At 29.2% G+C, this 61,152-nt stretch overlaps 4 protein-coding genes and 1 long non-coding RNA gene across 5 annotated transcripts in view; 3 read left to right on the forward strand and 2 right to left on the reverse strand.

Moving 5' to 3' along the window:
• Positions 1-10,854: 10,854 nt before the first annotated feature.
• On the reverse strand, positions 10,855-13,420 carry LOC111036477. Its single transcript, XR_002604768.1, has 3 exons — positions 12,571-13,420; positions 11,930-12,059; positions 10,855-11,235 (listed from the first exon to the last, which is right to left on the reverse strand). It is a non-coding gene; the product is annotated as an uncharacterized LOC111036477 (long non-coding RNA).
• Positions 13,421-15,977: 2,557 nt separating this feature from the next.
• Positions 15,978-18,397, forward strand: LOC111036475 (loricrin). The gene is made up of 2 exons (XM_022318503.1): positions 15,978-16,119; positions 17,112-18,397. Exons 1-2 carry the CDS (start codon positions 16,102-16,104, stop codon positions 17,802-17,804), a joined length of 711 nt encoding a protein of 236 aa, XP_022174195.1. The 5' UTR covers positions 15,978-16,101; the 3' UTR covers positions 17,805-18,397.
• A 2,156-nt stretch (positions 18,398-20,553) lies between these two features.
• On the reverse strand, positions 20,554-24,179 carry LOC111036476 (immediate early response 3-interacting protein 1). Its single transcript, XM_022318504.1, has 3 exons — positions 23,953-24,179; positions 23,761-23,856; positions 20,554-20,788 (listed from the first exon to the last, which is right to left on the reverse strand). The coding sequence occupies exons 1-3, from the start codon at positions 24,041-24,043 to the stop codon at positions 20,733-20,735; spliced, it is 243 nt and encodes an 80-aa protein (XP_022174196.1). The 5' UTR covers positions 24,044-24,179; the 3' UTR covers positions 20,554-20,732.
• Positions 24,180-24,349: 170 nt separating this feature from the next.
• Positions 24,350-32,128, forward strand: LOC111036474 (solute carrier family 12 member 3). The gene is made up of 19 exons (XM_022318502.1): positions 24,350-24,853; positions 25,700-25,972; positions 26,036-26,189; positions 26,249-26,598; positions 26,671-26,785; positions 26,863-27,002; positions 27,682-27,831; positions 27,908-28,148; positions 28,214-28,335; positions 28,419-28,554; positions 28,614-28,825; positions 28,913-29,154; positions 29,225-29,400; positions 29,774-29,906; positions 29,971-30,080; positions 30,147-30,261; positions 30,328-30,473; positions 30,534-30,645; positions 31,797-32,128. The coding sequence occupies exons 2-19, from the start codon at positions 25,706-25,708 to the stop codon at positions 31,930-31,932; spliced, it is 3,057 nt and encodes a 1,018-aa protein (XP_022174194.1). The 5' UTR covers positions 24,350-24,853; positions 25,700-25,705; the 3' UTR covers positions 31,933-32,128.
• Positions 32,129-50,911: 18,783 nt separating this feature from the next.
• The window catches only part of LOC111036490 (flocculation protein FLO11-like), a 36,600-nt gene continuing 26,359 nt past the window's right edge, over positions 50,912-61,152 (forward strand). The window contains exon 1 of the mRNA XM_022318515.1: positions 50,912-51,267. The gene's annotated coding sequence lies outside the window, so the exon portion shown is untranslated. The remainder of the gene's footprint in view (positions 51,268-61,152) is intronic.

Raw genomic sequence — 61,152 nt, forward strand, 5'->3', positions numbered from 1 at the left:
ACGTAATTATTTCCTATCGCGTCATTTTTAGGCTCAACACAACCCACGACCGTCGTTAGGTTACCTACCTATGTAATTTTAAATCAAAATTTATTTCAAATCGAACGATGTTTGATAATATAAATGGATAGATTACCCGAGGGTTTATGGATACTGGTAATACCACTCATATTGTGGCTATCATTGTATGTATACAATAATTGTTGTATTGTAAGAAAATTGCATCAAATATAAATACTTATACACCTAGTTATGCGTACCTATAATATAATATGTATAACATATGGGTAGATAGGCACCTACCTAATATTATTATGCAGAATGCCAGAATCCATACGCCGTTCAGAAAATAATAACTTTCGTTACACAACGAAGACGTTTAAATATTATATGGGCACTTCCTATTATGACTTCTGTAGTTCTGTCCCGTCTCGGTTGCAGGTGCAGGGGAGGTGCGCGTTCTACTCACGAACCTGATTGTAAGTAAGCATTATACCTATGTACTCGCATCATATGTATATTATTAATTATTATATATTCACTATGCGAACCGCAGGCGGCCGGTTCGAAACGATTGTGACATGTTTATACCCGATTACGTTTTTGGTCAGTACCTATACGCGCAACGGCGATATAATTATATTATTAAAAACATAATAATTTTCTCGGTGCACACATATACACATAATATAAATATATTATACACGCGTTGGCACGATATATGCTCGTCACAATGATAGATACAATAATAATAATAATAATAATAGTGTGCGTTTCATCCCGAGGCGGACGCCCCCGTTCTCCGGACTTGTGCTCACGGCGGCGCGTACATACTTATTACCGCCCGCCGCCCCCCCAAACCTAACCAGTGTGACCCTACCAGGTTTATACCGCCTGTACGTGCGCACGCTCAATAATATTACTATTGTATTTTGTAAGCGTAGTTATACATCATAATAGCTCTGCAGCTGCTGTCGACCGTCGTTGGTATAAGATTCGACTTGCGACCCAGGCGGTGGGGAGGCTACCGTTCTCGCAGACCACAATAGTCACGACGAGACCGCGACGACGGCTGCGATGACTTTCTCTCCCACACACGCGCGCGCGCGCCGTAACGATACGACGACGCCGGCGGCCGAGATGTAGGCGAGTAACGCGCGTCCGTCTGCCGCGATGACCCCGCGCGAATCGCCGACGACCCTACTGCGTTATTTTGTTTATAATAATATGTATAATATAATATAACCTACCCGCATGTACCTGCGTGTTATGTGATGGAAAAAAAAAAAACCGTACATAACGCACTCGTTGTGTTATGTATACGGAGAGGTTCCCGGGGCCGTGCGACCTTTGAACCCGCGTGTATATATACGAGCTCGGGGCCTTCTCGCGTTGTGTGCGCGCACACTATTACTCTATGGCGCACACACTCCTACCGACGAGATACTATCGCCCGCCGTCGTCATAATATTATTGCCCATAATATTGTAGCGGATTGTGTACAGACTACTATATACCTACGACAGAGCGATAGGATTAGCTTTGGAGTTGTTGTTGTAATAACTGCAACGCGAACGCACGAGAAGTCCGCACTCGTGTCGTTCGCGGTTTTCGTCTTAGAAATTATTTATTGATAATATAGGTATTATATAAATGGCATGCATGTATGTAATGATAATACATATTCGTATAAAAATTGATCTATATAACATAACTAATTTACAACTCTCGTATAATAGGGATAGGTGTATCGCCAACAAAATTGATTGAATTCTGCGATGTGAACGGAGTAAAAAAACTTCGGGAAAATCGATATAATTATATTATCGTTGTGACGTTGTATGATTTACAATTATTCAAAAATAGTGCAGAGCTAGTTGAGTAGATGTAGACATCTATCTATTATTCTATCTATATTTTATATTATATTATTATCTTATGTATTGTAATTATTATTGGTTTTGTTTTTTTTTCTTGCAAAGTGTAAACAATTATTGATTAGTTGAAAAATAATATTTTCTATTGTTCACGGAATTAATTCATAATTATGTAAAAAAGAAAAATGTATGAAAATTGTTTTTTTTTTTGTGTCTATATTATAATATACGCTCATATGGGTTCAAATTTCTTTCTGTACAAAGTAGGTATAATTAAAATACCTACCTAATTAAGAGTATGCTTATGTCTTTGATATATTGTATGTGAACTATATTCATAATACTATTATGATTAATTTTATTTTAATATGGGCTGCAAATATTAATATTTATTATTAAATCAACAAAACAAATAAATATACTATCATCCACGTGTGTTCAGATTTGTGAGTAGTGAGTACCTACTTTTGCGAAGTAGCTGGTCAATCTGATGAATATATTTATTTTATTTATTTTATTATTTTTTAGTACCATAATTAGTATAACTATACAATAGTACTATATTATGTAGTATATGTAGTGATTGATTTATAGAATTATACATTTTTAGCATTAACATTACCTAAAATTCCAATACGTGCGCTTCAATTTGGTTCAACTAAGGAACTTTTTTAATTTAAAAAAGATTTATTTTTTAGTTCTTAATTTTTTTAGAATATTCAATAATATTAATATTATTATATTGACCGCCTTAAATTATAAAGAAGCTAATTATAAAGAACAAATCCAGTTATAAATTTGCAAAAATTGGCAATTTAAAATGAAATTAAGTTGATTAAGTTATGGTCGGGTTGCACGTAACTGCGCAAAGATGCATAATAGTATAATAATACATGTATTATTATGTCACGCCCAATTAAAATTTAAACTAGTTAATTATTATTATTTATTGGTAGTATTACACTACTGCTGCATGTGCACGCTCTACAAACCATCCGTTATGGTTTCTGATAATATGTAGTGATAATTGAAAAATATTATTAGTTTTTCGACAACTTTGAACTATCTGTTCGAGTTTTTTCTATCCCGATGAATTATGAACAATTTAGCCGTATAATAGGCGTGTAAAAAAAGAACCAATAGGACAAGACACGTAACATTGTTTTAAATATTAAGATTTAAGACGTACTATTCGTTTTATGACTGCATTACCAATTGGTAATCAGTGATGAGTGTAAAAATGAAAAACATTCGATACGTTTTATAGGTATATATAGGTATATATAAGTATATTACTGTATTAGCCATTAGGTTGTTCAGCACGCTTAATCATAGAGAATACTTCTGTAGAAAGACGAAGACTTTCGTTTATTACGTCGACTTTATAGGTACCTACCTTTCCCTCCTTCTGCAGAAAACTTTAATTGGTAACAGTTTATTAAATGTATTAAGTGCAATAGCAAGTACAATATTTAATGAATGAATAATAACTATGACAGATGAATTAAATGGAATAAAGTTATGTAAATTAGTAATAATACTGGACAAAAAAGATGAATAATACAAGAAAATTAAAAAAATTTCAATCTGAATACATCTAAATAATTACCTAGTTATTACTTATTGCAGATATAATTAAGTTTGTATTTTTTTTTATCACGTATATTTTAAATAATAACTATTAATATTAATTAGCTAATTTATTAAATCATAATCTATCAACAATAAGATTTTCACTCTTAAGATAAACAATCTAAAATTAATTTTTCTGTTACGTACAATACTTTTACTTTATGGAGACAAATTTAATTGAACATCTCACATGAGATGTCATTAGAATATTATTAGAGTATTAAATCGTCGTGGAACGTAGATTTATTATTTATGAAATGTTTGGATTTAAATTGAATAAACAGGAAACTTTCGTTTCCAACTATTTCTATTTTATAAAAAATGTGTTGAAAAATTTAAAATAAAAAAATATAATATATAGTTAATAAACCCTGCATATAGTTGATTTTAAGATCAAATACAATTTTATTTTTGTATTTATGTATTTTAATAATTTAGTATAGCAAAACATAAAAAAATGTAATATACTAATATGTATAGCTTATAATAATTAATAATATGATTACTCGAAAATATTAAAATTACAATATCTCCCAACATAAAAATAATAGTATATGAGAACAAATTTGTACTTAATTAGAAATAACAAAATAAAATGATCTTCAAAATTATAATTATCTTATCAACTAAAATCAATTCTAAGATAATCGAAATAATTATACTATATTCTTTATCCATAATATTTACGATAGTAGCTTGTGTGGCTGTATTTTATATATTACGTCAATCAGTTGTAGGCGTTCGACTGTATTGATATATATGAAATGCGATAAATTTTGATAAATTGCCAACAATTGAACAAAATAAATATATTTGATAGTAATTTATTCACAAAACTATTACACATCGTGCTTTAATTATTATAATGATAATTAAATATATGAAATGCTTACCACGTTTAAATTATGTATGTAAGACACATTTAGGTACTATATACGTCCTAAACATATATAAGTAATTTGACTTAAATGTGATTGAACATAATATAATATTTATGTAGTATCTGGTTGAAAAAGAACGAATATCTGATTCAAAGCTAATATTAATACCAAATAATACAAGTAAAATAGGTATAACTAATACGAGGTTATACCTTTACCTATAATATTATATTGTAGTTGCCCATTCAGAATTAATGTGAAAAACAACAATTATTTTGAAATGATAGATATTTTAAACATTATTTAATAATTAAATAGAGAATTATTCTCTTTACTTTCACACTTCTGGAAAGTTTTGAAATGAGTATTATTGTTTTAGATTTTCATGTAGAAAAATTAAGATGTCTCATTGTTTCAACATAATAAACATACTTCAGACGTACAACAACGTTTATTGTTTAATTATACGGGTGTAACCCATCAAAAAATCTTGGCGAGGCTGCAGGTCGATACGCGAGACTATAATATGATTAATTGATCCATCATAATATGAGTTGAGGCGATTCTACGTGAAATGTATACGTATATAATACACGTAATGTAACGCAATATAAATATTTATACTGTATACCTATTTAATTATAATAACTTATTAACTGGAGAAATCATTTATTAAATATTATTAAATCCAAATAGCTTTTATTTATTATTTATTTATAAAAGGCCCTTTTACAGCAAATATAACGTGGTATATAGGTACATAGGTAACTCATTAATACACATTATAATAATACAAATAATATTTATGTGTATTTAAAAATTATAGAAGCAAAGGTAATATGTTTTCGATGTATATAGAAATAAAGTAAGGATTAAAAATACATAATATTGCATAGATACTTTTTCTGTTGATGATTACAATTTTTTTTTGTAAACTATTTTTGAATAGTATAAAAATAAATATTATAATATTATTAGATTTGTAGCCCTATACCATTACGTCCCACCATCTGATATTTATGTATATTATAATATATTAATTAAATAATATATATATGCTATAAGTTTTTTCGTTAAAATAAAAGTAAAAGAACCTTACATAGTAATTATAGGCTTTGGACATTCGTCTGTAGTTTAGCTCACCTCAGTGTTAACCAGCTGCCTTGTATAGTTTATTTATATGAATTTGAAAGCAATAATAAATCATTGGATTTGAAAAAAGTTTATTCTAAGCGCACGAGCTGTACGGTTTGCTACGTGTTTATGAGATTTTTCTTATTTATTTTGCATATTTGGGACTTTAACCGTGAAGTACCTATAATTTCATCTGTATACATATTATCTACAATTACGTAATTTACTATCCAATATAAAAGTGTTACAAGATTCAATAATTAATAAATGAGTATACAATCTAGCATAAAATAAAATTAAGAAACCACAATCAACTATACAATTTCAAATTGATTTAATAACCATTACACGAATAGGGGAAATAATATTGTACATTTTTGCTGTTTATATTATAAGAACTATTATAGTATAATACTGAAGGGCGAAAGTGATTAGGCAAAGCTTAATAAACATATATATCCCATACTCATTAATATCTATAGTACATAACCACTAGATTGTGGCACATTTGAGGGATGCAGAAAAAAGTAATAATTTTTTAATGTCTCCTAAAAACATAATTTCATGGTTCAAAATAAAAATTATTCAAAATCTTTATAGTTATTTACTAACCCTGCAAATAAGTGGCCCAAGGTAGGTACTTACATATAAACCTACATATAGTGTTCGCTTTGATCACAACGATATAAGTTAAATTGCAAGTCTAAGCTCTCAAGTAGTAGTATATATAAATGAATGTACATAATATTATTATCATACCAAAATCATAATTCCATGATAAGTGTCTTGTAAAGATAATATTCTGTTTGTTTAAAATGTAAATTTTTTTTACGACAAACTTAACGACTATATAGTTGCGTATATTCACAAATATATTTTACATTTTATGATTAAACCATCAAAAAACATTCGTCACGGTCATTCATTTGACATAAATTCATCCGATAAAGGTCAAACTATAGCTGTGGGACCCGGAGACTGGAAACATTACTCAACTTTTCGATACGCCATATTAAACGGATTTTTTTAGTATGTCCATATCAATATTTACCAACTGTCCCTAAATTTAATAATGATTGTTTAAAAAATATATATATAAATACATATCAGACAATGAACAGGAATGTCTTCTAATTGCAGGACAACAGTAAGCTTCGAGCGAAGGCGGACGAGCAACGCTCACTCAATACAACGAAAAAAATATAATATAGAAAGGTGAATCTTCGCGGGGTCGTTAAAATGTCCAAGGGGCACTGTACGTGTGAAATGGTATATGATTATTTATAATAGTCTAATAGTCTTATGTCTGTCTCTCTCTCTCTGAAAATATCTCCCTCTCTCCCGTTTACCCTGTCACATACATCGCTTGAATGTGGAAAAAGTTGATAAACGGCTATTTTATTTTTTTATACTCACACGTATTGAATAAAACAAATTACTTAGCAATCACCGCCACGAATATACGCAATGAAAATCGAGACGAACCGCACAGTAAACTGTACACATGTATAGTAATATGTACGATTATAGGTATAAGTATACGAATTGCGCAATACGCAGCGGCCCAAGTCAGTGGGTCACTGTATATGCCCGTTTTTGTAGGATTAAAATGATAAAATAAATAGGTAAAAGTATGTCCAGTGAGCGTTGCAGCACACAACATGATGCAGTCAAGGGGCCACGCAAGATTTTTTAACAGTAATAGATAATACAATCGGGAATACGCGTCTTCGAAACGTTTCCTTTAATACGATATTTCTATCACTTACATTCTAAAAAAAAAAACTGCGTCGGCCATAGGCGTATAGGTGTATAATATAATCTCTAGCCCCGGAAAAAAATACAATAAAAATTCCACGTCGTACAACATGCTAATAAAAATCAAATAAGAACATAAAATACCGACTTAAATTGCTAAGATTCTTTAATATGACACCACCCGCCCAACTCAGTAATAAAACCTTAAAAAAACTGCTAAAGTTAAAAAAATATATATTTAATTTATCATATGTTTAAATCAAAATCCGAGATCTGAGCTCGAAAATTAATTTATGATGATTGTAATGCAAGCAAAAGTTTACAACTACCGATGCTTTATATAGGTATAATGTATAGCCGGTGCCATTTTAAAGGGCATTAAATAAACTATAAAACCGAAATTGAAAGTCAAAGAATTTATTACCTAGTTTATTAGTCAAATCGGTACGATTTTATTTTCCAAAAAATGTTACCTAGAATCAAATAAAAATCATAAAATTACATTTGTTGTAGAAAAGTACATATATATATACGAAACTGAAAAACTACGATTTTGTGGTGCATGCTGTAATCATTTCACTTATTGCATGTAGACCGTTGTAAGCAATGCGTGTAATAATAAGAGAAAAAGTCAAAAGTGCACATTTGTTGAATGTATATCATCTACCTTTATCAAAGTATCAAACGAATCATAAACTATTTATACGATACAGCTATTGCGATCTCATTTTACACTTACACACGTTTTGTCTTGTACATGTAATCTTATATTTTAGTCAAATTGGTTTAGCTTGCGGCTTGCAATAGTATTAGTCATTTGGACACTCGGTAAGTACCTATTGTGGTGGTTAATAAAAACTAATATCTCTTACCCGGAAGAAAAAAATACACTTAGTAATTCTCCAAAGCTGTAATTTTGATAATATTATGACGTGTTCTTTAAATGAATAAAAGAGAAATGGCAATGAGAGATACCTAATGTCTTAAAATAAACTACGTCCATTGTTTTTTTTTCTTTTTTTTTCTTAAATGTTATATTTAAGTATTAAAAATAATTTTTCGGCTATTATACAGATATTATATAGTGGATAAGATAATGATAAATTATCATGATTTTCCACCCGAGAAAGGCTAACTGCGAATGCTTATGGTGCCATTACGAGTATAAGCCAGCAGCTAGAAATTATCATTTTATTATCGTCTCTATTCAAGTTTTAAGGAATACAGTTTCGATACAATGATATTTAAGCTATATGTAAAATATGCAGAACAATAATATTATTTACATAATACGCATAAAAATTATTAATTATCATATTGCAGAAAGACTTTATCTGCATATTACACGGTCTTAAACGATACACTGTTGAAATGTGTCATTATTATTATATTTTTTTGAACATACTACATTCTACCGAGACTTCGACAGCTACTTTATGTATTTAATTCTTTTTTCTTCGTTTTACCATTGCATAATAATCTGAAAACATATTATACTGCGAACATACTGGAATTCAAGTCACGCCACCTTTCTGGGTTAATTTTGATGTTTCAAAGTTAAACGCACCGTTTGTACTCAAAACATTTGTGTCCAGAATTACTAATCAGTAATCTGTTTAGCTTCTACAATATTTGTTTGACCGAATTAATCAGTAGGTCTTGGCTAGGCTAGACTATCAGCTGGAACAGTTGAATAATTATTTAAAATATTTCGAAAGAAATAATTTTAATAAGTAAAAGGCCACTGAAGTTTATTTTAGAATTTTTTTTTTTAATTTTCAAACCATGCACATCACATATAATTTAATTATACTTCGATAATCACTTAATTACTAGTAAAATGATCTATATCAAGTAAAATAGATAAATTAAAATTAAAAACATTTCGCGGGGTCTTTTTTAAAAGAAATAATATATTATATAATTCCATATTTCCATCATTCGCCACTTATTAGACGTATGCTTACAATTTACAAATATACCAATGAAACCAAACCATAATTCCAAAACCTCAAATATAAAACACGAAAACCCAAATGACCAAATGCCCAATCGTTTTTTATTGAACACACCTACATTATAACATAGCTATTTATTATCTAATATGTATGATATTAAAATATGACCATTGACCATTATACGCCGCAGAATGCAGATGTGAACATTCAACTAAGAATAAGAGTAAAAATATTTTATGTGCCTATACCTAGTACCTACCCGTAGTATTAATTTTATTTGATCCGTGTTTTCAGAAGTCTCAGTCATGTATATAATAAAATGCATAATAAATAATAATAAAATCTGTACCGGGTTCATCATCATAGACTTCAGTCACATTGGACCGACACTTTTAAGTTTTAACGCTATTCGATTTGAATAGCATAACGACGACAATGGCATTTATGCCTATATAGTTGTTATGTTTAGGTATAAACTTGTTGCATAATGGGCTTTGAATCGTTAAAAAAAATCTCCTATGATTTTAATATGATTCACTGCAGGTACAATGAAAAACTACACAAAAAAAATAGCACAGAACAACAATTTGTTGTTTAATTTATTTTATAGTTTCTTACGTCAATCGCATCCAGACACATGACAGTAATAATTTATCGTGGTATAATATAAATAGGTGCCTATATATAATTACGTGTATGCGACAAGTACATTAGTACATACAAAATTGTACGGACAATATATTTCGAACGCTATAAAACTAATAGTAAAAATCTTCTAGGTCAAGGTTGAGGATTTCACAGCTGTACATAATATACATATAATATGACAAGTAGATATATATTTTAATAATTTTAAGCTGCACACGAAAAAACAATAAAAGCGGTTTATTCAGATGTCTTTTTCTCCGTGTGTATGCATTTAATTGTATACTCAAAATTGTGGATAAGAACTGATAACTGATAGTATTTAAGTGTAGGTACTTATCCAGCCAACTGTAATATTATAATATACCTATAGTCACTTGATTAAGTTTATACATTAACGCGAATCGTTGTCCTTGATATATTGTAATTTTGGTCTGTTATTGTACACACTTACACATAGGTAATATTATCAATTACATCACAGGACTAAAAATCAATTTTCCAGTAGGTAGGTATCTATTTCTCACTCTTTCCAGTCTCAAGTTCACAAAATTAATTAATTTTTAAGTAATAATGTTTACATAAATTGTGAGTATTACGCTCAATTTTAATTGTTTATATTGTGCGTACAGGCGAAACTGGACGATAGTTCTTGAGATGGGGGGGGGGGGGACATATTACATTTGTATAATTTAATAGTGACTGCAATGAATCTAGGAAAAAAGCCCCAATATCAAAATACGGTAAAAAATCCCCGCCTATAAGAAAAGAAAGCCCAGTATTAAATGCATGATTCTTTTTTTTTTTGATTTGCGTGATTACATACTCGTATATTCATAATAATCATAGTATTATAATCATTACATTTATTTGATTAATTATTAAATTATTCTATTATATTATTATGCATCTAATTTATTATAGGTACTAGGTGGTACACTTATTTGATTAAAAAGTAGTTATTTAAAAAAAATTATATTTAGTATATGACATTACACAATAACTAATTATACCACAGTAAAAAATCATTCCATAAATAACATTCCTTAACATGCATTACTCTTTTTATAAAATATACAGGCATAGTTGCAATCTGCAATAATTGTATTTTGTCATTTGTATATAATTAAAAAAATGTTTAAAGTTAAAAAAATTTAAAAATGATTTAGTAGCATTGATTTCTAATGTAGTGGCTGAAAATCATTAGAAAATCTAATATACTTATATCATTATTTTTAATTGGTATACATTAGTTTTTTAAGCGGCTTTCAGTTAATTGTTTTGTACCAAGTTTTGTACTTCCATAATCTTCTACATTACTTGATGCTTATTTTGCTTGGTCTGCAGCAACTTCCATTTTCATTTTTATATGATATAAAAGTATATAAAAAAGATATATTATATATAATATGGTTATAGATATGTGGCTATAGATAAATAATAATATATTGTTTAAAAATTAAAAATAATGAAATGTATACTTTAATAAAAAAGTGTTCAATATTTAGTTGGTATTGGGATTTTTTCCGAATACCTCTGCAATACAGCTTATAGATATGTTTTTTAAACTCTTTCGGACTCTTTCTTTTTTGATATAGGAATCTTTGATTGGAAGGGGAGTGAAAGAGTTTAGTGTAAAGTCATGCGTGTACGACACTGTGAACTATAATAATATGTGTATTATAATAACATAATAAATTATGCTATACTATAAAAATCTTATGCATAAAATATCTACTGACTAGGTACTCCTCAAGCAAATAATATTTGATAGTTTGTGAAATTGTGTTGCATTTACTATTTTTTTTTTCATCAAATTTATATTTTAACTTTCAAGAAATCTTGATGTTGATGATTTTTTTTTTGTTTTGTTTGAAAGTCTACACCGAAATTATTTCACTTTCGTATTATTATCTACTTACCAATATTGTCCGTTGAACACGCGATACAAATAAATACATAGTATCTACTAGGTTTTTGAATAAAACAAGACATAATATTATTATGCTGTCTCATGAATAAATCACCTGTTTAGATAACATACCTATATGTATAACAGCTGCATGTGTTGTGCTGTATTATTCAGGTTATCTGCTGCGAGTATTATTATAGGTCGGAGCTCTAAAAACGGCCATAATCTTCCGGTGTTATGTCAACAGCAAGTGTGAAGTGGTCTATATCCGTGAGATTTATTCGGTCCAAAAAAAAATAAAAAAAACACAATATGTAATTATATATTACGACCGTATAATATAGTAATACACAATTCGTTGATATATACCCACTAGAGGTTCGCAGAATGGCAGGCACCTATGTATAAAAATAGACCACATTTAACGACAGAATAACCTGTTGTTCAGAGTTGAAACCCAATCATGCATTATATGGTTACAACTAATCATTTTATAATTACTACCCAGGTCATCTGCATAACTAATATTAGTACCTATTATTTAGGTGTACGATCTTATAATAACGAGTTTCCTTCATCATGATGGGTATATTTGGGAAAGAAATCGTGACACCCGAAAACCAAAAGTTTTTACAGCTGCAGCAGACGGTTCTTTAATGAAATTTACCTACCAATAGTACCAATGTATCTACAACCTACATGATAAATGTTACTTCGGATAGACTAACTAACACTAAATAATTTATATATAGGACCTAAGTCCTAATAAGTACCTACTGTAAAAATCGATCCCACGTGATGGAGTGGAGCCGCCAAGCATAATGTTGGTTTATCTCAATCGTAAGATCGAAATATCGTATAATATGCACGTACTACTTCATCCGTTGAACCTTATAAGGCTGCAGATGAAACGTTTTTCTTTTACTTTTTACAAGTCGTAAGCACGTCTTTTTTCGGGACCTACATAGGTAATATTATATATTTCACCGGCGGTCTACTTTCACCCGATTGGATATAATATATAGTCCGGCGGAACGCGCATTTCTTACATCATTATTTCACACGCGGTACTCATCCGTATTGTTACCAATATTGCGTCACATACCTAATAACGGACAACGGTACAGTTACAATGAAAATCTGCAGGTGGTGAGGTTTTATAGGTATTAACCGAAAGCAACCCTTCTCACATCGCGTGCATCGGCCTATACGGTTAGGGTTAATACCACAATGAGGTCATCTTACAGAGACATTAACGATAATAATATGTAGGAGAGTAGGTGATTATAATATTGTGCTAACATTAGAGCTTTGCGCAGTGATGACTATGAAATCGTATCTACAACGCATCGCAAACACTTTTTCGTTGGAATTTTATCGTTATTCCCGACCTACCACGCATTAATATAATTGTATGAAGGCATATAGTTATTCTTTAGAGTTCATCGATAATCCTTGTTGAAAACACAATAATATGTGATACGTCGATACGTCTGTTGTACACTTATACCAAATGTATTAGACGATAGGTAGGACTGTTCATGGTTATGGCCTCATGGGTACGTCTTGACTGCGTTTTATTCCGATTAAAGACTTATGGGTATAGGCGTAATATAGCTTATCACAGGTACTTGCAGGTTTAAGCAGACGAGAAATATATTATGTCAAAATACCCATCCACTATAGAATAAATAAATGTAGGTAGGTACTAACAAATATTATCTTATGAGCCTAAATAATAACGTGAAAACCCTTTTACCCATGGGTATAGGCAGTTCCACTGAAAAACATTGTTTATAAAAAAAAAAATGTAAACGACTTTTTAGTAATAGTTGCATGACGCAATAAACATAAACATGGAATCTACACTTTCTATATAATATTTATCCATCTATATATATATAAATTATACTACGACGGAGATCAAACATTGATGGATGATATGTGACCTTAAGTTTATACGTAATTTAAAATATATTTTAATCATTCGTTTTAATGTAAGATAATTTATCTGGGAACTGTTTTTCTGAGAAATAGCTATGCCTATACAAAAATATTATATAATATAATATCTTAAAATATGACTAATCCTTATAATATTCAAGGACTATAAAGAAATTTTAATATAAACCAAATATTGTTATCATGTTTTGGATTCATTATTTAAGAAATAATTCCAATCGAAGACTATAAAAAAATATTATAATATAGTATGTAAATATAAGTATTGTTATTTAACTATATATTGCCTTTAGTTTTTTTTCTTTACATAGAAATTGTTTTTAAACAGTCGACGATTAAATTCCATAGACTTAACTCTTTAAAAAATATTTTGATTTATATACTTATTTATTTGTATTCAACAGCTTTTGTTTTAATGACTTATATTTAAATGTTTTACTACTTTAGATGTCTATATATTAAAATGTAGTTATTACTTATCGTAATTTAATTTTTTTGTACTATCAGATACTATTTTTATTTTATGGTTTGAAAAAAAACCTTATATGGGTATATATGGATAAAAATCTTTTCTAACTTCAGTAAATATGAAATAGGTATACATTTTGTTATGCAATATATGTATCCAACGAAATATACTGGAACATGTTGCAAAACCATTATTTATTTGCCCAATTTTTGTATTTGATTAAAAGACGTGTAATGAAATATGAATAATAAATAAGTGTTTCTGGTGGATCTATCAAGTGTATAATATATGCATATACTATTTAACTTGAAAATATATTAAAATGTTCAGTAATGAATACATTTATAATATAAAAAAAGCACTTACATTTATTATATTAATTAAAAATATTTTTTGAATAATTAAGATTGTTAGGTAATCAGATAAAAACCGCGTATATGTAGTTATGCCACAAAAGTGATTAAATAAAGTTGATAAAAGGAAAATAAAAATTATAATGAACGGAAATGTACAAGTATATAACATATTTTGAATATATTTGCGCCTATTGTTCAGTGAATTATATAATTTATGATATTAATAAACTTTTTTTACATATGTATATTCTATACTAGCCCAATACTAAATATTTTGAAATTTAAAAAATCACGAACTGTACAAGTCTGTTTTTGATATTTTTAATTCGTTGTTGTTTTGAATGATTAAAGTCGTTTATTAACTCCGCTAGGGTTCCCGAATAATTTCTAAGTGTCTTTCAATATTTGTGTTGCATTTTTTGCTTTCTTTGTGAAATAATTAAAAAAACAGAAAGCAAAAAAGATTAATAACTTATAATAGTACTAAGAATGAACTTGGAATATATTTAAGATTTTTGGAGCCGATTAATGACATTTGATCATATTATATTATAACAATTCACATAGTCATTGCATGTAACGCTATGTCTACTCTTTCAACAATATAATATAATATAAGTTACCTATACCTATATTATTAGGTACCTATATTACAAGCGTAACATAGGTATCAGATTTACTTTTCGCAGTATACCTATACTCACATCGGGTTTGTTGTGTGCTGTGTAGTGACTAATTAGAATATATCGTTGATCGACTCGAAATGAGATTAAAGGACGAATATAATGTCTGTTGCATTATTTTTTTAAATTTAATATTTCAAAATGTTATACTAAAGTCTAACTATGGAATATAATATATTGGAATATGTATATTACATCACATATAACATTTGTTTTTAATTTTATTTGTATCAATCATTTACCACGTTTAATTCATTAATTGGTTAACTGATATTCCGAGAAATGCCACAATTAAGAATTAAACTTATTGTACAATTGATTCAAATATACGAAAAATAATGGTAGTTCAATTATTTAGGATGGTCAAATGAAATGTTTAAGTCACACAAATCTTAGGTATATTTTACTAAATTATTTCCATTCATTTTCTTATAGGTATGTATAGGTTATAGGAATGTTTAGTTATATAACGTAGTGCGTTTTAAACGAACAATTATCGTGGGATTATAACTTGCATACTGCTGCAGTGTTATACGTATATACATTATTATTTTTTCTTATGATTTAAGCAGTTACAATCACTTTATATTAGGATATAATGTAATTACTAGTCTGGGAATCTGCAAAGAAGTTTTTAATATTCGTTCCTTTCATTTTCAATCCCTACCAAGCGCGCGCGCCGTGTCCTGCAGGTGGGTGGTGGTTGTATAAAATAGCTGAGCAATTACATACAGCCATCCAATAGTCGGTGTAAGTTCGGTGACTAGTCAGTGAATTTTGTGGTTATTCTTTTCTGTTTATTTTAATACAAGTCAATTTTTATAAATTTTCAAAATGAACGGTCTTTTGTTGGTAAGTTACTTTTTATTTATTTATTATATTAAATCTATTTTTTTTTTAACATCGACGACGATATCTACCTGCTCCTACCACGTAGTAGGCAGTTGTTCTATCGTTTGTCTATAATATCTAAAACACCAGTGAATAATTTATTAGTAAAAATAATAGTGCGGTACAGCAGTGACTCTCCAGACGAAAACATTTTGGATAAAAACAAATATTTTTTTTAAACTCATCTTCTACATTAAATATTTGCTTATACTTACAATATTATACTCTATGTACTGCATAACACAATGTTATAAAATAATATATGCATCATCATAATAGTCCAGCGTTAAATTTCGTACACACGAGACGGGCATTGTATATAATAGAGCTTTCACTGTGTTTAAACATTCTACTATACGTGTTTCTATACTTGTGCAAGCGGCGTTAAACGTAAACTTATTGTTACTTGAGTATATTATAGTCGTATGTATATTATATTATTTTTCTTCTCTTGTGGAACTGCTGTTTTAAGCTCAGGCAGGTAATGATAAAGATCGAACATTTTAATATTACAGTGATTCTTATAAGGACCGTATAAGACTATTTATGCTTAACTATAAATAGCATCATTCTATATGGTCTAAAAAAACATTATTATTTATCAATAAGCTACAAAAAATAAATTGAAGTTGAAATAATTAAAATCAAAATATTATTATTTTTTCGTCATTTTAAAATTAAAATATTTTCGTTATTGAGGAGAATTGGAAAATGTAATACTAACTAAATTGAAAATAGAATTACTATGAAAAGAAACTTCATATGCTTTGAAATTAGAAGCTCATACGAATATATAAGTTTGGCACGTAAACGATTTATGAAATAACTGATGATTTTAACTCGAAATAAACTTAATCTGACGAACAAATGCTTTACCTATATCATAATATTATCATGTTTTCTGGTGTTCGATATTGTGTTTAACAAATGCACTTTTTATTGTGATGTTGCAGTGTCTCGTCGTCGCCACGGTCGCCATTGTCTCCGCTGAGCCGCCAAGCAGCTACAGCCGACCATCGTTCGGTGGTGGACACTCATCCGGCGGTTTCGGCGGTTACTCTTCCGGCGGTGGTGGAGGATACTCATCCGGAGGCAGCGGTTTCTCTTCCGGCGGCGGTGGATACTCGTCCGGCGGCAGCGGTTACTCTTCCGGCGGTGGCGGATACTCGTCCGGCGGCAGCGGTTACTCGTCCGGCGGCAGCTACGTGCCTGTAGCCCCAGGACCATCCACATACGAAGGACAGTACGTTGATGGACAATTGCTCGAACAGATCAAACAGATCGTACTCAGAGACGAAGCCCAGAACTCCGGATCCTCCTCCGGCGGATACCCGTCCTCGTCCTACGGCGCCCCGTCCTCATCTTACGGCGCACCGTCCTCATCCTACGGAGCCCCGTCTTCGTCTTACGGAGCCCCGTCATCGTCCTACGGAGTCCCGTCCCAGTCGTACTCCAGCCGCGTTGTTGGCGTCGAACTGGAACAGGTGAAGCCAGCCATCCAAGTGGCCCAATTCCAACAGTCCGGTGGATACTCGTCCGGCGGTGGCTACTCGTCCGGCGGTGGTTACTCATCCGGCCCATCCTCCTCTTACGGAGCTCCATCCAGGCCGTCATCGTCCTACGGAGCACCGTCGTCCTCTTACTAATAGCTGTCGGTGCGCAGCTCGGCTCGTCGACACCATCTCGCACGAAAAACACCACAAACCGCAGTAACCCGCATAAAATATTATAATATCCATCATCATCGCATAACGTACACAGACTATCCTCCGCCCTTTCGACGCCGCCGTGCCAGACCGCAACGCGATCTACCTGTACGGCAGCTTTTACTGCTTTACATATTTTTTATTACTATATTACTATGCACTCGCGATCTGCAGTTCTTCTCTACAACATTCGTAAATCAAATTCAAAAAAAGCGAGTGTACGATATATATGTTGTACGTAATATATATAATAGTATAATGATACGACGCATCGTTGTGTGGATGACATAATACATATATGTATACCTATATAGATATTATAATATATATAGTGTGAGCTTACGACAAAGTGTATATATGTATTAGTTTACCGTTGACATCGACACGGCGGCGAGAAAGAGCACATAATTTTCGTATTTTTTCTGAACTGTATTTTTTTTTATATTTTGTTATATATATAATGTTTTTTTTTTTTATCTATTGTTATACGCGTGTAGTCGAAAGTTAAGCCATATCGCATACTTAGATACTTACATATTATTATGATATAATATTACAATAGTGAATACTAGACTAAATGTAATATTGTCTGATCATTTTTTTATGTATAAAAACAATACGGCCAAAAGATAAGAGATAAAAATTCTATTTTTTTTATAAAATATTCTGTTTTTTTTTTATTATTCTTTTATATTTCTTGCCATTTACACGTGCATAGCATGTTACGATACTGCGAAGAGGGAAATAGATAGGGCGTGAAAGATAGGAGTTACCACTTACCAGCGCATTCCTTGATGTGTTTTTCAACACTCCATAACTTCATAGGCATCACTTGGTAAAAGTATACATAATCGTGTTTTGAGAGCTGAGTTATGGGGTTTTGAAAGTACCCGTATTGATTAAATAAGTAATTTATTACATCTATACAGTGATTATGTGATTAGGAAAACGATGCAGTGGAAAGAATACATCGAGTCAATAATAATTTCAAGAGATATTATAACTGGTAAAAGGCTATAAACACGCTGTTGTTGCATATATTGGCTATTGGTATTTGGTCACATATTATTATATAAACACAAGGAATACGTGTATGTAAGGAAAAAAAATTCTCTGGTAGTCAGTCTGGTGTAATCGTTATCGATTTTGGATACTTTTTTCAATCTCTTTTTTCGATATCTTTTGACAGCAGCTTCGTTTCCAGCGTTTATTATATGACGTTTTAATGACATTGTATGATAAATATACGACATAAAGAATATAGCCTTTCACATTAATAGTATTCCGTTTCTCGTTCTACACGATGTTGAGGCAATAAGTGTACAAATTGTAATTTATCAAATTAGTTTGTGTTTAAAATCGGAGGTCGTTTTCGTGCGACGTGCATGGTTCAGCTGATATACCTACATAAGGCTATATAGCTATACAATATACATATACTAATATATTTATATTTTATACACTAGTAAATTTAGTAAAACAACATAATAGAGTACATGTACATTTTACAGGCTAAAATCCTAGGCAGTATTGAAATGAAAATGTTGATGTTTTTAAAAAAAATAAAATCTCAGATAGTTGAAAAATTAAAATATGTAAATATTATAGTGATAAAAAGACGAAAACTTCGCAGCTCGCTCAGGAATTAGGTTATAGATTACAATATTATAAATGTTGCACAACAATAATGACCCGCCAAAGTGTCCCTATCGCCGTAGCAGTGGCCACCACGTACTTACATACGACAGGAAATTATTATATTGTCAGTTGGTACATGTTTATATACCACGAATGTGTATAGAGTCGATTATTATTAGCGTTTTGTTGTTTGCTGCGAACGCGCGGCCAAGGTTTCCTATAACTGGGGACTCGGCCAAAAACTGGACGAAAAATTGAGAAATTCAGACGACGTTTTTATCGTGAATACATATTATAATAGGTAAGCACAACAATCACGTGGTATTCGGACGCTGATACACGAGCACTTGTGTTACATATATATATAATATATATACCTATAATACTACATTGGCATATAGCGTGTTGTTCTCAGTTGTCACAACTATAATAATATATTTTAGCGTATAGGTATACACGTTGAAGGCGGATTTTTTAAATTACAAATTAAATTAGGCGGCTGTACACAATATAGGTGCCTTATGTATAGCAACAGTACCTATACATAACGACAAGACTACGACGCACAGGTAGGCAGTAGACGCTGACTTGAGCACAGTATAGGTACCTACATACACCCGTTACAGCGCGTATGGGTACACCGGCAGTGCGAATTGTTGCCACACCACGCACCGGAGTGGTTTTAGCAGCGTTTCTAATCGTTAATAACCAATCTGTTCAACGCGAACACGTGCATAATAATTACGATTATAGCTGATATATATTATATATACGTGGATAGTTAAAGGTAACTCCTATGTATATATATACACTATCTCGGCTAAGTAATGTGTGTTGCGAAACAAGACTCGCGCGTGTATAGTTTCGCGACGGATGCTATTTACCAAATTATTTATAGATTTGTTTTTTTTACCGATCCGGCCCAATGATAATAAATTAGGTGTAGGACTCGGATAAACGCGCGAGAGTGCGGGGTGGGAAGTACTACTCCGGTAATAAGGTGTTCAAGGTATCGAATAGGAAAACAAATCAAATAAAAACGAGAAAAATCTTTTTTTTAGCAAAGTAATTTATTTATGAAAAGATGCTAAACGCTTTTGATACGAGCATTGTATAACATATACACATATAAAGATAAATAAAGGTAATTTTTAGAATATTAACCTTAGAAATAACAATTTACACGAAATATAAACAACATCATTTCATTGCAGGCGAATGGAATTTTTATCATCCTGTAAGACTCTTGACAAGTATGATCAGCAGATTGAAAATGATGAGGGGATCTGAAATAAAATTTTAATCATACACATAAATGAGATATTAAAAGGTATAGTATAGGTATATATATATAAAGCGATTTCGTCAATAATATCTAACAGGGCGTATATAATATAATTTAGTGTTTCGACAAACTTATGCACTTGCAAGAAACCGTACGATGAAATGAAAGTAATTTGTTTTTAAATTTAAAACTGTGGAAATAGTCGCTGAAATATTAACCATTTGCATTATATAACACGTAGTTACGTCTACTACAACGCATCTATGACCTAAGGAGTATAATACATTCACAGAATTGTACTCTACCTATTACCTATACACAACAATATATAATATACATACGCGTACACGTTAATTCACATAAGACTTAATTTTACGATGACCCAGTTCGAAACACTTCTTTAATCAAATTACAAAATTACATTATGAAGGCTGTAATAATATGATATAGATTTTTATTTTTGATATTTTATTATGGAGATAAACGTCTACAATCGGGGCTATATATTATGTAAAATCGTACGTTAATACGTTATCGTACTTTTAATGAAGGTAATTACGTACAGGTACAGTCGTACAGAAAAGTATCGTATTAATAATTAAGAACTGTAATACACCTAGTACAATAAATTTTGATATTAAACCGTATTTTCTAGACACTAATACGATCGTAATCCGCAACCGCATAACTCGCTCCGGTATAATGATCGGGTCAACAAACTCGAAAAGAAACAACAATAACATTCATTTTATTCAACAATAATATTTGGATAATAGTTAATAGGTAGGTATTACATTAAATACAGTTTAATTATTGAAAGTATGTATTTATTGGATGAAGTAGCGTAATTCTAAAAAAATGGGGTAAATACAATGTTTTTTTATAGCACGGGCCCCCCTTTTAAATACGCCACTGATATAGTAGTAGACAGTCTAAAAGTATAAATAAATGGCTATGGACTGCCTATACGCTGCGCCTTAAGAGGACGTCGTACCCGCTGTGTTGTCTCAGTCTTGCTAATGCATAAGATATCTACAGACTACCACAGAATAGATTTAATCTATTTTGTGTATCTACCAAAACGTACGCCCAGCAGTTTCAATTTTGTATTGTTGACTTAAATTTTATAGTTAATTGACCTAATACAAAATTTCGAATGAACGTTATCACTTATCAGTGGTCTCTCGTAGATTTTTTACGATATTTTTATTTTTGAGTGAATTATGATAATTTGTAAATATATTTTATTTATGATTCATTGTGGTCTTGGAATCAAAACATTAATACATTAAGGTAATTTTATTTCGTATGTTAAAATATAACAAAAACATAAATTTTAAATAAGAAAATAATTTTTGTACAGTATGAATATTAAATAAGAAAACAAATTATTTTTTAAAATTAAAATGTTGTAAATTAAATAATTTGTATTTTTGGACTTGTCTCCAACTCGAAATATATGCTCAGAATTTTTGTCCAGCATTAAGGGTCAGGATTTTTTTTCAAATTGTCCTTTTTGTCCCATAATTTTTTGACTGATTTCCAATAATTATATAGGGTAACAGTCAGACACTCCGACGACCCAACCTGGGTGTAGGCTTGTCGCGGATTTAAAATACAAATAATAATATTTTGAATATATTTATAAATAGAATGTTAAAACATAATTAAAGTTATATTCTGAAAAAAGCATACATTTTGTAAACCATAACGTATATATTGTGTAAAGCAGTAAAGAAGTATACTTTTCTAAGATAAAAATACATATAGAATAGGTACAATTTTTTAATTTTCAGTCAAAGTAGTTACTTGATAGACTATCATTATTAAAAATACGGTCCAGCAAAAATTGATGTCTCCTGTTGATGGATATAAACGTTATTTTATTAAGCTAATTATAATAAAAAAATATTGAATATTTAAAAGCATTTTACTTTTAAAAATTTAAAAATATATGTAGATCAATCACTGTTAGACAAGGCATACTAGATTATAGCCAATTTATTATACATAACTATTATGAGATGCATTTTAAATTAAAAAACATTTGACCATGTAGGTACATAAAAAATGTAAAAACATCAGGTTGGTTGTATATTTTATTTTTAAGAGTGAGTTTACATGGTTTTAAAAATGTAAGATCATATAATGAAGACCTCAAATAAAATAATATGGTAAGTAGAAATAAAAAAAATATTGTTTATAGATTAAATTTAAATATCAGTTTTATAATAGTCAACCTTATTTTACAGAAATAAAATAAATAGATAGTTAACAGAATGACCCTAGTATACGAAATTATCATTATACAATTATTTATAAATATATAATGAAGAATGAGTGAAATTACAAATGATTATTTATATATATTATTTATATCTTATGTATACAGAATAAACTTTGTAACGTAAAATATAAAAAACTAAATTTCCATGTTAAAAATAATTTGGTGCTTAAAATAAAAATTTACTTATGTATAAAATACATTTTTAAAAACACAAGTATTTATAGAATTTAATAAATATCAACTGACATTTTAGTTTTAGGGATGGAATACAAATATTTGAAAAAATACAAACATTGTAATAAATTATTCTGAACCATCAATATTAGCCTTTTGGGTAGATACTTAAGAATGTAGAAGTTGTTAGACTATTAACTTTAAAAAAACAATGCAAAATTAGGTATATTCTAGGTTAATACCATGGATAATTTAGCAATACTAAAAATATAGGTCATTAAACATTTTATAGTAGGTATTAGGTAGAATAGTCACTATTGATACATTTTGCATAACGTATAGATGTGAACAAGTTTTTTCTACCTACTGTCATTAGAAAAACAAACACTGCGATAGACTTGATATTAAGAGAGGTTCTTAACCTTCTGTGGCATATAGAACACTAATTCCAATAGGTAACTCAATTTTCACACAAAAGTTTGCCTCGAGTGAGGCAATCAGTAGGTACTTACACTTGACGACGGTACGGATAGACTTCATGAGGGTCAGTATCTGTGTTTTTGTGGTTGGCATGTCCTCAAACTCTCGATTCACAGTGGACCAGCCATCTAAAAAAAAATAAGAAGGAAGGTGTAAATACCAAATAACAAATCTAATTTTAAGGGTCGACTGATTGGAGACCTGGTGGATAGGGAGGTACTTACATTTGGCCAGAACCCTGTCTTCGTTCAGGATGCATATGGCGTTCAGACACAATAGAGAGGCCTCAAGCAGGGTCCACAATGAAAATCCCATGTCTGTCGCACGTCACCCGACGGGGCAGCCAGAAAATGCTACGCCAACGTGGAAATTACTGGAAAATTTCAAATTTATATTCGAAATCCAATCGCCTGAGTCTGATGTAAACATGAAATCGCGAGCGTTATCACACTACGTGTCCCGTCTGTTATCGGCGGAAGCGACAACGAAGCATTTGAAATTAATGGCGGGCAAATTTCTTCCATGCTCGCCCGTCCGCTTATCAGTATCGCGTTCTAACCTACACAGCAGCTTGCGTTTGCACTGTTTGCAGACTATTACTGTATGTAGCAGACCAAGGCTTGATAACGGCGAAACTACGACGACGGACGACGGTCGTCGGGGTCGGGACTTTCGTTTTTCGGGTTTAAGGAACTTTACAGGTATTATTGGTGAGGAAATCAAATTAACAACGAATAAGTAGCTTTTAATTGTCATTAATTAATTGTTTGGTTGCTATTATTATTATTTTTATCGTCGGCTCCGTCGTCCGAACGCCGGTCGGGAGTGAAGTGCGAGTCGTGTCCGTCGCCGTTTCGACGGTTTCGTATTTATTTTTGTTCGTGAAAGACGAAAATATGTGCTCGTCACGCCGCCCGTGTACGTAGTGTGAGCACGCGCTCGCCCGCTGCTCCAAATCTCCCGACCGACCCAGTCGTCGCCGCTGCACGTGCATCACACTGAGTGAGGCGATGTTGGGACGTTGTTAAACTCGCCTCATCGTCGAACACCGTGGGACCTGACGACGGACTTAAGCCAGAAGAAATTGCTCCTTAAGGTCGGCTAACGGATACGCTCGTCAATCAGGTAAATAGTTTTATGTTTCTCGCCAGTGATGGCTGACAGCATTCATGCTTCTCTAAGCTGCATGATGTGTCATATCCACTTGGCAACATTTATGTGATGCTGCATTATGAAGCACGAAGGATATTGTGCATTAGAGGGGTGACACAAACCATTGTTATCTTGAAAATGTCTTTTTCATAATTTGCATTGATTGACTTGATGCCGTTCTCATTACGATTTACAAAGTCCCGGTACAAGGTCCAACCTTACAGTTCTCCAATCTCCACTAAGTATGTCTAGTAGAATTCCATTAGTTTTTGATCGAATTAATTTGATTGAATTTTATATAATTTTTGTTTTATTATGCTTCTGGGGATAATCAACTTTTGTGATTTATTGACTTAATTAGTTTTACCAGTAAAGAATACCGGTAATTACAACCTATATTTTTATAATTGACTGCAATACAATGATTTGGCATTATTTATTTTTCGTTGAATTATTTAAATTGTATGCATTTTACTGTAGGTAGGTAGATATATCAATATGTTTAGACATAATATATAGTTTATTATAATACAAATGGTAGGCATATAAGTTGTAAATATATTGCCAATGATGAATAAATATATTTTGAAAAAAAAATAAACAGGTAGGTAATATGATATTAGTTATATTTTATGTCATTTTTTTACTCATTTAGTTTAAGTCTGAGGCAAATAAGTAGTTGAAAAATTTAATAGATACCTACTTGATATATTTAACTATGTATTTTCTTACCTATGTAGGTAGACTACCCACATAAAATATGTATAAACTCATATGAGTTGATTTTTTTATCATATCAACATGTATAACTTTTTTTAGATAAAAATGGATTCCGAATCAAATGATGTCGAGTTGAAAAGTGTCGTTTCAGATACGAAACGCACTAGGTTTCAAGTAAATTTGGTGGATTGTGAAACTCCTCAAAGGATGCGATTAGACAGTGCTTCGTCAGATGATAACAAATATAAAAGTTTTCGGCAATTGACCCGTGAAGCATTGCCAAGATTGGATAATTACAGAAACATAATGTCAGTGCATGTTGCATGCAGACCTACTCTAGATGAACTGCATAATTGTGATTTGGCTGAAAAAGTATATATATTTTTTTAATTAAAATTACCTTTCATTTTATAATATATTTATTAATTGTTATAGAACATAGAAGCTCAAGATAATGAACCAAGTAGACCAATAAAGAAAAAACATGAACAAGGATGGATTCAAGGAGTTCTTATCCGTAACCTAGTACAAATATGGGGTCTGATGTTATTTTTAAGAGTAGCATGGGTTGTCTGTACTACTGGTTTAAGTAATATAACTTTAATTTTTTAAATTATCTTCAATGGAAATTTATATAAAAAAAATCAGTTTCAGGAATTGTGATAATATTATTTGGTGGTGCTATCACGACTATAACAGCTTTATCCATGTCAGCAATCAGTACAAACGGGGTATTGAAGGAAGGCGGAACTTATTTTATGATATCTCGTTCTCTTGGGCCAGAATTTGGTGCTTGCATTGGTGTGATTTATTCTATAGCTTTGTCTGCTGCATGTGCAATGCATATGGTTGGATTTTGTGAAATGGTGCAGATTCTCATGAAGTCGTTTAATTTATATATACTGGATGGTGATGTACAAGATATGAGAATTCTTGGGATCTGTTTAACAGCTGCATTGTTATGTGCAACATTATTTGGCATTCGGTCACGCATCCAAGTAATAAATAAATTATTACTTAGATTTATGTATTATTAATTTACTATTTGTTGGTTTTTTTTTAATTTTTAGGTGCATGCGGTTGTACTAGTTCTTATAATTGCAGCGATTTTAGATGTATTTATAGGAGCTATTTATGGGCCAAAGACTGATTCTGAAAGAAATGAAGGTTTCATTGGTTTTAGCTGTAAGCAAAATTAGTAATGGCTTAAACCTAGTGTAGTTTTATAATCTAATATCCATTAATTGATTATTATTTTTCAGGGGATGTAATTAATTATAACATGTTTAAAGATTTTAAAACCTTTGATGATTGGTGTAAAAGTTTTTGGTATGGGTTTAGTATATTTTTTCCAGCAGTATCTGGATTTTTAGCTGGAACAAATAAATCAGGCGAATTAAAGGTAATTTAAATTCCTATATTTTATTTAAAATCTTAAAATATTATATACAAGATCATATTTTATTTAAATAACAAATAACTGAATATGTTATGTATATATTTTGATCTATCTCAGAAAAAATCACATATACTAATAATAACCAAAATGTGCTCCAAATATTTGACAATGGTATCAATCTGTAACCAATCTTAAGTGAAGGAACTGTTCTAGAATATTCAATTAACCATTCTTTTATTATTACACCCTTATTTTAATAAATAAGTTTGGTTTTGAAGTTCAGTCATTGATTAAATATTGAATTGATGGTTCAGTATAGTTACTAGTTAGTAATAACCCATTCACCAGGTATCATTGTACGGTGTTAATATTCACCCTAGACATTTAAATACACTTATAAAACTAACTTAATATTATTGTGTCTCTAACTTAATACCTTCTAATAACACAATATGGATATATATTTGGAGTTTTTATTTTTCCATATGTTTCGGTATAAATGAAATTATGTGGTAGATTTTTATCCCACACGACATGAGTGAATGTGTCATCTATTTCCATGCGATTGGTGACAGGTTTATACATGAATCATTAGTAACCACTTTTGAGAAAAAAAATGATAAAGTCATTATAGCAGAAATAAATTTTTATACTAATTTTTTAATTTTTATTTGTTATCTAGGATTCATTAAGAGCAATACCAAGAGGTTCCTTAACGTCTATTTTTATTTCTTCTTCCATATACATTAGTATAGCAATTTTGGTTGGTTCAACATTTAAAGATCAAGATCCACTTTATAAATCTAATTTTGATGATCATAATAAACACTATGTAAGTTTTTGGCCTATTTAAAAATAAATACTTTTTTAAAATGTATTGTTTATTTTATTTTCATAACAATTTTTAGGCAGTCAATCGGACTATTGGACTTATAGCATTTTTTAGCCCATTAGTATACGCATGTATCTTGGCCTCAACATTAACAGCCTCATTTTCTTCATTTTTAGCTGCTCCAAAAGTATTTCAAATGTTATGCAATGATAGACTTTACAATAATCTAACATGGTTTGGATTTAGTAATAAATCGGGAGAGCCAATAAGAGCTGATATTTTGACTACAATAATTGTTTTGCTGTTTATACTTCCTGGTACTATAAATTATATAATTTGTGTATTCTATTACTGTTAATAACAATAGATTTGGTATTTATAGGTAACTTGAATGCAATATTACCTTCAATATCAAATATATTCCTTAGTGTCTATGCGTTGATAAACTTCAGTACATTTCATGCATCTTTAGTCAAGCCAATTGGATGGCGTCCTACTTTTAAGGTAAAGCAATTATAATTATTCATTTTTATTAACATTTATAATTTGTAAAATATTTTAATTCAAACTTTTTATTTCTATTTCAGTTGTATAATATGTGGTTAAGTTTAGGTGGTTCAATGTTATGTGTAGTATTGATGTTTGTCATTAGCTGGGGAACAGCTCTGGTGACGTTAGGAGCTATATTAGCCTTGTACTTAATAGTATCATATCAAAAACCAGGTAATTATATTGATTTAGAGATGAAAAGTATTCAAATACTTAGAAATTATTTATTTCAGATGTCAATTGGGGTACAAGTACCCAAGCTCAAACTTACAAACAAGCCCTAATGGCTGTTCACAATCTCATCAGGGTTGAAGATCATGTTAAAAACTTTAGGCCTCAACTGCTTGTACTTACTGGAATGACGTCTTCTAGACCATCATTAATTGATTTTGCACATCTCATTACAAAAAATTTGTCGTTACTCGTATGTGGAAATATTATCAAAGTATGTTTGTATATTAAGTTTAAGTATTGAAACTAATTATATTTTAAACAAAATTATTTTTAATCATCTAAAATCTTAAAATTTTAGGCTCCATCTTCACAAAAGTTACTTGAAATTTATTCAAAACGTGCCATAAATTGGTTATGTTACCATAAAATCAAAGGATTTTATGTACAAATAGATGGTACTAATTTTGATGATGGCGCTAAAAGTTTAATGCAAACAGTTGGTTTAGGCAAACTGAAACCAAATATTGTTTTGTTGGGTTATAAGAGCAATTGGTTCAAATGTAGTTCTCAAGATTTAAATATGTATTTCAATGTGTTGCAGTATGTATTAAAACAATTGATTTTGAGTTATGACTTATAATCAATCATAAATTATTATGGAATTTTTTAGTAAAGCTTTAGATATTCATATGGCCGTATGTATATTGCGTGTCAAATCTGGTTTAAATTTTTCAAATTCTATTCTCATTGATGAAATGCAACTTGATATGATGGTAAACCGTAAATCATCGTACCTTTCAGAAGAACCATTTTTACATAGTAGATCACAGTCAATGTCTACCGTTAGTAAGTATTAAGTTATGTTTGTAAGAATGTATTATAGTTAATATGTTTGCCCTTGACTGATTTGTACTTTGATCAAAATTGTATTCTGTAGTAGTTCTTAACTTTAATTGCTATTCACAGTGTCATTTTAAATGCTTTTATTTTATATAATATTAAAGAGTTCATTTTTAATATTTTATCTCTAAAAGAATCATTAATGCATTAGATATTAAATGCTTTAAAGGTAAAATTTTATATGAATTTTATTAGTATGGAAATCAATTTTAATGATTCTGAAATTATGGTTAGTTGCCTTATTATATATTAAATATTTTACATTTTGTTTACATATTTTCCAATTAAACAAAGTTTATACCTAGTTAATGTTCCACAGCTGATAAAAATGACAGTGATGAAGAAAATGAATTATTAAACAAAGAAACATCTACATCGTTGAACAAAGAGTGCACTGACGATAAAGTTGATCAACCTAAGGTCAATAAAAATCAAAAAGTCAACATTGTCAAGTAAATTTTTAAGAATTATTTCATAATTTTAAATAAATTAATAATAATACTTGTTACATTGTAGAGGAACTGATGGTTATGATTTACCCAAAGACACTATGAATGAGATTACCAGGTTTCAACGTAAACAAAAGAAAGGTTCAATTGATGTTTGGTGGTTATATGATGATGGAGGTAAAGTTTCAATATTAACTGCTTGTAATATTTTATAATATTGATATCTCAATTTATTTAATTAAGGTCTTACATTACTTTTACCATATATCTTAAGCACACGAGGTAATTGGTCATCTTGTAAATTGAGAGTATTTACAATAGCTAATAAAAAAGATCAATTGGAATTTGAACAAAGAAGGTGAACATTTTTAAAATTATTTAATAATTAACTATTATGTGTTTTTTAATGTTTGGTCTCTTGTAGTATTGCTAGCCTATTAGCCAAATTCCGTATTGATTATTCAGACTTATTAGTAATAACAGATCTTATGAGGAAACCACATGAAGAAACATTAGCTTTTTATGATGGACTGATTAAAAGTTATAAGCCTAAAGGACTAAATAGTGAAAGTATGTATTGAAATGCAAAAAAAAAAAATACACCTTAACTATATAATTTAACTTTTGTAGATGATAGTATAAAAGAGTCAGAATTAACAGCTATGAAAGAAAAAACAAACCGTCATCTTCGGTTAAGAGAGCTGCTTTTAGAAAATTCACAAGAAGCCAATTTAATTGTAATGTGAGTAGTACCAACCATTAAGCATCGGAATAGTTTTATAACAGTGGTGACCAAAATGTTTAGTTCTTGTGTGTTGATGCAACTAATATAAAAGCATCATTGATTCATAAAATAGCTAATATAATTTATACCAATATTAGAGTATTGAATAATTTTGTTCTATGAAATAGGCAGCTTATGTACTTAAAATTTATTCAGTTAAATCTATAATGAAATACAGAGAAATACTATTATACTTATATTTAAATGAGTAATTTGATGTAAACTCTAGTTATAACAATGTAAATAAAATATACAATCATAATATAAAATATAAAATATACTATATATAGTACAAAAAATTATTTAATATTGTTAAACTATATTTGTTTACGAGAGCAGTGTTGGACATTTTGAATTACACAGTACATTATTTTTACTATAATTACACTTTATATCATATTTTTTCATACATTTTGTATTCTTAAAAATAATCATGATAAGTTTCAAGTGATTAGCTGTTGCTAATCTTTAATGTAATTAAAACATTCTTAATAGTTTTTTTTGCTAGTAAATTTTCAGACCACACCACTCTGTGAACAATATTAGATTTTTTAACATTCATTAAAAAAATGTACATTTAATTATTCCAATTTGTTATGCCGGTATTAGACTCATGTTGATAATCTTAACATCTCTGTTTTTTGAACAGTTTTTATAATTTAAATTGATGGCTTTTTCTTTTATTAACACATCAAATACTAACTAAGAGTATTAAACAATCTGTCTTTCTTCTTTTTATTATTCCAAGTCTTTTTAATTAAGATTTTGTACAAAGTTGTTAAATGTGTGATTATATTATTTATTTTTTGTTGCTAACAAGAATGACATATGACCAATTAATATGTTGAAAAGTAAATTACCAATTGTATTTATTGTATTAATATACAGCATGGTGTTAATACAGCATGGTGGAAGGGAATGAATAAAACAACTAGGTTAAACTTTAAGTATACATTTTATAATTTAAACAATTATTTTTGATATTTCATAAAATAACTGATTCAATGCCTTAACTGAACATACATATTTATTTATATTAGTAAATTAGGTGTATATACAAATCATAAGATCATACTAAATTGTGTAAAAATTGATTGGATTGTTAACAGGACTTTACCAATGCCCAGAAAAAATGTTGTACCAGCATCTTTATATATGTCCTGGCTAGAGACGTTGACGCAAGGTATGCCTCCATTTCTTTTAGTGCGGGGCAATCAAAACTCTGTACTTACATTTTATTCCTAAGCATCTTTCGCTCAAGTACTGTTCCTCTATTAAATACCGGTAAAGTGATGTTAAATAATAATATTTGAATAAATTGAAAAACAACAATTTAACATGACTCGTTGGCACAAACCACGTTTTATTATATTTTTATCACAAATAATTTTTTTTTTAAGTAATAGCAATAAGTTCTTCTTTGTATACAATTTTATAATTTATTAATTTACAAAATATTTTATGTGTAATTGTATAAAATTGTAACTAAATAATTTAAAAACATACTTTCTATAAATTAAATACATTTCGCACAGTTAAATTTTTATTTTTTAAAGAATCTCATTTATATTTTATGTACATATGCACGTATGTATAAAAATTATAATTTAATATTATGGCTCAATGCTTCATAAATACTTGACGTACTATAATACTTTTGAGTTATTGATGCATAGTATTCAGTTTTGGTTTTCTAATGTATAATTTATAATTTAATAATTTATCATTTATTTAATTTATTACATAATAATGAAACTTAATAAAATCTGGGCTTAAGGCAACATATCAATCATGTAATTTTGATTTTAAAATTTTCTCGTAAAATTGCAATGTCCCCCAATAGAAATTTGTTCATACATTCTGTGAACAATGAAAAAAATATTAGAAAAACAAATCATCATAATTAGATCTAAATTTATAATTTTTTGTATGTGAGAATCTTATTTTTATGAATGAATCAAATAAATTATAGTTAATATTTACTGGCATAAAAATCATTATTTAATAATTTAAATGTTTAGAACCAAGTATTGTTACTATGCATTAAAATGCTATATAATTATTATTACTTTATTTTTTTTTTATTAACAAAAATTCATAATTATACAAAATTACAAAGCGTGTTTAATCTTCATTTGTGTATGTATAATTTTTAATTATTTATAAAATTTGTTTACCATAAAATCTGATGACTTGTGTAAATCAGGGGCGGTTCGTCGGAGGAGACTTTGAAACTGCATTACCCCATAAACAAAAACCAGCTGCTTGTAAATATTAACTAATTTAAAATAAAAATGTGTAGAAGTATTTAAATGTGAATTGAAAATATATAATATTGTATTCTTTGTTTGCTCGACAATTTCAATTGTGATATGTAATGTTATCGCTGGATGGACAAAGGGAACTGGGGATGATAAGCTGTGTATTATAGGCGCTTTTGAAACTGGGTTCATAGCAATATAGTATGCCGTGCACTGCTGATAGTCACTATATTACATATAATAATTCAGTGTAGAAGCCAATCAAAGTCTCCCCAAAATATTTACTCACGAGCCGCTACTGATGTAAATAAAGTTTAATGTTAGAGCAAATTAATGTCTAATACATTGATTAACGGTCGTAATTTTATACTATTATTTATTTTTTAAACATTTCCAAGGCCATAATTACAGCCTTTATTATTTGAATAAAAAAATATTTTAGTGTCAGTTGTTATTGTATTACTGTTTTAAAATTGTTTAGACATTAGATGTATTCTAGTCATACTACAGAAACAAAATTACAGTTTAGCTTACAACTTAAAATAATATGTATAACACATCTAATTAATATTATTAAAACTGGGATGTCTGTGATCGATCCACAAATGAATTCAGTTTATATACATTTTTGGTTTTTTTTTTCATTGTGGCCTTTACCAACGTTATGCTCAATTTGTGCTCAACGAAATCATTTAAATATATTTTTGAGAACATAATTTATTGTGCTAATAAAATACTTTAGTAGAAATATATTTTTTATAATCCGTAGTATAAGTAAATTATACATAACTATTATATAAGTTTGACACTCCAGCAATAAAAAAAGACTTGTTTTAGAAATGTATTGGAATATTTTTTTTTCAATATATATGTATATTTATATATTGACATATTATGTATACAAATAAATATTTTAATTTATCGAACATTTGTTATTTATTAGAGAATGATTTAATTAAATTATTCGCTTCAGTAATTACGGTCTGAATGATCGACTGCAAACATTACGGATTTTTGTCCTGTTACTCCTCTGTTATGATTAAATATTTATTTTTAGAATATATTTTGAGTATCATATTATTTTATTTAAAGCATACCCTTATGATATAACTGATAGCAGTTTAAAAATGTAACTAAATTCCTATAAAATGAGCTGATTATAGAGCCATAATGAAAATGTGGTTTTAACAATTTAACATTATTTTATTGACTATGTTTTTTTAATACAATATTTACTATCAATTTTACTATAATATGTAGGTATAGCTGATATGTCTTATTTTTCTAATTTCCCTTTCATAAGGTTCTGGTTTAAAATATTTTACTCGTTCGTTTTGAGTTAATTGTAACAAGACACAAGTTAATAATCATAATTTTAAATATATACCCAGTGCCTAACTTATGTGTATACTGTAGGTATGTATCTAGCATATTGTATTTTTAAATGCATACTTATTGTACAACTTTTTTCACTTTTTTTCATTTATATTATTTAATTAAAAACAACTTACCTACTTCAATATTTCATGACTGAAATCACCCCATTTCATAAAACTATTATTATGAACCACTCTAAATTCTAATAGGCATTTGTGTAGCAGGTGATCTACCAATTTACTAGATGTGATCCATCTCAGAATTCAGATATAGGTAGGTACCTACCTAGTACTTATATTATGTAAACTCCCTCAGCCTGTGATTTGCGTCTATGCATATGCGGCCACACATTAAATAATTTACGGAATACGACAGGTGTAATAAAAATACCTTATAGACAATAAGTTATTACTAAAAATCACACGGAATCGGATAGATAACACAAAGTACCAAAGTTCAAAGCAAAAATAGTTTACAAATTAGTGCCATCTAACGCGTTGATAAGTTCAAAATGATGGTGGTAGATCACGCTGCCGTTATATCGTCCGGACGCGTATTGGCCGAATACAATAATATTATAATATGTATTGTCATTATAACACACTAAAATACTTAAGACCCACTACTCACGACAGCCGATTTACAGTCAGCGGCCGCATAATAGTTGCGTAGGTGTAGGTGCCTACATTTGGTTTTAAATACTATGGATTGGTGGTGAGTGGTGACCCAGTTAAACAACAATATATACTATTACTACCTATTCGTACCTAACGATATACTTTATTCATAACAAACCTTGAATTATTCAATAAATACATTTATATTGAATAGATACCACCAAATAGGCGTATAGAGAAACAAAATATAGTACCTACGAAGGTATTGGTTCTTATATCATGAATGGAGGGTTGGAAAGCGATTTAAACCGTTTTAATCGCGTGTTTAAAACTTTTAAACAAGAGGTGTTTTGTTTGAATATATTAACCATGAACGTTGAAAACAATATTTATTGAAGCATATAAAAAAACATCATGTTGTAAAATTGTTTATCATCAATAATTCTGCCGTAAAATATATAAATGTATATGTATAATATGATATTACCATTACATTTATAATTATTAATTATTAATTCGGTAACCAAAACCAATATTATTGTATAATCATCACTTTTATTTACCTAGGTAACTAACTGTCTAAACAATATTAAAGTTTGAATCACATCCAGTGTTTTTTAATTTTATTAATCTTATTACTTGTTGGTTCGATAATAGTTATTAATTGAGAATTGCTTTAGTAGGGGGTTCGTTCTGATAGTGCAAAATGAATACATAAACATTTTATATTTTTAAGAAATTAAAATTTTAAAATGTATGATATTTAACACAAAAGAACACTGTTTTAAATGTATAAAGTGTCGATATTGCTTAAAAAAAATACTTTCATGTATTTTTATAATTACAATTTACCTATAAAGATTTATGTTCCCGACTTCGGAAAAACCTATACTACGATATATATATAATACTCGTATAAACTACTTGAGACAGACGACGGTCTAGTTCGCATAATCTATTATTGAATATTATATTTATTGTGATGGTGTTATTTTTTTTTGATTTGTAGTTCGGTCGTGTAATCCTGCAGGGCTGTAGATGAATGATATTTTTGGAGTTAAATTTAATCTCTAAAATATGCTGCCAGTACTGTAGATTATTAATTCTAAATAGATAATTCAGACTTTTCTAAAAATTATATATTAATATTTCATAATATTTTTGGGCTTATTTTCGGTTCATTAAGGTAGCGCCGGTTAATATAGCTAGGCTGCCGCTGCGAATGAAGTCTAGTCTCAGTAGTCTACTAGTCTCACATATGCCTGCTTATCTACTTAATATGGTTATCACTTATCACACATTCACACTCAGTACCTAACAAGATTAGAAAACTGTGGTAGCTGGTAGGTATGTTTAAGACATAACTCATAAGTGAGCATTGTGACTTATGAGTATATGTTAAGTTTATATTGCGCAGCTATGCGCTTCAATAGATTTCAAAGAGTGCGTGTTTATTACCGATTGTGTTTCAAGATTCATTGTTCGCCTGTTCGGTTATCGACTCGGGATTAAAATAACATTGTTTCTATATTATTAGTTTATTGTTATTTATTTTATTATTTTAACTGCATATTATATTAATTATTATTGTGCGATACGGTTATAAAACAAAATATATTCTTGTTGAATCATACCAATCACAATATTATGGTATAGGTACTATAGATTATGAAGTAAAGGTTAAAAAAACAATTCTTTATTTTATATCCATACGAATATTCGTATAGTCGCTAGATTTCTGTATACCTACCTACGATATTAATTATTATTACTAACTGATTAAGACTTGATAACTTAAAATAATAAATATGGCTCAAGATTAATGAAATAATAGAAATACGCTACACCTTTCTACTTCGGAACCGATTTTTCCATTTCCATTTAATATTGATATTGTTTATTTTTTTTCATTTTTTTTTGTGATATGTGTATAATATGCATTACACACATGGACAAGACGTCACGTTGTCACCGCAGGCTCACATTTTAACAGTTCCGTCGGATCAGATATGCGAACACTATAGGTATAAGTGTAATACAAAATATGATTTAGAAACTATGAAAACATGTTTAAATACATGTATGAAACGTACATAGTACCTATAATCTATATACAATAAAGTGTAATCTCTTAGTATTTGATCTATTCGTCTAGAATGGTTACATTACACGCAACTCGAACGTGTCGTTCAGGATATATTGGGTGTATATCGGTAGGTACACAATATTTATAGTGCGATCATGGAACATTTGGAAAAAAGTAACAAAACGCGATTTCACTATTTTCTTCGCATCAGGACGTTATTACGTTTTCTTTATGTATAGTAATTGTAATATTATAAGACATAGTAGATATGGTAGGTACCTATGTGTGAGTATATTATGTTGTATACAAATACAAGTACCTACTTACCTATATAACATTATTATTATATTATTATATTATATGTGTTCACAGAATCACAGTTGATATCTGCAGACTGTTGCATTGCGTGTAATAAAACGTGTTATATAAGCATGGTCGTATTTATAGAACGTTTTATCTGTACACAGAAGTCTGCAATGACGATTTCGGATTTCTTAAAAGTCGGTAATAAAATAAATATTGTATACATTGCGGATGATATTGAGAGAAATGCTGAAATATTTCAACGACGCCAAGTGCACAAGCTAATACACACGCTAACAGTTGTAAATCATAATAATAATATCTATCCATATTTTATACCTATTATTACAGGGGTGGACTGGTGAAAAAGGTTTCCGGAGTTACGTAATTTATTGTAGTAGTACCTATGTTGTGTACTTGTGTGTATCATAATAATATGAACAAAATGCATGATTGGAAATTACCCATACGGTTCTACAATACGGCTTAATAATGCAAAAATAGATGAATACCTACGCATATTGAATTACCTGCTCTATAAGTATTATAAATTCAATTTGGCAATTTAAAAGAGACCTTGTATAATCACCAAAAAATCACCAAAACCACTAAAATAACAAAAAACATACCAAGTGGCAGTTACTAAAGTAAAATAGGTTACTTATATTTTAGTTATTGATAATTTTGTGAAATGTTGTAAGTTTAATTTATTATTGTTGTACTTTTCGAAATAATTAAGAAAATCTAACAAAGAACATTGATAAATGGGAATATTTAAGCTACACCACCTTTTGACAAATTCTATTTTTATTTTGTTGTAATCAAAAAATGAATAACCATAAGCCGGTGGTTTTACCTGAAAATTTATATTATAATTATCTAGACATGATAACATTTTCAAAACTTTTTATTCTTTTTGAGCAATTTATAGAAATTTGATTACAATAACTGTTTCTTTGAGTTATGTTGATATAACATTTTTTTAACGATCAAAAGCTTTAAAATGTTGTACAAAGTTCTTCATAAGTGTTTCATATTCTTAAAACCGCCTATTTAAAATGTCGTGTCAGAGCTCTGGGCTTTCGTTTGTGTTCCATTTAAGCATATACTTTGCTGTAAATTCCTTCCCTTGTGCAGCTAATCTTTTCAAAAATCATTCGTGTTTTTCTTAGGGCGGTGCTGAAAATATAATGTTAAAACAGGGGTACTAGTATAGCTATAATTTATTTTTCTTAAAGACAGACATTTTTTGTATATTTGCATGGGAAAAATTATCAATAGCCGATAAGTGCTTGAAAATTATTGACTAATAATCATCACTCACCGGACAGGAAAAATCATTTGAAAATAGTTTTTGTCAAATGAATCAACTTTTGTATGATATACATAATACATATATAATATATGTATATAGTATATTATTATAATTTATCAAACACTGCTTAATCACTCTTTTCCTACTAAAATGTTTATGAATGACAAAATATGAACGTAGATTAATAATTATTGAAGTTTAATTCACGAACATTTTATCGAAACACCGGGAAGCAATGTTCAAAACTTGTACAGTCCCAGCCAAACTGGAATATCCTACCCTAGCCTAAATAATACAAAAAGGATTCTGAATTTTGAATCCGAAGAAAAGCAATCTGTTGTGTTGATTGTTCATCGTCATTGAGCAAATCACTGCAACGTATTAGTTAAATTTTAATCTAATAATTATAAATGGAGATGCCCAGCCAGTCTATATTTTTAAAGATACTTTATTATATATTTATATTTTATATTCCTATTATTGGTATTTTACTTTTTAATTTGTAATACAATAACTTGAATCAATTTTCGCCAAAATAATTCTCACTTAGGTATATTATACCTAATAACAATTAAAACGTAATTTAAAATAATATTGCTGTAATAGTGTAATACATAGGTAGTTGTTATTATTAACTTATAAGTTAAAACCTCGACGTACCATGGAACTATATGGTGTGCATAGGTTCATGGTATAAATAACTTAAATTTAATCTAAATATTTTGATAATTTTATTGTATGTACAGTAGGTATAGTAAATAATGACAAACGTACTTAATATCAAAAAGTTAAAAATCTCTAAATATTTTTTTTTTGTATTACGATGAGTAACTAAAAATGTTGATTTTTGTTTAAATATCCTAGTTTGTCAAAATTTGAACTTGAAACTATATGACATTTTAACGACTCTTATAAATTTTTAAACTCGAACTCATAAAAAACCAATATGGAGTTACACTCAATTTTTCTTAATTCCAGTATAAAAAACATTAAGGAATCTTAAATTATGAATCTAAATAATACTTTTAAGATTTTTGGTCGAGCATATCAATTTAAAAAATGCAATACCTACCTACTCAATAACGATGTACACTCAGTGCCGAATTCAGAAATCTAGTGCCCTGGATCATAAAAGTTCATGAACAATTCTGTTGTAAAAATGTAAATAAAACTTTCAATTTAAATACCTAAAAAGGCTTGACAATTTGACACAATGTTTCTGAAAGGTTTTTCTATATTTATTTCTAAGTATCAAAATTACAATTTCAGGTTTTTTTTTTGTTTACAGGCACCTTCAATTTAAAAACAAACACAAAATATATATACTCCAAGTAAAATGTATATATCAATGTGACAAAATAAATGCTACTAGATTATAAAATATCTTGATTCCGAATGAATTGACTGATAAACATGTAAATATTAGGTCATTGATAAATGTTGCGATATAATTTTAATATTGTTGATTGATAATTTGTCATATAGTTCAGATACACGCAACACATTGCTTTGCAGTTATATACAAGGGCAATTATATGTTTGATATGAGTAAAGGTGAACAAAAAGGAGACAAATATTTCATTAAAATAGTAAAACAAAATATTTCGGCATCATGCTAATGGAATTTGGAGAAAGCAAACCAAGTCACCCATCACTTCAGAATAAAAAAAATCAGCTACATAATGATCCAATAATGGCATTATCCCTCATGAAAAATCTTACTCCGTACAACTAAGTTATAAATGATATCGGATATGATCGTTTCTCCGTACATTATTGGACTTTGACTGAACTCAATATGTATATAATGTATACAAAAACTAATAAGACACCAAGGATTACAATTAATGCTGCTGGTGGTTTAGTCTCAAAATGTAAATTAATTTCTGGTAGGGAAACCTCATCTATATTTCTTTATCAAATTGGTGTGGTGGATAAAATTCAGAATCAATTTAAGGTTGCACATATGTTATCAGAAAGGCATGATAATAATTCAATTTGTCATTGGCTTTCTGAATGGATAAGAAATAAACTTCCTCCTCCAAAAATTGTAGTGACAGATCAGTCTAAAGAGTTAATGATTGCTGCAATAAAATCTTTTACTCAGTATTCAAGTTTGTCAAAATATTTGCAAGTACGCTCATCTCTTTTATTGAAAGAAACTACAGAATTCAAGATACCTAATTGCATGCTTAGAAATGATTTCAACCATACTATGAAGCTATTAAGTTCTTGGACAGAAATTAAAAATTCTTCACTCGAAATTAAAAACTTTTATCTACGATCCATAGGCTTGGTTATTGCAAGTATTGATTTTAATGACATAATATATTTACTGGAGTGAATTTTTACTGTCGCACTAAATCAAAAATATGGATTTACTACAAACAATATTTCAAATGCCTGTAAAATCGCAAAAGATTATTTAAAGCAAAGGATAGAAAGTAATTTAGTAATCAGTCAAATAAGCATACATTTAAATGATACAAATGATATTGAATTTCAAGATACTGAGGAGGATATTGCTCTCTTACTAAATGAATTAAGTGACGAAAATAGTATTTTTAAGATACTTCAAGGAGTGTATAATAATTGTTTGGTAGAATCACGCTCTCACAAAAACAAAGGAAATTATGACAATATGGATTATTGTCCTACGATTGCCAAAAAACTTCTGCAATTTTCCAAGCTTATTCCGTGTTGGTCTGTGGTTATGATTTCTTCATTTAAATACGACGACATAACAGAAACTAGTACTTCATCTGAGAGTTTATTTAATGGCTTAAAAAATCATACGTTTCAACGTGACCTTCTACCAATGCGTGTAGATGATTTCATTCAAACACACATTGATGGTATCTTAGGAGATAAACCAAACGCGAACATTGACAATAATTGTGTAAAAGTGGTAAATAATATTGAACGAAAAGAAATAAATAAACGCGAATCGTCTGAACAAACTGAAAAACTGCAGGTAAATAATAATGAAATCGGAACATCAGTATTGTTAAACGAAAAGATTCAACATAATGAAATAAGTACATTGCTGACTAAATGTATTCCAATAACTAATATAGAATATTTTCAAGAAAAACAGACGAGTAGTATTTTTAAAAACATATCACTTGCTACGATTAATCCTACTGTGCATGACAAGAGTATACAGAGTATAACAATTGACAATAAACAATATATACTTACTAATACTTGTGCATTTGATAGCTTGGTACACATATTATTCATATCGTATGCTGACAGTTCAAATTATTTTAAATTTATTGAAGTGAACATCGAATATAAACTATTTGACCTTATTTCTTATGTTAAAAAGCATGGATTTAATGTACAAACTTACAAGAAACGAGCAATGATTTTAATTGATTTATATAAGCCACTAAGAGAGTATCCAAAAAGACATTTCCATTTAGACTGTTTTTGTACAGCAAATTTTGTTATTCAAAATCTTTTTGGCAACTATGAATCATTAAGAGAAAATAAAACATGCTTAAACTGTAAGGAAGTAAGGACAAGAAAAGAAAAGACTATTGTTGTTAATTTACTTTCGAGAGATTTAACTTCTTTTCTCGATGTTTTGAAAAATATGTACTCAGTTAAGCATGAAAAATGTGGCAAATGTGATAATTATACAATAAAAAGTAAATTCACATTTGGAAATCAAATTTTTATTGAACTTTTTGCCCCACCTTCCAAGCGGAAGCCGTTGAATACATACTCTGATGTTTCCCTGAGCCTTTCAAAAATTCCACTAAAAATATGTTTAGATGGAAAAAGTTTTACTTTGAGAGGAGTGATAAACTTAATTCCACCAATATTATTAAAAGATGGTGCTATAGGTAACTTTGTCTCTTATTGTTGGAGAGAAGATACAAATAGAATTTATTTATTAAATAATAATTAACGGGCGATGCCATTTGAATACAATAGAGAATACATGTAATATAAATAATGTGAATGACGAATAAAAAAATATATTGAATTTAAAAGTTTTCACTGTAATGAAACATTGATATTTTTTAAAATTATTTTTATAATAATATGTTGTCAAACACTTAACGGTAATGTAAAAGAATATATTTTAAAGTGAATACTAAATATTAATAAAATATATTTAATTTGAGGGCGATGAATGCTGTTAAATAATGTTTTTTTTTGTATGTTTAACAGCAGTAATAATTCAAAGTTCAATCTTCAACTTTGAGAATAATTTTTCTGTTACCATAGTGGATGTATTCGGTATTTCAGAGGGGAGGAGGACAAAATAAATGTTGGAAGGAGTTGAGCACAAATGAAGGGATATCTTCACAAACCAGCACAGACGACGGAGCATAAACGAAAGCGCCGAGTTTTAACCGGAATTCTCAAATGTGCCGTATCAGTGATACATATTGGGATAAGGACTTAATATCACCATAACAAATAATACATAATATAATATGCGGATATTTTTCAAAAATGAGTTACCTAACGTAACGAATGAGTCTCACTAATAGAAAAATAAATAAATTATAGAAATAGTAAATAATAAATATGTTATGATACGATATTATGATTTACAATACCTTTGACACTATAACAGTTTTATTTTTTCGAAACGGAATCCACTAAATTAATTTTCAGATCTTATCATAACTATGTATTATATAATATACAAGGTGGTTATTTTAATACTTGTAAACACTTGTCATTTCAAAAAGTGTTAAAATTTTTTTTTTAATTTAATGGTTTCTATGAACTCTTTTAGATTTTGAGCGGAGAGACGAATGTACTGATTTTATATTTTTACAATAGTGTGTGTTTATTTTTTTAATTTGAGTCTGTGTACACAATAATTAGTTGAAATAATGGTTGTTTTTTCAACCTCAGTATCTTTTCCGGTGGGAAAATGAATCTAGTTAGTGCATTCGGGAGATCAATATTTAAAATTCCTAGTGGTTTTTAAAAGCACCGGGAAGAATAAACAAACAATTTAGAAAAAACATTAATTTTCGGTGTACACTAAAACAAATGACCGTAGAATGTAGATACATGAAACTTTTACTGAATGTATGTAAACATTAACAACTTTTTATGCACCATAAAATTTTCAAAATATTTTAACTCATGTTAAGCTTCTAAATACCTATATACAATTTATTCAGTCATTACAATGAAACGCACTATTATATTTATTTGACTTTTATTTATAATATTGAGTTGTACTGTTTAATGACTTTAAGGTTTATGAGTTTAAAGTTTTTAAAACATCCGGGCCAATAAAAATTCAAAATATTTATGTAATAACTAATAGGTTCCTACCTTTTTTTATACTACGGTGAAGTGGAAATTGGGTACGGCACGCGTCGTGTTCAGTGGCATAAGAGTATAAGACACAATACACGTGCATCTTATCGTAATCGAACCTAATATACTGCATTTCATTGTGTGGATCCGCACGATTTTCCATTCTGTCCAATTATTATAAATAGTCGAATAGCTTCGAAACTTGGAAGGCTTATGCATATTATTAGATCGTCTTGCTCTTACATCATCTCATTTGCACAGTTTTATCGACTAGGTAACGTAATAATACTGTGTTCACCGCCCACGCCATCACATTCTACTGTGCTTATTATATCATTCATCAAACGCGCATAAGTCATGGCGATTGAGTAACGACTAACTAGTTAAATTCTCTCGCTTTGTGTGCTGTGATTTGCCCGAGATCGAGATACTGCGCCGGGAAATATATTATCAGGTATATGTTCATGTGGCTCTCTCGAACGTCTCATATTTTGTTGGAGGAATAATAATACGTATTTTGTTAAAAGTTCACAGAGACATAATTTAGATTATTAATCTATGTAATATAACAAAGTATTGCTATTAATGTAATGAGTAGTCGTTTTAAAATGTCATTGAATATATTAAGCAAAATCGGTTAATGATTGTCGTCGTGGACCGTGGGCGTTTTACAGATAAAAATTATTATGGTAGGTACCTATGCCTGTACAACTAATTCATTCTTATTTTGAAAACCGTCTGAGGAACACTATTCGTAATAGGTATCTGGACAATTATTGACTGAGATAATTAAGGAGATTTGGAAAGCCAACAAAACCAAAACAGTTCATTGAGAAAAAAAAATTAGGTAAGTATAAGCATTTTTTGAAAGTGAATACCAGCTATTATACCCACATGGCTATATTATCACAAGAAATCTGACTAGAGCTTATAATTAAAAACTAATTAAGTGTATGTCGTGGGTAAATAAGTAGGTAGGTTGACAATTATTGTGGAAAAATTACTTATAACAATATAATGTTTGTATTGATCATAGATATTTAATATACACTCAAATAATCAATTAATATTGGTCGAAAACGATTATTACTTTTCCTCTGAATTTCTCCTCTATAATAGCTTATAAGTTATTTTATATGATATTATTATGTTCTATGTAGATTTTTACATTAATTATATAATGGTTTATTCCAAGCCGCTTAATATGGCTTTGGAATACGAAAATTAAAATATTCAAACATAAAATAGGTACTTATGTGATAAAAATTGATAGATAGGTCATCTAAGTAGGATGCCAGGTAGGATAATATTAATTACTGTACACACATTGGAGGTAAGCTAGGTTACACATAAAGAAATATGATACATATTATATGCATGAATGTATTGAAATATTTTGTAAAATGTAATTTAGTTACAGATATTCACTAATACCTATATCTATTATATTATTAATGTTGGTCAGAATTTTGTAAGGGGAGGGGGTATTATTAATTATAAATATCATTCAATTTAAATAAACTTTAACTTTGATTTTAACTAACAAAAATATTTGTACATAATATTCTGTAATAATCAATATATTATAATAGATTTTTAATGATAATAGTAAATTATAGGATAAAATAAATATTCCTTCAAAGTTTTATTACCTAATGTGATAATTCGATATGAAACGGCTCAAGGGGTTGTCATAATCCCTTATCCCTAGCACCCTCCCCCAACCCCTTGCACACACCACTGCCTCAGACACCTGAAAACTTTTTCAATTCTCCGTTTTGTACTCCTGAGTGCTGGACCTCATACAATTTTACAGAGTACAGGTAACAGTTATATGAAAATATAATTCTCATTTATAGTGTACTAGCTGATCCCATGCAATTCGTTGCTCGTTAAAAATGCGAACTCTATAAGATTCAAAGTTTGGTCAATTCGATATTTAATCTTCGGTGTAATGGTGTTCAAGACTTACAGATTTTCATTAGCCATCATGAACCTTAAAATACTTGTGCACCGCCATATTAATGTGAAATTTGGAAAATTATTTCTTAGTGTATACTTACATGGTGGTACAAAGTTACCATAAAAATTGATATCCTCGATTGTATTATATTTTCATAGTTATCCCGCCCGTCGTTACATGTGAGACTATCTTGTGATTATGAGTGAAAAATTATGATTGAATTGATGCCCAGACAAACATTTTTGGCTATTCATTTTTATTTAGATTTTTGGGTTTTTAATTTAACATGTGATTTTTCGTCAATAACAAATAAATAATAAATAATTTATTTCATGTGTTGAAAATCAAATTTTAACATTTTTTAAAAATTATATAAGCAAATCCCAAATAATATAAATTATACACTAGACACTAAGATCATATTTATTTTGACGAATAAAATATTTTCTTTGTACGTCTTTGTAGGTATCTAAGGATGCACAATAAGAAATATAATTAGTTTTCGAAATTCAAAGTCATTGATTTATAGTCAAATAGGTTATATTATTTCTTAGGGCATGTTATTATTCGTCATTATTCACGTTTGCGAACTATAGTCCGTGTGAATCTTTTGATTAAGGTTACGATATTGCTTATTGTGATTTTATATTGACTATTGTAATATTATTTTCAGTGGATAACACCCTTTATGTAGATTAAAAAAAAATCAATCAGGCCGTGTATAGGTACTATATATTTTATAAACATATTGTTTGAATTGCACACATTGTATGTACGTATAATATAATATTTGTCTACGTGACTATGATATTATGACGTTCCAATATAGTTTAATTGCTTTAGTATTTAACATTTATCATAAATTATTTTATAAAAAATCATGAATATAACAATTAATATCAATCTTGTATTGATCCTATTGAATCCTATTGAAATCTTTATTATTTTGACAAAAAATACGAATAGAACATTCGATTTATTCGCCATATTTTTTTTATCCTGTTATGTCAAATTATATTTACTCAAGTATATATTATAATGATAGAACAAATAACTAATTTTATCTTTTATTTCAACATAAAAGTTTAATATAAACATTAAACATGCAATAAGCCAAAAATAAGCTGTACGAATAATAATTATTAACAATTATAAAATGCACTTATCTCAACTAAGCGAATATAATGTAATAATATCCGACATTGACATGGTCCACATTTTTCTCCCGATTCAAAATGCTGCAATAAATTGTACAATTTTAAGTCACGTAATCACATACTATGTATATAAAATATATATATCATATACGCAATATACGCTAGTTATGTTGTATATTATACACTGCTATTGTACAAAGTGTGGCGTCTCCATTGATCAATTTCTTGGGTAGGAGGAGGACATCGAACTCATTACGGTATACATAATAACATATCATTGTTTACATAATATAGCAGGACAAAAAACCGTACCAATAAATCCTAAATAAATTCGTATACCCACCAGGTGATGTATTCCTGCTAAGTTCTTGCCTTGTCCAGTCGCGGGGAAAACAGTAGGCGATCTAAGGAAAAAATAGCCTTTTCTTTATAGTAAGTGACGTAAATCATAATATTCTCGTCAAATAGTGATTACGGTCTGGCATCTGCTAATGCTTTTTGATTTTACCGGTATGCAGTGCTACCATATTTTTTTTCGTCGGGTGAGACGAATCTTGTACCTAAGTGTTTTTTTACCTATGTGTTTCATCACCTCCGGTCCGACTACGAAACACGTCGTCAGTTTTCCTAGGATTACACTTTAAGTGACTATTACTGACTCGTCAAGGTAAGACGCACATAAATAAATAATTAGCTGCGATTCGTACATATTATTACAGGTTCCGTGTAGCAGTTATACAGTATATTATACAATTGTATACGTTTTTATCGAATTTATTGTATTTACATAATATTAAGTACATTTTACTATCAAAATGTGAACATATTGCATACTTGTAGAATATTGATTTGTGCAAAATTCAAGTAACACGTTGCATATTAATAGTCACAGTTTCTTACCTTTTAATTGATTCTCAAATCCTTACCCTATAACCTAGCGTAAAAAATGTTAAAGAATTCCACAAAAAACCAACAAATATACCACATAAATCCATTTTATATATCATGTAACGATTCCTAATCTTCTCTTTTAGGTAAAAATTAGTACAAAAAAACCCAGGAAAGTCACTCTGCTGTAGGTATAGGTAGTATTATTGATATTGTAGAGTGTACCTTATCATTGAAAAGGTACACAAAAAAAAATTGGTTTAATCAAATATAAAATATACAGTAATATTTTAACTTAGGTTTATAGTTAATATATAATATACGACTTTTCTATACTTTCTGATAAATAAGGAGTTATTATAGCTATTATTAGTTGGTAACCAACTAGCTGAACTAAAATATTATTAACCTAACCTACATTCAAATAAATTGAACATGGATAGAATAAATAGTTTTTAGTAAAAAAGCTAGACAATTTAATATAATTGTTTCTCATAAATTGTATAACATGCTCATAAAAAAATATCAGAAGTCACCATTATTTTTTAAATTTCTAATTTTTACAAAATTGAAAATACATCAAAAATACGAAAATACGCAAATTATTTTGTAGAAAAAAATTCATCATTTTTTTTAATTTCAACATTTAAAATCTGAAAATAGTATTCAAGATTCATTATTATCGATTTTGTAAAAAACTGGTTTTGTGTAAATATTTTTCTGTAATTTTGTTTTTGTTTTTATCGATTATTTTGTATACCTACCTAGTAGGTAAAATTGAAAATGAAAATGACTTCACAAAAGATTTCAACCAAAATACTAATTAGATCCAATTCTCTACAAAAACCACTCTCAAAATAGAAGATTGAAGCATTTGGACTGCTCCAAAAGGTTACGACGGACAAAAAATAACAAGCACACACTACACATATTTGGGCTATAAAAAAATGTCAATCTCATACAAAACTTTTTAAAAGTAATAGGTTTTTAATGATTACAAATCATTCTTAAAAATATGTTAGTTTTTTATTTCACATATTTTTAACGAGTTAAATAAATTTGTAGGTTAGCAATATTAAATCATTTGTATGCACAAAACAACTGTAAGCTTATTTCTAAAAAAAATATTAAAATAACATTACTTAACTTGTCAAATGAGTAAGAAAATTCAATTTTGAACTTATAAATAACTACTATTTTTTCAAAATATTTCCAGAGGTATCATGTAATATAATCATAATAAAATATGAATCATGCTTGGATATTTTTAATTATTTTAAAATATTTTATAGTAGATTTCCCTTTTATTACATATATTACATATTATAAACAAACTGTCACGAGTATACAGATGCTTATGAAAGTAATAACAATACTATATATTTTTATACGCGTATACCGTAATAATTATATAGTATTGGTATGTTTAGTATCATAGTTAATTATTGTATGCTATAAGTTATATTATATGGATGGTAAAATACTTTTCCGTATGCTTATGTCAATTTCACTGGAATAATTAAATTATTATAACTATACAATACATTGGAAAGTGTAATGATGGCGTGGAAAAGTCAAGTTGAGAAGAAAAATTGAATAATTGAAAATTCCAAACACCAGATAACGTGCTCGAGATTGAGTTTATGCGTATATTTTATACACCTTATAAACATAATATTATATAGATTGACGCGTGTATCTGATAGGTTCCTATATAAATTGTCACTATACGCAGTCCACCGTTTAATAAAGCATCAAAAAATAAAAAAATCTTATGCATATTACTATCTAGACATAGTCTTGGAACCTAACCTACAGTTTTCAAATTAAGGATGTGATGTAGACGTTTAAATAATAATATTTTCTATTTCACATACCTATAGACACACCGCACGTGCCGTACCACGCGTCAAACTAATGCTTTGTATTTTAATTTATTTTTTTTTAAACATTAACCTGAGTGAAAATACAGTTTTTGACACATTATCGCCCGTATTATTATACCTATAGGCCATAAGCATTATGTTGTGTAGTTACTTCCGCTGTCGTTTTCGCGTGTGCCACACATCACATATAAGAGGGTCTGAATATTACACCTATTGCATTATACACGGTTAGAACACGGGAAAACAAAATAGATTGAATTCACGTGTTTTTCGACACTAATTATTCGCATTTTCTTCGATTTTTTTCTTCATTTTTGTCCACACCTTTCGGTCAGACAATGAAAACAAAATAATAATAATAATAATAGGTGTACGGTATATAATATGTACCGGATTTCAACAATAATATTATAATAACATTTGCTATAATACGTTCTTATACGGTAATAACATTATGTAGTGTGCCAGGGTCGTATACACGGATGGGTGGGTTTTCGGGGGATAACCCCCCCACTTACAACATAAAAAGTATAAAAATGTATTTGTATATTTATTTATAACACTTACATTTTTTACTATGATGAACCCCCTCCACCAACGATATTAAATTCCTGTCTTCGGCACTGTATCGTGTGTTATTTATTATTATAATAGTATACCTATACTTAAAATAAATTACGGCATAATCGCAAATGACAACGCGAAACCAGCAATATTAAAAACGCTTAATATGTATTTTTTTTCTTTTAGATGTATGGTGGAAAACAACAAGATACGATTGCGAGGATTGCGAGGGAGAAGTGAGTCGGAGTGAGTGCAAAGGATTTTTGTCGCCGTCCCCGCGGCGAGCGACGCAACCGTAGCGCGTATTCTCGTCGATTCAGCGTGTGTGAGCTGCGTGTGTTGACACGTCGTGAAAGCGTGACAAACCGACGACGATCGGCCACGATCGGCCGCGTTCGACGATCAGTCGGTGGCGGCAACGACCTGTCCGTCGGAGGAGGCAGCGGCGGCGGCGGCGGCGGCGAAACCGGAGGACTGCTTGGTCCGCCGCGCCACCACCGTCGACGGTCCGTGCGCGGTAAGCGGTTCAGTAGTGAAGAAACGACCGTCATGGTCGCGCATACTGTGTACCGCGTTTCTGATAACACGTTCGTGGTCGTCGCCGCGCGATCGACTAGTCCTACTAACTGGTAGCGCATTCATTTTTAATATTTTCTTTTTCGTTTAACTTCGTGAATTTTCTGTTACGATTCCGCCTCGTTGGATAATCGGGACGTCTCGGCCTGCGAACGGTGTACGCGCCCGTTCGACAAGGTGAAATATAGGGCAAGCTATCTACATGGGATACGTAATGCTGGACTGCAGTATGTGTGTGTGTTCGATCTGTGACCGCTCAGACGGTCATCGGCAACAATAATAATGGGTATGTCTCGTCAATCGTAATACAATAACCGTTACTGTAGCAATGCATAGCAAATAAAGCAACATAACGTACACCTAGTTAATGAATAATAACAGACATAATACTATTGTAGTTAGTAGTTAGTGCTCAACACACTTTTAGTAGGAACCTGCTTGATGTAATATTGTACGTCGCCGTTGACGTGCATTTCGAGCGGGATCTCTTGTACACATAAAATATAATGTTATTATCCCAACTATTGGCGTAGTGGTTGGCTAATTTTGACATACACTCTATTGTACATGCGTGTGTGCAGCTCTACAGCAGTCTGTATACACAAAAACAATGTCTATTCGATATCGCCAAAAAGGGTGGCTGCGGTGGTGCTCGGATCCCACGCCGGAAAATTCACTTTCTTGCGATTCCCAGCAACTCAACGTCCCGATATCATTCATTGTTATCCTCGTTATATGTCGCTACGATTTCTGTGTCACGACGATACACTACAGTATAATAATATATATGTATGTATATAATGTAATAGCGCGTAACCACCGCCGCCAATAATTATCGTACCTGCAGCCGCCATGTGAAAGTTTCGATCGGAGTCTCTGTATTTATTGTCCATCGTCCGTGTGTAAAACTGAGTCAGAACACTGTCGTATCTGACAATATTTGCCGCAATCCACCGCTCCCAATGTCCTGTATTTAGATTAATGCGCTAACGACGAACACATTAAGAAATTCGAAATTTTCGTGTCATTCCGATAGTTTTTTAATCACCTTAGGTTCGATTAGACAATGCCAGTATGCGTGTAATATTGTAATCGTCGTGTTGAAAAAAAAAATATATTCCAGTAGTTGTGAATATTTTTATAGGTAACTACAGTCTGTACAGAACGAAATAATATTAATCGATGTGCGTTTTCCTATTCATTAGTCCGTCGAGGTCGTCATGTTAGGTATACGACGGCGTTTATTATAATAATATTCTTGTGAGTAACGATAATGATTAATGTAATGATTAGACGTAGGTTACCTATATATATAACTGTTGTTGTTGTCCCGGAAACTTTAATCTGGTGACTTGAACGACTGCTGTGTGCACAACGATTAACAATTTGATGCAATTTGTATTCAGGTTAGGATTGATTTGAAGATTTTGTCTATTGTTCACCAATATATCAAATTCCTCAGATTTCGTGTTATGACATTAAACGTTTATAAGTAGAAGATGTCTACAGTATACGTACAGTGAATTCGATTCACTCATTGTCCATTGTACCTATTTGTATATTAATTTTTGAGTTTCTAGGTATATACCTATGCACGTATATAAGTATATTATCAAGTTGGAAATTAGTGATAACATTTTTAAATGTTAAAATATTGTATTAAATATTTAAATATCATTCTAATATCATAGTTTGTAAAATGCGTAGATTTATAGGGACATGTGTAGTATACTTTACCTAATTGTTGTAAACCGAAAGTACTACCCATCAAATGTTTACGAAATAACGGAAACATGATTATGGAATCTGATACAAGTATATTACAACAGAAACTGTGAAGCAGCAAATAGACTCTCTAAAATAGTTGATTAACTTCGAAAAGTAAAAGAAACGTATGCGTATTCACAATGTTGCATTGTCACAACCGCCGGATAAGTATATTTGACTGTCAGGAAAATTGTACTATGTGACTGACGTATACTGATACATTAAAAAACAAAACATACAATCTACAGAGAAAGAAAGATTGAATAGAATTAAAAACTGCATGACAATGCAGAAGTGAATCTCAAAAGAAATCTACTTCCCTATATTAGAGAATAGCCGTGCAATTTGTTTATGTAGAAACAATGTAAAGAGTATAGAGTGTAGACTATAGTACTATAGAATTAGAATATATTGCCTTATCATGAATACAGACTCAAGCTAACCGTTATATTATATTATGTATTTATGTTGATTATCAGTGAATCATAAATCTTTATAATACAACATAATATATAATATTGTATTAGATTATTTATAATTTATATGTATTTAATATAGATAGATATAATAGTATAATGGATATAACACTATAGCATTAATTGTTACCATACTCTCATACTTCAGTTAATAATTCATTAGATATCATACAATTTTCAATTATTTATTTATAAGCTATATTATTCAATATATTAGTTTAATAATTGCTAATTGCTATACACCAAAAACGTTCATAATAATAACTATTATAATATATATATACAATCAGTTGGCATTGGAGGAAACTTGTATAAGAAATACTTGTTATTTTAAAAATGCATTTAAGATCATTATGAATACATTTTATTTTTTAAGATGAAAAGTGATATTATTTTGTTGTTTTCTAATTTAATATTACATACTTAATTTATTTTATAGGTACAATATGTTGCAAATCAACTTAATTATAAAATTGAATTTTCTTATTTCCTATATTTATTACTTAGTACATTTTTTAAAATAAAATACTATTCTATACCTTATTATAGTACTGTAATTTATAAAATATGATGTACTTAAAAATTGTTGATACTTACAATACTAACTAAAACGTTGCATACCTAAACATTGTTGCATTTTTTAACCTTGATTCGGCCGATTCTGGTACTTTTATGTGCTTTGTTTGGAGATTTGTTTTAAATCTATTTTATACGTCAGATAAAAGATACTAATAGTAATAATAAATATTTCATTATTTGATTCTTTTGTAATTCTAGAAGAGAGTAAATCATTATTATAGACTAGTTTATTGTGTGTGGATATAAAGTATAACATATAATATCTACTATATGATTTTGAAGAGTAGGTATAAAGAAGGTTAGAAATAAATTGGCAAGTTTGTTAAGACCTTGATATTATGCTTCATTGAACTATTTGAACTCCTCAAATAATGAAACTACTAATATAACTACATTTATACATTATTATTTATTATACATAATATAGGATATAGCATTATGTAATGTATAAACTAAAAATTTATTTTAGATATATTAGACATGATGTTTTATTTTAATTTTCGAATTAATTAATTACAACAATAACTTGTCTATGTATAAAACAAACACAAGTTTTTTAATTTATATCAAACCAATTGTCTGGATATTTTAATCAAATTAAAAATATATACCTATGCATGATATATTGCAGTATATTTCATTATACTATTTAGGTAAGTAATCAATATTTAATGTATTTATTTTTAATTTTTATTTAAAATTCTGATTTTCAACTTAAACACGATTTGTTTGATATAATTATGATTTATGGCACTATGTATACCTACAAATTCTTATAATGTAATTGCTTATACTTTTTAGATCAGATATTATTTACTACAACTGGTATCACGTAATACGATTTTCGATACGGAACGGTCTTTTAAAATGTTTCTGCTGTAATGTCTCCGACGTCATGTTACGTAGATATCTTGTTGTTCCGCCACTGAGAAAACGTTAACATGTATATATTTTATGAGGAATCTTATGAACAATTTAACTGTTGTAACGGTCTAATAATTAAAAAAGAGTATAGGCATATATCATATATTATTATTACGTTTATATTTATGGACTATTTGTCATTTTTATATAAATTATTTGGTAGTATACCCTTATGATTTGTATCATTATTTATGTGTTTTGTTCTTAGAAGAGTAGAATAAGGTAAAAAAAAAATGTATAATTATATTGTTTTCATCAATATTCTTTCATTACTTATACGACCTTCTGATTTACATGATTCTTTATAACGTTATTATTATTTTAAGTTATAATTAACATTACAGAATAGGTATATGGTGTTTTTATTTAACAAGAAGTGATTCAGTGATTGATAACGAAATGGTATATTATATTATTATGACATGTACTGGTTCAGCCGTTCAGGTCGCAGTCGTTGAAGTTGTTCTTAGCTACCTATATTAAAATAGTATAATATTGTGTAGCTAATTGTGTTTGTTGACATTATACCTATAAGTGCCTACATATTACACTATTTTAGTGCTTATTCATAAAACTTATTATAAGGTTCGTATTATGTTTTTACATTTTAATGACGTTTAAAATGGTTAATTGTGCCATCGTGGGTTTTTATCTGGATCTTAGATCAACATTATTATATAATAATTAGTTAGGTGTTTTGTAAACTGTTTTAATTTCCGTTGTTGCCTTAAGTATGAATAAAGAACACATTTAATAACCTATAAATGAGTAGCTTGTAAAATATTTAATTACCTATACTTATTGTTTATTTTTAAAAAATATGGTCATTACTCGTTAATGTATTATTCAAATTAAATTCTGTATATATCGTACTTTTAAATATGATAAAATAATATTTTTTTACTAGTTATTTTTGTACTATAATTTTGAATTTATAGGTAGTACAAATTAAGGTTTAACAGCTGTTTTATAACAAACAATTTATCAAAATATAATACCTTATTACGTTTTCAACCTTTAAAAATTATTATAATTAGGTAACAGGATATGTTAGCTGTATTATGATTAATATGGTTTGGCTTATTAGTTATTAGACAGTTCAACAAATTACCTGATTATTGAAAGTAAAGGTATAGGTGAAGTATAGGTATTTGGTTTGAGTGAAAACTATATCTTTGGCTGTGGCCTATGACATTACATGGTTTGAAAACACCTTCCTAGTAGTTCGTGGAAAGATTTTATAATTTTTCAACTACAAATATGAGCACATATACATTATTAGGAGTAGTAATTTATGTTATGATCATTAAATTGATTATTTTTAAAAGCGATTATAGTTATCATTTTTATTTTTTATTTTAGAACTTAAATATAGTAAAACAGTTCACGTCAGGAATAAAGAGTTTGAGACTATAGCTTATAGTTGTATGCACACACTATTAGGTACGTTCATTATTAAGAACGACACGAAGGACATTTGTTGTGGCGGAGCGTGAAGGCGTTTGTTCTGTTTTCTTATCATTAAACCAAATCAGAGAGTCTGTATAATATAATCATTTGTTCAAGGTAGAAATAGGTTATTTAGGACAGATTTTAGTTTTAAATATTTATTATCCATGCACTATAAGTTAGTTTTTAATTAACCATATGTTAGGAGTATTTGTATCATTAATTGTTTCGGATGAAGCATTTTAGCCTCGAAATAATAATATTATAGATCGTGCAGCTGTGATAAATAAAAATTTGTACCAAATTATTCGAAATGAAATGTATTCGCTGAATAGTAAAATAAATAGACAAAGAGTTGGTATTCGAATAAAAACATTAAACAATAGAGTTATTTATTTGACGCTGAAATAATATTATTTGATAAAATATAATACTATAGAAATCAAAATGTGGTCTTTCAAATTCAATATTTTTTATTCTCACCGTTTTAGTTTATAAATAAATTAATCGTTATGTTGTGTGTTTAATTGTTTTTGACAAAAATAATAAAAAGTTTACAGTATAAAACAATAACAGAACAAATATGATTTGTTTTCCAAAAACTGACGATCGATTTAAAACAACAGAGACCTTGTCGGTTTCGTGACATACAGTACTTAATTGCGGTAGGTACTTGGTATTTCACAATCAGAACGAATATGGTGGAACACATAACTGTAAAATGATGGGTTTCAAGTCCAAGCAAACGAATAATGCTTGGCTGAACTAATAACTAAAAATATCAAATTATGGCAATTATGGTAAAGACTACCGAATGTATGTTATCTCAGAGAGTGAACATCTGGTTATAAATAATTGTATATTATTATTATTTATTAGTTGGAAGTATATTCCTAGACTTCTGCATAATGCCATAATATAACAGCATTTTAATACTTTTAAATGAATTTTTAGGTATAATTACCCTAATCGGTATATACTTAAATAAAAAGTAATATGAGTTTATATTTTGGTGTTCTTAAATTTACTTAAATATTGATTTATTTGAAATTCCTTGAAATTTTTTGTACTACAACTTGAGGAGGGTCATGTGGCGATACAAACTTCTGTTTTTCAGAGAACCTCCTTGTATTTAAAATAGATATTTATAGTTATATTTTTAAATTTCTAAAAATCAGATTTAAAATTCTAGGTTATTGAAGGAAATCCACCTTTTGTGAGCATACTTGGTGAATCATCTTGATTTTGTATATAAAAGTATAATGTGCAATGAGTAACTTCTATGCGTCATGGTTAATATTATTAATTTAAAAGTTCAATCTCTAATATTGTAATAGTGAGTATCACAATATATTATGCATGAAAAAAACATCATTACTAATAAGTAAAAATGTTGGAAGACAATCGTAGGTATTCACTATTCATATTATATTTCATTTGTAATAGCCGAGTAAATGCTCAATGATTTTACGTGTGTACTCACGCGTTATGGAAATGTGAGCTAGACGAGGTCTTTAGGATATTCATAGATCTCGATAACAATTGAAATCCGTTAGACTTAATTTTTTTTAAAGAACTACGTTTTTTGCATAAATGAAAGTCGAACGATTAATTAGTTGCGGAGTACGTATTACGTCTGGTTTTGTCGCAATTGCTGGAGAAATTTGTTGAGTATAATATATTATGTTTTTCACCCTGAGTGAGTTTTAGTGTTTTTTTTCTATCTTATATGAAAATTTAAATATACGTCAAAACGAACGATCGATGTTTGGCGAATAATTAACCGTAATTAATTTATTAAACGTGCTAATTCTCGAGTTTGCAGTGATAGTTCCGTATTTTAATGGTTTTGACAGTTATATCCTTTTCAACGTTATTTTGACCTTAGCCTGCAACTTTAATAGTAAATAAAACTAGAAAATGAATGATGAAATCATGACAGTTGATTTGTGATACATTTAGTATAATATTTTATGAACACTTGATATGTAATATAAGAGCCAGGAATACCGCAAATATTAAGAATTATTAATATTATAATAAAGATATAAGTATCTTCAGTATTCTCGTTACACATTAGGCGAGTCTCGTGGAAACGTATTCAGCATTTCAACTTATTCACCCCATTGCAGTATGCCAGTATATAATTATTGTTGACAGTTCCAAAGGCTTCTTCGTTTTAGTGTATGGGTGAGGCTAATTTACGGACTAATCTTTTGAAGCCAATAAATAAATAATTGTAGTACAAGGCCATAATTCATTTAATTCAATTAGTCTCATTCTCGTATAATTTGTTCAAACTCTTGTTGACGTCTTGAACCTGCACGTGCAAAACATGTTTCGGCTTATGGGTGGAAGAATAATAATATATATTGTCACATATTACATACTGGTTCATGAATATTGTGTTATTTTTTTCTTCATCTTAGATATAGGTATATTAAATATTGCATACAATAACATTGTATTATATTATAAAAATATAGTATAGTTGAAATTAAACTTGAAAATATATAAAATTAGGATCCTTATCTTGTTAAGTAGCTCCAAAATTTTATTTTTTATTTTGTAGTATCAAATTCAACATTAAAGTGTATAGGAGGTAGTTCAATATTTTTTTATCCACTCTCAAGTTGTTGACCTCTCGTCATCACAGCGTCTGAGCGTCATGTTGCTGTATATTCAAGTAATAATTAGAATAACAGGACATAGAATACAAACTATTTATTTATTTGTTTATTATTTATAATATTTTGTATAAAATATTTATTAATATACCTAGTAATATTAATGAATATTATTTTTTCGTTTTTTTGCAGAGATGTGTAAATATGATATGATGATATATATAATATATAGATATGTGTATATCTATTGTATATTATTGATTGTTTTTTCGATAAAAGTAAAAGTATTCATTATATACTATTTATTTTATAAAGCGGCAATAAAAACTAAATTTTACAAATAATTTGAAGTATGAAATATTCGCATATTTTAAATTAAGACTGGTTTTAATACGTTGTATATAATATAATCTTTGTTTGTAACGTTACTTGGTATTCTACCTGTATGTCAGTTATACAAGAAATTTACTATTTTTTTTATCTTAAAAAAAACTTCCATCGATGAAAAATATTACTAATATACGAAAAAATATAGGCCAGAATTTTATGGATTATCTAGAACCCAAAGCGTTCAATTCCTTAAATATTAATGACAACAATATCTAAGAACTAATTCTACAAAAAAGTAGAAAAGTATTTTAATTTACTTTACAAACCTAGCACATTTATCTTATGTATTTCATGTGATCTAGACATCTTTCTTATGTTTGTATTTTTAATCAATAATGTTTTATGTATTATTGTGTTTTTTATTTAGCTAGTATTTAACTGCTGTTTTAGAAATTATATTATACAATCTAAGTTTACTCATATTCCACTTCTATAACACTCAACCTATAACACAAGCCTTATGCTTACAGGAGGTTGATACATCATATAATTATTTTTGTTAAATTGTTAAAATGTGTTAATTTTCTATAGTAAATAGTTCAAAAATGTTATAATGAAATTGTATTATAATATAATTGTTTGGGTTTTGTATTTATATCTTAAGCGCCATGCCAACATGCCATTATGCTCTCAAAATGATCGAAAACTGTTCTGTTTAATACTTGTACTATAAATAAAAGTTACTGTACTATCTTTATTCCGGAGGCTTAATAATATAGAAGCTAAATTTTAATTATGTAATGGTTACAGTCGGTAGAAACATGTTCATTGTAAGTTGATTAATGGGTTTAGTAACATTATTAAATATTTTGTTCTATCAAATTCCAACTGACCTGCTCATAAATATAGGTATTCTCGTATCTTTAATAATGTTGAGTTGGTATGAAAATTGTAATAAATACACCAAGTGTACCTACATTATGTATAGCGTTCCGCACGCACCGTCATTGCACATGAGTCAATTTATTGTTTCACTTTCACTTTGATGGACAGTTATACGTTATGGAATTAATTTTAATAATTTTTCTTTATTAGTAGACTGTTTCCGGACAATTTTTATACTTTTGCAGATTTGACGTGGTTATCAAATAAATTTACATTATCTCATTTTGTTGCATTATTATATAGACTATGTGACTGTGGGATGGCAGTCTATAGGTATATAATCATTTAAGTAGATATGCTTTGGAAAATTGTATCAATATAATATTTTTATAATGGACCCGTAATCCGTGTCCGAACATAACCTTTGTGGTTGTCAACAGTTTCCCACGTTCCCCATTTTCAACGATATCCCTGCCCCTCAAAGTGTATTGTCATATGACGTGTTGGTTACATACACATATAGGTTATGTATAATGTGTATGCTTTTTTACTCAAAAACGATTATAAACATTCAGTAATGAGTATCCATCGTGCAAATTCGTTACATGGAAATTAGTTATTAAAATCCCTTAGTCATGGTCATTAATATCGTATTCAAGTAGAAGTTTGATTAAATTAAATCCATCATACAGCGCTCGCTGCCAATCAAAATATTGTTTCTTACGGTCACACTATGTGATAAGAGATAAGTCCTAGAAAAAAGTGTTTAAAAGAAAACAAGAAATAATATACATAAAGTTCATCTAAAACAAAATAACTTTAATTTTTGTTATTCAGGGGTTAATTCCCCCTTATTCTGAACACGTTTAAGAAAGTATTATAATGTCACTCGTAGTCTTTATATTACTAACGCATAACATGACATGTTTTATAATCAGTGTAGGATCCATTTTACTATGTTTTTTTTATATTAGAATCAGGGCTTGCAAACGTTATAATAACGTTATGATTATAACGTTATATTTGATAAAAAACGATTGAAATTTGTAAACGTAATTATAACGGAAAACGATAAACGTAAATAAATAAATAACACAAAACAAAACGTAACGTTTAACAAAATATATGATGTAT

Source organism: Myzus persicae, unplaced genomic scaffold, assembly GCF_001856785.1.
Source record: "Myzus persicae strain clone G006 unplaced genomic scaffold, MPER_G0061.0, whole genome shotgun sequence".
Taxonomy (NCBI): Eukaryota; Metazoa; Arthropoda; class Insecta; order Hemiptera; family Aphididae; genus Myzus; species Myzus persicae.

Coding starts and splice junctions, on each gene's coding strand:
- LOC111036474 (XM_022318502.1), top strand. CDS start 25,706: ATGGATTCCGAATCAAATGATGTCGAGTTGAAAAGTGTCGTTTCAGAT. Junction 26,786..26,862: donor AGGTTTCATTGGTTTTAGCT/GTAAGCAAAATT, acceptor ATTATTTTTCAG/GGGATGTAATTAATTATAAC. Junction 30,474..30,533: donor TAAAGGACTAAATAGTGAAA/GTATGTATTGAA, acceptor TAACTTTTGTAG/ATGATAGTATAAAAGAGTCA.
- LOC111036476 (XM_022318504.1), bottom strand. CDS start 24,043: ATGGGATTTTCATTGTGGACCCTGCTTGAGGCCTCTCTATTGTGTCTG. Junction 23,857..23,952: donor AGACAGGGTTCTGGCCAAAT/GTAAGTACCTCC, acceptor ATTTTTTTTTAG/ATGGCTGGTCCACTGTGAAT. Junction 20,789..23,760: donor TATCCGTACCGTCGTCAAGT/GTAAGTACCTAC, acceptor ATTTTATTTCAG/ATCCCCTCATCATTTTCAAT.